This window comes from Melozone crissalis, unplaced genomic scaffold (genome assembly GCF_028551555.1).
Source record: "Melozone crissalis strain CALT ecotype California unplaced genomic scaffold, PUWL_Pcris_2 ptg000012l_1, whole genome shotgun sequence".
Classification (NCBI taxonomy): Eukaryota; Metazoa; Chordata; class Aves; order Passeriformes; family Passerellidae; genus Melozone; species Melozone crissalis.
Window position 1 is genome coordinate 13501196 of NW_026535790.1, and position 67462 is coordinate 13568657.

At 50.7% G+C, this 67462-nt stretch overlaps 6 protein-coding genes across 7 annotated transcripts; 3 read left to right on the plus strand and 3 right to left on the minus strand.

Moving 5' to 3' along the window:
* Positions 1–341: 341 nt before the first annotated feature.
* On the plus strand, positions 342–7033 carry ARPC1B (actin related protein 2/3 complex subunit 1B). The gene is made up of 10 exons (XM_054270723.1): positions 342–446; positions 2814–2887; positions 3512–3616; positions 4155–4377; positions 4654–4761; positions 5011–5217; positions 5753–5828; positions 5921–6117; positions 6533–6623; positions 6774–7033. The coding sequence occupies exons 2-10, from the start codon at positions 2824–2826 to the stop codon at positions 6810–6812; spliced, it is 1110 nt and encodes a 369-aa protein (XP_054126698.1). The 5' UTR covers positions 342–446; positions 2814–2823; the 3' UTR covers positions 6813–7033.
* Positions 7034–8804: 1771 nt separating this feature from the next.
* On the minus strand, positions 8805–16300 carry PDAP1 (PDGFA associated protein 1). The gene is made up of 6 exons (XM_054270726.1): positions 16225–16300; positions 13136–13227; positions 11219–11326; positions 10769–10890; positions 9772–9923; positions 8805–9175 (listed from the first exon to the last, which is right to left on the minus strand). Exons 1-6 carry the CDS (start codon positions 16232–16234, stop codon positions 9117–9119), a joined length of 543 nt encoding a protein of 180 aa, XP_054126701.1. The 5' UTR covers positions 16235–16300; the 3' UTR covers positions 8805–9116.
* A 658-nt stretch (positions 16301–16958) lies between these two features.
* On the plus strand, positions 16959–18557 carry BUD31 (BUD31 homolog). The gene is made up of 4 exons (XM_054270727.1): positions 16959–17083; positions 17520–17642; positions 17825–17991; positions 18288–18557. The coding sequence occupies exons 1-4, from the start codon at positions 16990–16992 to the stop codon at positions 18336–18338; spliced, it is 435 nt and encodes a 144-aa protein (XP_054126702.1). The 5' UTR covers positions 16959–16989; the 3' UTR covers positions 18339–18557.
* A 455-nt stretch (positions 18558–19012) lies between these two features.
* Positions 19013–23519, minus strand: PTCD1 (pentatricopeptide repeat domain 1). Its single transcript, XM_054270720.1, has 8 exons — positions 22938–23519; positions 22262–22402; positions 21850–22068; positions 21412–21513; positions 20363–21112; positions 20010–20126; positions 19521–19703; positions 19013–19321 (listed from the first exon to the last, which is right to left on the minus strand). Exons 1-8 carry the CDS (start codon positions 23397–23399, stop codon positions 19142–19144), a joined length of 2154 nt encoding a protein of 717 aa, XP_054126695.1. The 5' UTR covers positions 23400–23519; the 3' UTR covers positions 19013–19141.
* Positions 23520–23771: 252 nt separating this feature from the next.
* On the plus strand, positions 23772–30326 carry CPSF4 (cleavage and polyadenylation specific factor 4). 2 transcript variants are annotated; one of them, XM_054270725.1, is made up of 8 exons: positions 23772–23970; positions 24884–24934; positions 25426–25578; positions 26306–26401; positions 26525–26618; positions 27320–27392; positions 27946–28038; positions 29121–29273. In XM_054270725.1, the coding sequence occupies exons 1-8, from the start codon at positions 23868–23870 to the stop codon at positions 29187–29189; spliced, it is 732 nt and encodes a 243-aa protein (XP_054126700.1). In that variant the 5' UTR covers positions 23772–23867; the 3' UTR covers positions 29190–29273. The 2 variants fall into 2 exon arrangements, with proteins under 2 accessions (XP_054126700.1, XP_054126699.1); XM_054270724.1 differs by lacking the exon at positions 27320–27392 and having other exon boundaries at positions 29121–30326.
* Positions 30327–31253: 927 nt separating this feature from the next.
* On the minus strand, positions 31254–32914 carry ATP5MF (ATP synthase membrane subunit f). Its single transcript, XM_054270729.1, has 4 exons — positions 32826–32914; positions 32625–32732; positions 31729–31845; positions 31254–31408 (listed from the first exon to the last, which is right to left on the minus strand). Exons 1-4 carry the CDS (start codon positions 32836–32838, stop codon positions 31380–31382), a joined length of 267 nt encoding a protein of 88 aa, XP_054126704.1. The 5' UTR covers positions 32839–32914; the 3' UTR covers positions 31254–31379.
* Positions 32915–67462: the final 34548 nt, after the last annotated feature.

Sequence of the window (67462 nt, forward strand, 5' to 3'; positions counted from 1 at the left end):
GGCTCCGGGCACGGCTGTTCCCTGGCGGGGATCAGCACCGGGGAGTCCCCATCCCTCTGAGAACTCATCAGGGCCGGGGGTGAGCAACACCCAGATCCCGGCGGGGATCCTTCCCTTCTGTTCTGGCTCTGTCCTCCCTGGAGCGCCTAGGGCGCGCTGCCCACGTCCAGCGAGGGCCGGGAGCGTCCCGGGCCCGGGGCCCCTCCACGTGCGGCGGTGCCGGAGCTCTGCGGCCGCAGGCACGGGGCAGGGCGGCCCAGAGGCGCTCCGCTCCCCCAACGCCCACGTAAGGAAGTGGTTGCATTTCTCGGAGAGGAAAAGGGAAGTCGGTCGGGGCAGGCACAGCTCCCGCCGCTCGCTCCGGGCTCCGTTCGTGTCGACTGCCCAGAGTCCATGAACGAGCCCCGCCGCGCAGGAACCGAGCCCAGCCAGCCCTGCCCAGCAAGGTAAGGAGAGCTCTGTGCCCGCCCGGAGCCGGGGCTGTCTCTGGGGCTGCGGCTGTCACCGCTCCTGTCCCCCACACCCCGCTCCAGGGCTCGGGGGGTCCCCCCGGGCCGGGGTCAGGGGGGTGCAGGCAGCCCCTTGCCCCCTGCGAGCATCGCTGTCGCTGTGGTTTGGATGTTTTGGGGTTTTTTCCAGCTTTGTCAGCAAGTTTGAGGGTTTTTTCTCTTGCCGGCGGTCTGACAGCTCTGGGGGGCTGGAAAGAGTCCTCCTGTGGGGGTCCCCTCGGGGTTAATGTCGGCAGGGACAGAGCTGCCGCAATCTGTCCTCCCCTCCTCGGGCATCAGCTGCTCCCCGCTTCGCCCGGTGCGAGGAAGAGGAAGCTCAGAACCGCCTTCCTCTGCCCTGGGACGGGGCTGTCCCCTCGGGGCCAGGCTGGCTCATGGGGTCCTGTTGCAGTGTGATGTAATTAGGGTATCCCCCCGCCAAGTCTGGGCTCTGGGTGTCCCCAGCCTGGCCGGCAGGAGCAGGGGGTGACACCTTCAGCTGCCGCAGGGAGCACAGGCGCTCCGGGGCTCGGTGTTGGGGTCCTGGTGGTGCAGGGTCCCCCCACAGTGTCTGGGGAGAGTTTCGGGGGTCTCAGCTCCCTGCAGGATCCTCACTGGGTGCAAACCCTGCTCCCGGCTCCCCGCCAGGCTCGTAAAACCCAAACTCCATCTCCTCTGGTGTGCGGCTTCCTCCGGGACTGGGAGGAGCCCCCGGGCTCTGCCAAGGTTTGATTATCTCCTCCGAGGATGTTTCCGAGCTGCTTGGGCTGGCTGGGGAGATAACGGAGCTATTCCAGCTCCCAATCCCGCCCTGTCTGGCCTTCGGAAAATTCCCATTTTCCTCCCTCAGGAGCCCCCGGGTTGGGAGAGGGAGGGAGGGATGTAAGCACAGCTCCTGTGCTGCTGCTCCCAGCTGGGGAAGGGGCAGCCGAGCCCCGGGGTCACTCTGGGATGGGGCAGGACTCGGCCAGCGGGGCACCAGGAGCGGGGAATGGCTCTGAAGGGGCCGAGGGGAAATAAAAGGGCTCGGAAGGGGCCGAGGGGAAATTAAAACTCCACCCGCTGCCGGGAGCGGCCCAGCCCTCGCTGCCCTCCGTCCCTGGCACGGCGGCTGAGCTCTTCCCTTCGGGGGACACTCGGCAAGGGAGCAGCAGAGACCCCAGCGAGGAGGGTTAGTGCCTCTGAGCTCCCAAACCACCCGGAAAAAGTAAAAGTATTGCTGTTTTCCTAGTGTCAAAGCCAAAGCGCACCTCGGTGTGTCCTGCCTCACATCCCTCCTCCCGGGAGCCCTTTCAGCCGGGTGCCCATTTCAGTCAAATCCCCTTTTCACACATTTTTCCTCTCCTGATCTCTTTCAATGTCCCTGTCGCTGATGGTTTTGTCCATCCCTCGTGGTGCTGCTCCATCCTCAGGGCTCGAGGCAGAGTCCCGTGGTGGCAGCAGCAGCTTTGTCCCCCCTTGGGACACCCTGTGCTGCATCCCAGGGGATCAGTGGGGCTGGGTAGGGAACTGCCTCCTCATCCCTGCCCATGTCCTGTGTGACAGCAGGGCTGTCCTGCATCAGCCCTGGAATTTCTCCCCATGCAGAAGGCAGCTGATGGAGCTCCTCAGATTTTCTTTTCCCCAGCTGAGGGATGGAGCTTTGCTAAGAGGGACTTTTTCCCCTTCCCCTGTAACGTTTTTGCTGCCAAAGAAAACGGGACGTGCTCAGGGAGTTCCCAAAATAGCCGAGAGCAGGCTGTGAGTAATTCCCGTCGCCAGCCACACCCTGGTGAGGTGTTACCCTCCATCCCTGCCTCCCTGGGCAGGATGGCCAAGGGGCTGTGATGCTGCTCGGAGGCTCCTGTGGCACCTGGAGGGGCCTTTGGCACAAACTCGCCATCCCATGGCAGCCGGGGAGCAGCAGGAATGGTGGGAGCTCAGCCAGGAGCAGGGATCAGTCCTGATGGGATGGAAATGCCTCCGTGGGGCTTTGGCCCTTCCTAAATGAGAGGTGTGGAAGGAGGGAGTGGATCTGGCCCTGGTGGGGCGGAGAGAGGAGGCGCTGCCCGTGGTGGGACCCCAGGGTGCACATGGGGCTGCTGGCACCATTCCCTGTGTGCCCAGGCAGCTGGAGCAGGGTGACAGCAGGGTTTGGAAGTTCCTGGAAATGGACAATTTCTGAGCTTGGAGATCCTCAGGAGAACCCTCTCCTTGGCTGAGAGACCTGGTGGGCTGCAGCACAGGGCTGATCCAGCGGGAAGGATCATTCTGTGGGGCTGGGGTCTCACCCCTGCGGCTGCAGCAGCCTGTCCTGACAGCCTGGGGCTCTGTCCCTGTCCCCAGCCCGTGAGCCATGGCCTACCACAGCTTCCTGCTGGAGCCCATCAGCTGCCATGCCTGGAACAAGGACCGCACCCGTGAGTTCGCCTGGGGCTCCCCGAGATTCCCGAGGGATCCCGGGCACTGTCCGGGCTCAAATCCCCGGGGGCAGGGCTGGGTTTGGGGGAGCAGATCCTGCCAGGGGCGGGTGTGGGGGCTGGCACAGCCCATCCCGGTGTCCCCGGTGCCCGTGCGGGTCAGAGCCGGGCACGGGGGTGCCAGGGCAGCGTCCGGGCCCGAGGCAGCGGCCGGGGAGGGAGGGAGGGAGCGGAGCCGGTGATTCACGGGCGATGGCATTTCCCGAGCGCGGCCCGGGGGATGCGGGAGAACAAAAAGCGCTTTCTGTGCTGCGGCCGGGAGCCGGGCAGGCGGGGCGGGATGGACGGGGCTGCATTTGGGGGCTGTGCACCCCCAGCAGTCCTGTTCCATCCCATCCTGCCTTGTCTCAGCCCACCAGCCCCATGGGACCGCACTGACCCTGGGCTGTGGGGTGTGGGGTTCTCCCTTCCCATAGGGACAATTTGCAGCATCAGGGCAGCGCAGGAGCAGGGCTGGGGGCTCAGTGGGGACCTGGAGCCCAGGAAGGGGTGGGTGGGTGCTGGTTGGCCCTGAGGACCCTGTGACCCAGGGGAGGGCTTTGTCCTGGCCACTGTCACCCCCAGAGATCGCCCTGTGCCCCAACAACCACGAGGTTCACATCTACCGCAAGGACGGGGCCAAGTGGAGCAAAGTGCACGAGCTGAAGGAGCACAACGGGCAGGTGACAGGTGAGTCCTGGCTGGCAGAGGGGACAGGGATGGTGTCCCCGAGCTGCTGCCAGTCCTGCTCGTGGCACTGGCACCCAGTGGATGGGGCTTGTGCAGGGGTGGAGGAGAATGGAGCAGGTTGTGTGGGTGGGATGGATGGGATGGGAGAGGTGGAGAGCGATTAGGTGGAGGGATGGGGATGGATGGGAAAAATGGGGTAAGATGGATTGAGATGGATGGGAAGAGAAGGGTTGGGGTAGGGTGGGTGGATGGATGGATGGATATATAGGAGAGATGGTTGGGATGGAATGGAATGGTGTGGGTGGCATGGGAAGGGATGGGGTGGAATGAGATGTATGGATGAGAGAGATGGGGTGGGATGGGTTGACATGGAATGCTTTGAGGTGGGAGGGATGGTGTGGGGCAAAGAGGAACTGTGAAGCAAAGACCACCCAGAACAACCACGCCTTCAGACACCCCCAGCCCTGAGTGCCACCATTGCCATTCCTGAGGCTCCCTGGGCCACCGTGGGCCACCACCATCCCCCTCTCCCTTCCAGGCATTGACTGGGCCCCCGAGAGCAACCGGCTGGTGACGTGCGGGACCGACCGCAACGCCTACGTGTGGACCCTCAAGGGCAACGTCTGGAAGCCCACCCTGGTGATCCTGAGGATCAACCGCGCCGCCCGCTGCGTCAAGTGGTCCCCCAAGGAGAACAAATTCGCCGTGGGCAGCGGCTCCCGCCTCATCTCCATCTGCTACTTCGAGCAGGAGAACGACTGGTGAGGCTCTGAGGGGGACGCCTGGATGGATGGATTGATGGGAGATGGGTGACGGACGGACAGACGGGGGATGGATGGATTGGGAAATAAGAGACTGGAGGAGCTGGAGGTGGAAACAGATGGGGAAATGGAGGGATGGACTCCCCATGCCCAAGCTGCTATGGCAGTTCCTGGCACACTTGGTGCCCTGCCCAACACCAGGCAGTTCCCCAAAATCCCAGGGGGCCTCTGGGGATGGTGATGCTGCCCCTCTGCTGCCACCCCCTCTGCACACAGGTGGGTTTGCAAGCACATCAAGAAGCCCATCCGCTCCACGGTGCTCAGCCTGGACTGGCACCCCAACAACGTCCTCCTGGCCGCTGGCTCCTGTGACTTCAAGTGCAGGTGAGGAGCAGGGGCTGGGGGACTGGGGGGCCCCATGCATCCCCAAGGATGGGTTGGGGGGCAGGGTTCAGCCCAGGGGCTGTTTGGAGCAGGGAATGGGGCACAGGGGAGATGCAGGGAGGTCTGGGGACCATCCCAGGGGTGCAGCACCTGGGGGGTAGGGGGGCACCTCACAGGCTCTATTAGGCAGGGATGAGGGTGGCACAGATCCTGCACCCAGGCACACATGCAAGGCTCTCCCCCTGCCAGGATCTTCTCAGCCTACATCAAGGAGGTGGAGGAGCGGCCCAGCCCCACGCCCTGGGGCTCCAAGATGCCTTTTGGGGAGCTGATGTTCGAGTCCAGCAGCAGCTGTGGGTGGGTGCACAGCGTGAGCTTCTCGGCCAGCGGCTCCCGCGTGGCCTGGGTCAGCCACGACAGCACCCTGTGCCTTGCTGATGCGGGCAGGAAGATGGCGTAAGCAGGGCTGGGGACACGAGGGGGGACTGGGGGAGGCTGTGCTGGGGGTGGCAGCAGGGCTTAGCCCCCAAACCAACACGGGCATGGAGGTATCTGGGGTGGGTTGGGCCAAGAGCAATTCCAGTGTCCATGCATGTGGGTCTGGGTAATGGAAGGGTTCAGCCTCAGGAGCTGGGTTAGCCCTAGAACATCCCTGGGCATCTGTGAGTATCTCCTGAGCATCTCTGTACTTGGGTGGGGGAGGTAGAGGGGTTCAGCCTCAGGAGCTGGAAATAGCCCTGGAGCAGCCCAGGGTATCCCTGAGTATCTATTATCATCCCTGAGCATACCTGGAGTATCTCTGACCATCCCTGAATATCTCCTGAGCATCCCTGTAGACCACAGAGGGCTCAGTCCCAGGACCTGGGACGTCCCCAGATCCCCACGGGTGGAGGAGGTGGTGTCTCCCCTCGTGGGGTTCCCCCCGTGTGTGATGAGCTGTGCCAGTCTCAGCACTGAGGCTGGAGCTCAGCTGGCGTTTCACACCTCGCAGCGTTGCCTCGCTGTGCACCGAGACGCTGCCCCTGCTGGCTGTCACCTTCATCACCGAGCACAGCCTGGTGGCCGCGGTGAGTGCGGGCAGGGAGGGACACGGGCTGGGAGCCGCGGCCGGAGCCGCCCGGGGATGCTGAGCAGGGCGGGTTTGGGGTTTGCTCCCCAGGGCCACGACTGCTGCCCGATGCTGTTCACCTACGAGGAGAGCCAGGGCGCCCTGAGCTTCGGGGGGAAGCTGGACGTGCCCAAGCAGAGCTCCCAGCGCGGCCTCACCGCCCGCGAGCGCTTCCAGAACCTGGACAAGAAAGCGAGCTCGGACACGGCCAATGCCACCCTGGACACCCTGCACAAGAACAGCATCAGGTGGGGCTGGCCAGGCTTGGGGCACCGCGAGGTCGATGGTCCCTGGGTGTGCCCAGGAGCTGGGACAGCCCTGGAGCATCCTTGGATATCCCCAGAATGTCCCTGGGCATCCCAGCACATGTGAGGGAGAGACTGAGGCTCCTGCACGAGGAGCTGTGACAGCCTTGGCTATCCTTGAATTTCCCAGCGTATCCCAAAAGAATCCTTGGATGTGGGATGGGGAGGTACAGAGGTCTAGTCCCAAAAGCTGGGATGGTCCTGGAGCATCCTTGGAGCATCCCTGGCTATTTCCAAGTGTCCCTGTCTATCCCCAGCGCCTTCCTGCACTGTGGGGGAGATGAGGGGGTCCAGCCCCATTCCCACCCCTAAGGGCTCAGCCCTGGGACTCATTCCTGCTCCCTCCTTGCACCCACAGCCAGATCTCAGTGCTGACTGGTGGGAAGGACAAGTGCTCCCAGTTCTGTACCACGGGGATGGACGGCGGCATGAGCATCTGGGATGTCAAGGTAAGGAATCCCCGTGGACCCCTCAGGCTGGGAGTACCAGCACTGAACCAGCCCCGTTCCCCCCTTTCCTGCTCCCCAGCCACCTCCACTGTCTCTGGGCTGCCATGAGCTGCTGAAAACCCTCCTGTTTCATTTCCTGTTTCATTTCAGAGCCTGGAGTCGGCGCTGAAGGATCTCAAGATCAAATGAAGGAGCCACCCGGGAAGGGCATCCCAGCTTCCAGCTGTCCCTGCTGTGCCCCTGCTCTGCCTGCTGCCCTGTGCCACCCCCACGCTGTGCCTCAATGCCACCAGTGCCTGTCCCTGCTGCCAGCCAGCCCTGGTGGCTGTTTGCAGACATAAAACCTCCATTTTTCTTACTATTTTTGTTACCATCCTTCCCAATGCTGGTCACACATTGCTTGGAGAAATAGCAAATAAAGGATTTTCCTGAATAAATCAAAACAGGGGTTTTTTGCACTTTTTTAGAACAAGTTCAGTGCAAACACAGGTGTGATCAGGGCACAGTGCTGTGGCACAGGTGGTCGCATCATTTCTGCCACCAGTGCTGAGTGGGAATTGGGATTGTGGGGATAAAGGGAATGGCACTTTTCTGTTCCCTGCTTCAGCACCATTTCAAACCTGGATTGGTGTTGAGGAAAATGGAGGGCAGAGGACGGAAGCGGCCAGGGAGCACAGGTTTATCATTCCCTCAGTTCCCTGGTAAAGTCCTGGCAGGTGGGCAATTCCCAAACCTGGAGCCAGCTCAGAGACCTTGGGCTGCCCAGCAAATCCTGCACCTTCCCCTGGCCTGGGAAGGGAGCAGTGGCTGCAGAGGGACAGTGACATCTGAGTTCTGCTCCAGCCCTCTGTCAGTGGGAGCTGTTACTTGGAGATTTCTCCACCCCTTTCCATGTGTTCACAATCCTCAGCCCTCTCCCCTGCGGCTCCTGCCCTGCTCCATCCCAAAACCTCCCCCTGTCCTGCCCCATCCACCTCCCTGTGCTCCAAGGGTCACCCACTGTCCCATGTCAGGCTGTCCCCACCTCACCAGCTCCTCCCTCCTGGAGCTGAGAGCACAGGCACCTCTCCTGCAGCACCTGCTCATCTTCCACAGCTCCCTGGGAGCATCTCCTACCCCAAATCTTGGCTTGGCCTGAGCTGTGCTTTGAGCCAGCAGCTCACAGTGACAGTCTCTGGGGCACAGTCCTGTGTCACACCCTTGTGCCCAAATCCATGAGAACAAATCCTTTGTTTGTCACCCTTCATCTCCACAGCTGCAACCCCTCTCCCAGTGACTTCCAGTGCTCCAAGCCCTGGGGCTGGATGGATGTCCAGCCTTTGGGGAGTCTGGGAAGCACTGGTGTCCCTGAACAGGCTGGTCCTGGGGCACAGCAGGCTGGGGCTGCTCCCCTCCAGAGCCATCTGAGAGGAGGTGGCAGTGCTGTGACATCTGAGGGGAGGTGACAGTGCAGTGACTGCCCTTCTGACGGGGGACCAGGCCAGACACAGCCTGAGGGTAATTGTTTCCTCCACCGTGGTAAACAGATTGTGCAAGACATCCATCAGAATCAGCAGGAAAAGCTTTTTCCCTCAGGCTGTGTGTGCTCAGGAGCTCCTGACCCAGAGCCAAACCCCAAACATCACAACCAGCAGCTCCCCAGTGCAGCTGAGCTCCCCCAGGACCCCCCAGCTGTGCCCTTCACACACACACGAGGCCACAGCAGCTCTGATAACTTACAGTTTAATCAGCCAAATATACAAGTTCTCTTGGTGGTTTTTAAACTTGATCAAGTTCTTTTTTGCTTTTTGTTTTTTGTTTTTTCCATCTGGATCTGACACAATAAATGTTGTTTGTTTTTTCTCCTTTAAACAAAGGATGATGTGGTTAAAAACTGGCACTATCCCTAATAAGGAGGAGAAAAAGAAAATGAAGAGGAGGGAAAAGGGGAGACTGGCTGCAAGAAAGGAGGGATGAATCCAGGAAGGAACGGCACTCCAGATGTCCATGAAGTCAGGCTCCCAGCTTATACTGCAACGCCCTGCAGCAAAATTTGATGGGCTCTTTGCCAACTGGATTCCTCAGATACATTATCCTTTGGGATTTCATACCAAGTCAGTTCCCCATCCCATGCCCCACCCCCAAACGACCCCACAATCTATTTTTCTTGCAATCTAGTATTTGAAGCACCTCCCCTCCCACACAGCTCCCTCCCACCCTGCCCCCCTCCCACCGTCTACGACTTCTTGATCCTAAAAACAGCAAAAACATTCATGTTTCCAAACTGTTACAGGGAATTGCTGTCCAGCACAGCTCTGCACTGCAGAGAGCAGCTGCCCCTAACCCCAAATGGAAATCTGTGCCAGGATGAGGACAAACACATCGTCAGTGTCTCTTGGAGGTGGAGGTGAGGTCAATGCTGCGGGGTGCCCTGCGTGGCAGCGATGGAAGGCAGAGCTCCTGGCAGGACCAGGCACAGTTCCCTGGTGTTTCCTCCTCTTGCATGGCCTGTGCTTACTTGTTAAGGGATAGTGACTGCAGTCTTTTACCTGCCATGGCCGCTTCGTCTTTTGCTGGGGAGGAGAACAACAAACAGAGTTTCATCATCTCATGGTGCACATCAGGGACTGGGGGAGCTCTGGCAGCCCCAGGGATTTGAATCCTGCCAACTGGGTCATGGAAAAATCCCACCCTTCCCACCAATTTCTCAGAGGTAAGAGGCACAGCCCCTCTTGATGTTCCCTTCCATCCCTGGCCCCTCTCTCCAGGTGTCCCCAAGTCACCCTGATGCCCAAATTTCTCTGTGGAAGGCACCACGGAGCCACGCTCAGACTGCTGGTTCACACCTCCCAGGGAAGGAGTGCTGGGAACTCCCTGGGCAGTTCAGGTCCCCACATGCAAACCACACAAATCACCCAGCACAAGGAGCCTGCCAAACCCCCAAACTGGAGCCAGCACTGCCTGGGAGGCAGAGGACAAGATGGACACCCAGGGCAATTCCCTTCTCGTGTCCAATTCTTGTTTATAAAGCAAGAACTTGATGAGAGGGAAACAGCTGAGCCTGGCTTTGCTGAGGGGAGTTAATGACACTCAGCAACACCACACAGGCTCAGAGGAGGGATGTGTGCCTCTTGGAAAGGTAGGAGAAAATGATTAATTATTCTCTAACCTTTTCTTTCTTCTTCTTTCTTTCTGGCAGCTTCTTCCCTTTGCTTCCGAATGATGGCTAATCGGGCCAGGTCTGCCTTGGCTTGCTCTGTTTTCCCAGCTAGGTGCATTTTCATGTATCTTTCTTTTGCCTTTTGCTTCTCTATTTCCTCTCTGCCCAAAGGAAACACACCAGTCACCAGAGTATCCAGGGGAACAGGCAGAGTGGGGCTTTCTAACCAGGAAAAAAACCCAAAACTGGGGGTCCTTCACCAACTTTCAAGCACAGGTTCTGTTTATTTGCAGGGTTTGAACAGGGGTGAGGTGAGAGATTATTTCTACCTTCCTTCCTTCCTCCACACACAAGGAGATTTAGCCCCACATCACAAGAACTGTGACATGTTTTTCCCTGCCTTACCCTCAAAGGTGTCCTTCTGCTGAAGCAATCTATCCCAAATAAAAAAGATTAAACCTTCCAAACTTCACCATTGCTAAATGAAACTAGAAGATTAAACTTTGGTTTCCAGGTAATTAATCTTGCCAGATAAAAATATTTGGAATCTGGGGAACTGCTACCTGTCACTAGAGCACCTTCTGCAGCAGGATTAAAGTGGATCCAAAGTGAGCTCTGGTTAATGGATTTCTGCTCTGATTTTTGGCATAAAACTGCAGGAAAGGAATGGCCTAAATCTCTTTCACAGCAGTGTGATTTCAGGGTTTCTGTTAGGTCTGATTTTTGGCATAAAACCTCAGGAAAGGAATGGCCTAAATCCCTTTCTCTCAGAGCACCAGGGCAGGCTGCCTGGCTCCAGGATAGCCTAGAGGACAGAGAGCTCCTGAGAAGTTTCTAAGGAACCACATTTTGAAGCACAGTGAGCTCAGTCTGCTGCTGCTCAGTGCCTACTTTAGGCAGCAATACACTTTTAAGGATGTCTCTGAAACACTGCCACAGAGCAGGGGAAACACCTCCCTGCACCAAACTGCAGGGTGAAACTGCAGGGTGAGCAGGGAACACTCACCTCTCTCGTCGTGAGAGCTCCTTGGGTCCATCCAGGTCCAGCTGAGTGACTTTTTTGGTTGTCTGAATGACACGGTTGGGGTTCTCTATGTCTATCAACCCCTCCACTCCTTTGCGCTTTTGCTGTCAACAACAAGAGGGAGCTTGAGGAGCTCTGCCACCCCAAACACACTGCAAAGCACCCCAAAAGCACAAGGCAAGCTTTTACTACAAATCATTTATGAATCAAGGCACCTTCAGCCTTTTAAAAAGTCTTGTTGCCTTTGTATTTCATTTGTAAATGTTCACAAGTTCTCATTCTGAGAGCAAACTGCTGCCAAGTGAGCATTTTTTGGTTTCTAGAAGTAGTTCTACAAAAAGTGCACTCCAGGTGGCTCTGCTCAGAACGCAGAGTGTCCATCTCCCCCCAGCCCAAATGTTAAGTGCATTAAGTACCCTGAGAATGCAGTACCTGATAATCCTCATCATCTTCATCACTCTCATCTGAATCTAAAGATTTCTTCTCCTTTTTAGGGTCCCCTGTTGCTCCTTCTCCTCCTTCTTCTTGCTCCTCCTCTTCCTACAGAATCAGAGGAAATTTATGTCACTAAAAACCCCAAACCCAGCTCTTAAATGAGATTTTGGAGGGATGAGCCAGCTCTGAGCACTGGTGCTCCTGATGAGGCCTTGTGTCACCAAGGGGGGCTGGCTGTCACAGAATGAGGGCTCTTCCTCAGCATCATCTCCAAACAACTCTGCTGTTCTCTCTAACAGGAAAATGACTCTGAAAGACACCACTGGCACTTCACTTTCCCCAAATCAAAGCTCTCCAGAAGAATTTTAGCCTGGGTTTCCAGTGCACACTACATCAGAGATTGGAAACTACATGGATGCAGCTTAGACCTTATCCTGTGGATAAACAAAAACACCTAGAGGAGAAAATGGACAACCATCAACCTGAGCATTATTATCCAAGGAATTAAAGCCTTTTTAGCTTCCACTATTCAGAACCTGGGCATTAATTTCTGAATCATACGAAGAACAAGCATGGGTGTGAACAGCTTGTTTTACATACCAATACCTCTCATCAAGCAACCAGCAAAGTGGATGAGCAAGGAATAGTAAGAGGAGTAATTTTGTTAATTGTAGGGGGTTTTTAAAGTTTTCCTTAATGTATCAGTGTTAGATGTAACCATCACTATATTATATGGACTATCACAAAAAAGAAATCCTTCTCAAAGAGCAGTTCTCTGGTTTGCTGTGAAACAGGACACACATTTCAAGTGGGTCCTGCTTTTGTGTTCCACTTCCAGTCAATATTTTTATTAACAACATGAAAGCAGAGAACACTCACACAGTTTGTGAATGACATCACACTGGTAGGAGTTGGAATTATTTTGGAAAACAGGATGAGACTCATCAGTGGTTTCAGAATTTGGAAATATGGCATGAAACCAAGAAGGTGGAATCAGAAACCAACCAAGAGGAGTTACAGTTTGGAAGAGGAAATCCAACATGAAGCTGGAATATGTGGCTAAGCAGCAAACCAAACAATCATCTCGAGTTGCAGCTGGGCAAAACATTAAAAAGGACTCAACACTATGGCTCAGAACTGCTTGAGAGTCATCTCAGAGGCATTCACCAGGATTTCCTACATGGGGTGTAATTATCCTCCTGTGGTCAGTGCTGTGAGGCCTCAGCTGGAATTGTGTATTTGGGCTGAGGCAGCACTTCCAGAAAGTCACAGAAAACATCAGAGTGTCACCAGAGCTGTGATAAGTTGGGAATAAAGAGAGCAAGGGCCCCAAAAAGCAGCCAAGAGTTTTATGACAGCAGTCAGGTTGTGGTGGAAGTGGGGGGAGCTGTTACAGTCCAATGCTGGGGCACAGAAACACACCCACACAGAAAACTCTTATCTCTCCTACAAAGCAGAGGCAAATATGAAAATCATGTGTCCAGGAAGAAGTCAAAGGAGTTTGGTCCATAAATCTATGACAGAAAGAGGCAAATATAATGTCAATATACAGTAACATGTCAAGATGTGGCTCTTGTTCTCCAAAGCCAAACTGCAGAACATGGATAAAGAATGAGCTGACACTGGAGACTGAAATGATAAAATATGGAGAGAAAAGATCTCCAGAGCTGCTGTGTAATCAGCTCCCTGTCCTTCAACCTTCCAGTGCTGCCCTGGGTGCTCTCCCAGGCCTCAGAACCAGACTGGGTGACACCCTGGAGCCTCCCCAGCTGGAGATGTTTGGGATCCATGCTGTGATCACTGCTGGAATGATCTGCAGCACTTGGCTAAGCTGCCATTGCTCCTGAGCAGTGAAAACCAGGCTGGAAAAGGCAGGAATTGGGACAGAAAGCACACAAAGGAGCAAACACCTACCCTTGCCTTTTGCTTTTCTGCTTGGAGCTGGGCATCAATCTCCTCAGGACTCGTGTACTGCCTTGCCCGGCCTTTGTGGCCTCCTTTTCTACCTGCACAAAACAATAAAAATAACAAATGGTTCAGTGCTAACTTCCAGAAAGGTCTGCTCCTCCTGCAGCACTCTCTGGATTTTAGGTGTGGACAGGACAAACCAAAATAACTCCTCTGACAGACCCTAAACAAAACCCCCCAGTGAACTTGGTGAAATGCTCCAAGATTTTGAGGTGAGACACAGAGAATTTGGATTACTGACATCACCCTTCCCTGCCTGTGCCTCTCCAATTCCCTTCCCAGGCTGGGAGGGGATGCTCAGTCCCACAGCAGATCCCAGTTTCCTGCACAGGAGGAATCACAGTGTGTTCCTGTGGTTACAACCAACATTCCAACACGCTTGGCTCCTTAACCACTCCCACTGTGCCAGGAAAAAATAGGAAGCTAATTGGACAAAAGCTTTGGGAATTACAATGGGAGCTGAAGAAGCCCTAAAAGGAGCCTCCAGTTTCATTGCTTTATTAGGAAAAATAAAAACAAGCTCTAGGAACCCAGAAGGGGAGTCCCTGTGGCTGGCACTGCCCCAAGTTCCAGATTCTGTTATTAATGAACTGCTGAAGCCATTAATGCTCCCCTCAAGCCACTGCTCTGCTTATTCCAGCCCAAAGAATTGGGAAGCAAGTTGGACAGAGCCAACCCACAGCCCCGAGTGAGGGAGAAAGAGAGACTGGCACAAAGCAAACAGCTCTGGCAGGGCAGCTCGGCCACTGCAGCAGGCCTGGAGTGCCAGGGGAGGAGCAGGGAACTCTGGATCTGCCTCATCCTCCCCAAGGACAATGGGAACCTTACAGGGATGGGAAGGGATGAGGGATCATCCATCCCTCCCTCCCTGGCTCTGTGTGGGATCCATGGGGGAGCTGCTCTCTGTTGCACTGGGAGGCACTGGGAGCCTCAGAGATCCAACATTTCCTGGCCAATTCTCCTAGCTCAGCACAGACAAACTCTCACAATGCCTTAGTTCTGTCCCCAAATCTCACTGTGAAGCTTTACAGAAACTCCTAAGATGCTTTCCCAAAAGACAGGGAAGTGCAGAGACCAAATTCTTGTCCCTGGGGAAGCTCATGGGCTCTCCAACCCTAAGCACAGCCAAGGCTTTGGTGCAGACAGGAGTTTGTCTGTTTGTCTGCTCCCAGCCATCCCACGTGGGAGCACTGGCACCCTCTGGAAGGAGATCAGCCCTGGGAATGCTCCTGGGGAGACAGGACCTCCCTGCCCAGCTCCTGACCTCACCCAGAGGGAACAGCAGTGACATCTGTGACACACCAACCCCAAAGAGCCAAACCGTGCTCCCAGCCTGGCCAGGGCTCCCCACCCAGCTCTGCCAGGATTCCAGACTGGGCTCAGCACCAAGGAACACAAACTGCTCACAACTGCAAATAAACACTGCTGATAACGGGGAGAAGCAGCTAAAGAGAAATTATTTTACATGAAAAGCCTAAAAAGAAGCAGATGGAAGAATGAAGCCCACAAGAGCTCAGCACAGTGCAGGGATGGGGCTCTGCTTCCATAGGGAAATCAAACTTCACATCAGACACGGGGAGCTGGTCCAACACCACTGAGCAGCTCTGTGCCTCAGTTTCCCCATCTGAAAACAGGGATAATGCTTCTTCCCCACCTCTGTGAAGCACTTTTAAAGCAGAATCACCTGCAGATTTCACCTGCAGCAAAGACCAGTGGTGCCCAGGCAGGCCCACGTTCAAACACATTTGTCTTCAGCTTTAAACAGACTAATTAAGGAATTTCAATGTAAGACAGTGGAATGATACTGATGGAATCTCTTATTCTTAAAATCAAAGTATTGGGGGGGGAAATGGGAAATTAATTTAAAAAAATCCTGTAAAATTTATTAGTAGCTTCTTTATATCCCTCCCTTTTATATTAAACAGTGAGTGCCAAAATCCACTCTTCTGCCACCAATCCAACAACTCCCACTGACTTGGGGGAAAACGACCAAAGCCCCTCTTCTTCCAAAAATAAAAAGGTTTGAATCAAACACTGAAATCTGTACAATGAACTGAAGAGCAGGAAATCCTGAGTTACAGGCATTTAAATAAGAAAAACGGGGTTATAACCCGCCATGGTTCTTTGCCTTCACAAAAACCGCGTGAAAGCTTCAGCCCCATCTCCTATCATTGTGCAAATGGACCCAAAACGAAGTGGGGCTCAATAAAATCTAAACAAGAATCAGTTTGGTGCTAAAGGCTGGGAGCTGCTGCTGAAACAAAGCAGAGCAAGCTGCAGGAGGAGGAGGAGGAACGATGCGGGCTGGCTTTAACGCGTGTGCCCGGCTTCGCGAGAGCCAATTCTGCGGATGGTGCGCGGGGAGAAGGTTCTGGGTGGATCCAGCCCGGCCGTGCCCCATCCCCGCTCCTGAATCACACCGGGAGCAGCAGCAGCAGCAAGTCCGTGCCCGCTCCGCACGCCCAACCCGCGGCAGCATCAAAGAGCCGCCTTTGGAGCCCGAGCCCCGGCCGGGATGGCCGCCAGCCCCCGGTGCCCCCGGTGGGGCGGCTCCCCCTCCCCGCGGCTCCGTGAGCCCCACGCCCCGAGCCGGGGGAGTTCCCGTCCCAGCACATGGAGCGGGCCCGGAGCCGCGGGCACCCCCAGGCGCTGCTGCCGCCGCCGCCGCCGCCGCGGCGCTTTGGGGGCTCGGAACGGGCCCGGCGTCGTGAGGGGCGGGGGGAACGCGGCGAGGCAGCCCCGGAGCCCCCGAGAACGGGGAAAGGGAACCCGAGACCCTCCCCAGAGCGCAAACAGAGCCGCGTTTGGGGCCCGGTGAGGGGGAAAGGGACCCCCGCAGGCTCCCGCAAGGCCGGGAGAGCGGGAGAGCGGAGCCGCCGCGGCATCTCCACAGCCGGGGGCGAGCACGAGCCCTGCCCGCGCCGGGGCCGGGGCGGCGCACACACACAGCCCTCAGCCCCCTCCTCTCCCGTGTCCCGTGTTCCCCCCGCCGCCGCTCCCGCGGGGCACGCCCGGCCCGGCCCGGCCCCCACCACCTTTCGGCATCGCGGCGATGGCGGCGCGGCCCCCCCGGCCCGAGCGGCGCCGGAACCGGAACCGGAACCGCCCCCAGCGGAGGCCCCCGCGCTGAGCTGCCCGAGCGCCGCCGCTGCTCTGCCCGCGCCGCCCTCCCGGTGCTCCCGCCGGGGCAGCGCAGCGGGGCCGGTTCCCTCCGGCAGCTCTCGGCTCTCTCGGGGCGGCGGCGCGGGCGGAGGGGAGCGCTTTGCTCAGGCAGCGCGCGGGGCAGCCCAGGGGGCGCGGCCACGGGCGGGGCGGCTGCGAGAGGACCCCGGGTGACGGCGGCGGCGGCGCGACGGGAGCGGCGGTGAGCGGGACCGGGACCGAGAGAGGGATCAGGGACCGGGGAGAGAGACAGGGACCGGGATCAGGGACAGGGATTGAGGTCCGCACAGGAATCGGCACCAGGACCTGCGGCCTCCCCTCAGCCCGCCCGACCCGGTTCCGTTGTGGGGTGGTCGGGCCGGGCCGGCGGCCTCTGCATCACCGGGAACTGACCGGAGTTGTCAGCTCGGAGAAGGAGCGGCTGCCGCGCTTTGCTGAGGAGAAAAACTGACTTATCGTGCGGCAGGCACAGAGCTTTTCACGTAAAAGCTCATTTTTATTTTTGTAGTGAAAAACGGAAAGGAGCAGAGAAACCTGAGGAGAAATATATCTGACAGTTGATTTCCTTACGTTTTGCCCAGTGACTCTGAGGGAGTGCTGAGTTCCCCTCGCCCTTTGGCCCTCTCGCTGCCGAGGCAATGCCCAAAGTGAAGAGGAGCAGGAAGCCTCCCCCGGATGGCTGGGAGCTGATCGAGCCCACGCTGGACGAGCTGGACCAGAAGATGAGAGAAGGTGAGTGGGTGTTCTCAGGGATGGGACCCCAAAACAGGCTCACAAGAGCTGCTTCATGGATACAGGGGAACCTTTTTTGTGTCTGTGCCTCCAGTGGTGCTGTAGGTTGATCCTGGGCCATGCTGGTTCCTAATTTTGGGGTTACGGAGCACAGATGTTTGGTTACAGCTGGTTGGGGGATGAAGCTCATGGGTGTGTGGTAGCTCCTGTAGGGTGAAGTCACCCCTGATCCCAGTGTGGGTCACGTCACCCCATTACCACTGGTTTTGTATTCTAAAGGAGCTCTTCCAGGTCAGGTCTCTCTCATTTGAGTCTCCTCCCATTAATCTCAGTTTTATTCCTGCCATGTAATAAAGTTATGAGCATTCTTGGAACAGTTTATTGCAAAGTGAGTGAGGGAAGCACTTGGTCACCTGCTGTTTGTGTTCCCTCCCAGCTGAGACAGAGCCACACGAAGGGAAGAGGAAAGTGGAGTCTCTCTGGCCCATCTTCAGGATCCACCACCAGAAAACACGTTACATCTTTGATCTCTTCTACAAGAGGAAAGCAATCAGCAGAGGTGAGGAGGGCAGGGCCAAACTGGAATGAGTGAGGTGTTCACCTGTGAACTGAACTGGGAGTTGGTGGGAGCAGGTTTCTGGGGAAGGAGGGTGGAGGGAAGGCTTGGCAGCTGCCCAGCTCTACCTGCTGGTTACTACAGCTAGTATCTCCTGCTAACTTGTGACTGTCTGCTCCCCCCAGAGCTCTATGAGTACTGCATCAAGGAGGGCTATGCTGACAAAAACCTGATTGCCAAGTGGAAGAAGCAGGGCTATGAGAACCTCTGCTGCCTGCGCTGCATCCAGACTCGGGACACCAACTTTGGCACCAACTGCATCTGCAGGGTCCCCAAAAGCAAGCTGGAAGTGGTGAGTGTACAGCTTGTTCCTCTGCCCTGCTGTAGTTCTGACCTCTCCCAGCCCAGGGACAGCAGAGTAGTGCTGTAATTCCTGGTCATTTCCTCTGCCTTTGCTGGTAGAATTGGTGTCCAGCTGGTGCTGAAGTTACTGTCAGCTTTGGCATTCATTTAAGGTTGTTAAAAGTATGGGAAATAACACCAGACTGTGGAAACCTTTCCCACCCAGAGACATTCCCTGCCTGGGGGTCTGAGCCTGCTGCTCTGGCTGTGCTTGGCTCTAACACCCTCCTCATGTTTGTGTTTCAGGGCAGAATCATTGAGTGCACTCACTGTGGATGCAGAGGCTGCTCTGGGTGAAGCCTTTTGCCATCAAACTTGTTTTTTGAACTCTGAGGGACACCCTCCTCCTTCTCAATGGACTATGTGTGCAATTACAGCCATTTTCTGTGATGGGCTATTTCTGTATTAAATTAAAGCATCAGCATGGTCACCTGGATCATGCATAAATGGGGGGTGCTTTGGAGTAGGGTTTTGTGTAGCCATTTATTTTAAAATAAAGCTTGCCTTCCTGAGAGAGTGCTGTGATCTTCTGGTGAAACATTCCTGTGCCCCTCTTCTCCTGTTGGATGTGTTCTGGGTGCTTGAAGGTTGCTCTGTACAGTGAGCTGCTCTGGGTTTTTTCCTCAACTGAGTCAGTTTAAAAGGCTGTGTGGAAAAGAAATAGTTCCCAAATGTCCAGTCTGGGTTCTTCCCTGACCATGTGCAGATGGGAGCTGCATTTCACTGGAATTCTCTGCTGAGGTCTGTAACCTGGAATTAATGCACAGATCCCTTCAGGAATGCCAGCAGTCTAGAGACTTAGAGGTCACATGTGAAGTGACAGGACACAGACAAGACCAGCACTGAGCTAAGCCCCTCTTAAATCTGATTTTGCTTCTTCCTTGGTTTGCACAGGGTTTGCTAAACTACAGCCCATCTAATCCTCAGCAGTTGAAGGAAATTCACTGAAAATGTACTTGCTCCTCCTTAAAACAAAAGGAAATATTTTATTATGTAACTATTGCAAGAACTGGGGGTTGGGGTACACAAAGAAGCTTTACTACAAGCCAGTTTAAAGCAGCAAGTCATGCATCTTCCTTGTGCTGGAAGAACTTGAAACTTCAGCATCCTGCTCCCTTTTCCTGCACAGCCTCTGCCTCGCTGTCCTGCCCCCCAGGCTTTGCTGTCCTGTACTTGGCCCAGGGGTGGGGGGTCTCCTCTCCAGCCATCACCTTTAACCAGCGGTAGTAGTAGCCACGGAAACCATCAATCTTCTCCAGGTATGGGTTTTTGTGCTTGTACTGCAAAGAGAAACCCACCAGAAAAAGTTTCTGTTAGATGAGAGCTCACTTCAGCACCAGCCTGCAGGAGCTACAAGATCCTACAAAGAAACGGTGATCAAGTAATCATCAACCAGACCAGGCAAACCCAGAGGACACTCAGGCAGACATTAAACCATTATATTTATGCCCTCACAGCCTGCCAGTCGTGGCTCCTTACCCTGTCAAACTTGGGAGGGTACCGTGCTGCAAACTCCAGCTGCCGGATGATGACTTCATTGGGAGGCACCTGCGTGTTCCTCATGTCCCGCAGGATCTCCGTGAGGTAACTGTAATCCAGCTGCCTCACAGCTGCAGCAATCAGGCTGCTGTAGATGTGCTTGTTGGGGGTTATTCCAGACCTCTGCAAAGAGCAAATGCTATGGTTAAACAAGTTTATCTGCTGACTAGTGCAGGAAGGAAAAGGCAGAGAGGCATTTTTTACTTTTTACAGCTCTCATCACAGGACCTGTGAAGCAGCTTGTGCAGTGCCAGCACAAGCTAAGACAGACCACCTGAGCTCCAGCTACTCTGGAGCTGCATGTTTTTGTGAAGAGAACAAAACCACTCATCGCAAAAACCTCAGCAGGTCTTTAAAAAGCATTAACACTTCACTTTGCCTCTTCCTGCAGCCCAGACCCCAAGCAGCAGAGGAGTTTTCTTTGATTACCTTCAAATCCGAGAGCAGCTGCAGTCCATCCTGCTGGTTGTGGCAGGCAATTGCCAAGTTACAAAATGTGTGGAGGTTAGGTGACAGTCCCCTCTTCACCAGAGCTGGCAGCATGCTCTGCAAGATACAAGGGTTGGCATCACTTCTCAAAAATTCTTACTGTAGCTTTCCAGACAGGGAGCTGGACATGCTAGAACAGAATCCATAAATACTTAGAAATTACCCCAAGCACCACCTTGTGGGAAACGGTGTGAGATCCCAGTTTCTACTGTGGACAGAGAAATGGGTCTCAGCAAAAGAGAAGCCTGAGACATCAGGTGGTGATGAAGCTGGTTCTGAGGTTTTTCTCTCACCTTTGCTCCCTCCAGGTCTCCCAGTTTACTTCTCTTCCTCATTAAAGTGTTAAAGAAGGTCACATCTACTTTTACTTTATGATCATCCAGCAATGCCAGCAGAGAGGACTCTGAGGGGCTTTGGGGTTCCACCAGCTCAGCCAGTAATGTGAATGTTTTAATGTTGGGCTCTGCATTGTCCTCTTTCATTTTGTTCAAGAATCCCTCCACATCCCCCATCAGAGCCAGTCTGTGGGATGGTGTGGCCACTGTCCCCAGGGAAACCACGGCTGTGTCAGCCACCCTGGAATCCAGCAAGTTGGGCAGGTTGCACAAAGGCAGCTTCTGGATTGGGTGTGGCTGTTCCTGTTCCATCTCACTCTGGGCTCTCCTCATCAAGGCTCCAGCCCTGCTGTGAGTGACATTGGAGCTGTCAGGAGCAGCTGGTTCTGCTTCAGCCCCAGCCACATCTTTATTTTGTGGCTGGATCCGTTCCTCGGGCTGCACCAAACTCTCCTGAAACAATTGCTTTTCCATAGCTTCCACATCCAGCTGGACAGCAGCACTCTCTGATCCCTTCTTCCTCTGATTTTTCACCTTTTCCTTCCTGCCAGGTGGCAGCTTTAGCTGAGGTGGGTTCTCAGGGGGGCTGAGCAGGAGCTTGGAGGCCACAGTGGGATTGCCGATCCCGCAGTCTCTGGCCGCACGCAGCATCAGGTTGTAGGTGTGGCTGTCAGCCCTGATTCCCAGCTTGTTCATCTGCTGCCAAACCTGAACAGGGGAAGATGGATGTTAAATAACAGGAGCATCTCCAGCAGCCTGTAAGTACAACTGTTAATGGGATCTGTGTGAGAAGGAGTGAATGTACAGCATGGCAAGGACAGTGACCTTGAGCTGGAGAGCCCTGTGAGATGATCCAGGGTTATTTACCTGAGCAAAGTCTGGTTTGCAGAACTTTCACAAGGAGGAGCTGAACTCCTCCCATTTCACCACCCCACTGCTTTCCATGCATTCAGGGGATGAGTTAAACACAGCAGCACTTTCCCCCCTCTCAGAACACAAGGACAAACCTGCAAGGCAAATCTGAAGCCGTTTTCGGTGTCTTTTATGCAGCTCATGAGAAGGAAGCTGAAGGTCTCAGCTGTGAGGACATGGCCCTTCTGCACAATTTCCTGAAAAGAGCAGAGAGAGCATTACACTTCCCAGTTACCCTGTGTGGTGAAGTCAAAAACCACCTTCGTCTTCTCGGGATAGATGTAACAAGTTATAGACACACCCAGCCAGTTTTAAAGCCAAAACTGCCTCCTCTAAGTTTAGACTTTGGTACCAATACCAATTGTATTTGGTACATACAATTTCACTGTAAGACAATAAGGATCAATTAAACAGAAACACATGATCTGTAATTATCTCTGCTGGAAATGAAATCAAAACCTGATGCAATGTGCCGACTTCCAGGAGCTTTAACCACAGCACAGAAGAGGTTTAATAGAGGAAAACCAATTTACCTTGAGTACATCCAAGCACATCCTGAGGTCTGAGCAGAGGGCACAGACCTTCAGCAGGGCGTGGTAGGTGATGAGGTTCAGCTCCTGGTTTTTGCTCTGCAGCTGCTGCCGCAGTTTCAGAGCGCTCTGCAGCCCCGAGTCCTTCCAGGGGGACTCGGCACAGGCGTTGAACAGGGCCGTGTAAGTGGCTTCTGTGGGGATCAACCCTCGCTTTTTCATCTGAAGGAAGAGAAGAAGGACTTGAACTGGCTTTTTTACAAAAGGACAGCTTGAATTTTTTAACTTTTTTAAGAGTTTCAGGCTACGAAGGTGCCAACACTAATGCAAAGGCATTCTGGAGACAAATGAACATGACTGAATGCTTGAAATACTTCTAGCTTAGAAAATACTTTGAGGGAGAAGTTAAACCTACATCATTGTAGAGCCTGAATGCCTTCTTCACGTAGCCAACCCTGCCACAGCCACCAATGAGAACAGTGTAATTGCCTTCTTCTGGCTGGACACGCTCCTCCTTCAGCATCTGCACCTCAAACAGCTCCAGAGCCTCTGCCAGCTACAAGGATGAGAAAATCCATCAACAGGCAGCAAGAGAATCAACTACAATGGATATTAATATATGCAGCTGTGGGCAGATTGTAGTGCAATTCCTACAAACGTGGGGCTCCTCACAATAAGGCTGGAGAGGGTCTTTGGAGCAGGGCATGTGATAACAGGACAGGGGATGGTTTTAAGCTGACAGAGGAGAGATTTAGGTCAGATATTGGGAAGAAATCCTTTACTGTGAGGGAAGTGAGGCATTGGCACAGGGTGCCCAAAGAGGCTGTGGCTGCCCCTGGATCCCTGCAAGTGTCCAAGGCCAGGCTGGACATGGTTTGGAGCAACCTGGGATAGTGGAAGGTGTCCCTGCCCATGGCAAGGGGTGGAACTGGATATCTTTAAGGTCTCTTCCAACCCAAACTGTTTTATGATGATTCTACAGGAAATTCTTATCTTAATTCTTTCTGTAAAGATACCAAGTGATACACAGCAAGTCAGTGCTGCATCTTTCATCAGTGCTATTAAAAACAAGAGAAGAGCTGGGCTCAAACCTTGTCCTCTTTGATGAGAGCCTTGCACCGTAGGAAATACCAGTATGGAGTGTTCTTAGGGCCACGTCGAGGTTTTCTTTCTGGTTCTTCTCCTTCTTCTCGAAGCTTTAAATCCCGAAAGCGCGCTGTGGTTTTGTGGTAATATTTCCTAGAGGAAAATTTATCAGACAGCGTCCCAAACTCCACACCTTCATCATCATCATCATCATCGTCATCCTTCTGCTCCTCGGCAGCTCCAGCGGGGCTTCCAGCACTGATGTCTTTCGGGTCGCTACCGGGCAGTCTGGAGGAGGCCTGGGAGGAGCTGCACGTTCTCCAGCCCGGCAGCGGGCCCTGGCCTGGGGGCAGGGACAGGAGCGGCGCCTGCCTGGGTCCCATCCCGGGGGCTGCGCACCGCGCCCGCAGCACAGCGGGGGAGGCGTAGCGGCACCAGCGGGGGACGAGGAGCCGCAGGGAGCCCATGATGTGCCCGCTGTCCCGGAAGCGAGAAGGTGCGGAGCGGAAACAGAACCGGGACCGGCACCGGGAGCGGGATCAAACCCGGAGCCGACCCTGCCCTCACACAGTCCCGCCTCACCCCGCCCCTGGCCCACGGCGCCTGCGCGCACGGAAGGGGCGTGTCCCCGCTGGTCTCTGATTGGCCGGAGCGCGCGCGCTGCCCGCCGGGCTGGGGCGCCCTGAGCGCTGATTGGCCGGAGCGCGCGCGCTGCCCGCCGGGCGGCCGTGCCCGCCGTGGGTCCCGTCATTCCGCGGGCGGGCGGCGCGGGGCGGCCACGGGGCTGCCGCCGCCGCCTCCCCTCACTGCAGGCGCTGCCGGCGCGGAGTGGAGCGGGCCGGGCCGGGCCCGCCCGGGCCCGCCCGCCCGCCGCCTCCAACACCGCCACCATTCCGCCCCTACCTTCCCGTTGCCGGCGGCCCCCAGCTGCCACCATGCAAGAGCTCATCGCCAGCGTGGATCACATCACGTTCGACCTGGAGCTGGCCGTGGAGCAGCAGCTGGGGGCACAGCCGCTCCCCTTCCCTGGCATGGACAGTGCGTGTGGGCTCTCTGCTCCGCGGGGGGCTCGGGCCGGGCCGTGGGGCCCAGCAGGGTGGGCTGGGCTGGCTGGGGTGCCTGGGAGGTTTGCAGGGGTCTGAGCGTCTTCCTCGGGTCTTACCCCTAGATCTACTCAACTTCTGCTTTCCCCGTGAAGTTTCTGTCATAACCCAGATGTTTGTCTTTTCTACTTAGTGAAACTCGTAGTTACTGCTAGCCAGTCTGGAAAAGTAAAGTTGAGATGTTACTGTAAATAAACATCACTCTCCTGCACAGTACTTTATATTTCCTTTTTCATTCCCTTTTGGTAGATGAAGTATTTCGATGGGGAGAGTCATCTGCTTTAGGTTTATCCATGGCTGACTCTCTAAATCTTTCCTTCAGTCTGACACAGACTCAGGAGACTCACAGTTTGCTGGGTTTTTCTGGCAGGGCTACTAAACTTGTGTGTAACTCCCTTGAATGTTCCTCTTTGTCAGGATCTGCAAGAGATAACATGCTAATATTGTTTCTGGTAAAGAAATATAAAACTTTTAATGCCATGACTACAAATACAGCGTTCACGAGTTGGACTTTGATGATCCCTCTGGGTCCCATCCAACTCAGGATATTCTGAGATAGGACTGACTTAACAGCAGAGGAAAACCCAGTCAAGAACTTAAACAGCTGAAAAGCAAAACAAGCACCTCCAAATCTGCAAACTCCCCTTGCTGTCCCTTAAGAAGAAAACAGATATTTTTGGGTGCCAGGCTTTTACAAGGAACTCCAGCAGGAAAGCAAATTCCCCAAAACAAAATGTGGCTTTTCTCTTGATGTTGGAGGTCAGATTTTCTTTCTAGGGCAGGAAATGTTTTATAGGTTGCCATGAAGCTTTGATAAAATAAATGATGTTTCCTTATTCTCTCCACAGAATCGGGCGCAGCTGTCTGTGAGTTTTTTTTAAAGGCGGCATGTGGAAAAGGCAAGTTGTGTGGAATATTGGAAAAGGCAATTATTCTCACAGGATGGGGGGGGGTGAAAACAGATTTTCCAGTACTAATTCTAGTGCTCTTGTTTTGTAAAGCTGAGGGGAAAACCTAGATAGAGGAGGAAACTGAAGGATGTTGGAATATCTGCAGCAATTCGGAAATAATGGTATTTTTTAAGGGAGCTGGGAAGTAAAGAAACAAACCTACTGTTAAAGGAAGGTTTGAACTCAACATAAGCAGTGTTTGCTGTGGATCTGCCTCTTAGTTGCTGTGGTTTGTAGTGTCCAGGATTAAGAGCTGGAGACTTTTTTGTGAAGCTCCTTAGAGGGATCACAAATCTGTTTTGGAACTCCCTGTTTGCTGTTATCACTTAAGCCTGAAATCATAGGTGATGTCTTCTGAAACCCCTCTTGCAGAGAGGTTGCTGTTGCCCTGTGTGACACACTTTAATTGTTCTTTTTTCCTTTCTCCCACCCTTCCACAGGAGGCATGTGCCCATTCAGACACATCAGTGGGGAAAAGACAGTTGTTTGTAAACACTGGCTACGAGGACTGTGCAAAAAGGGAGACCAGTGCGAGTTCCTGCACGAGTATGACATGACCAAGATGCCTGAGTGTTACTTCTACTCCAAATTTGGTAAGCAGCTCCTGCAGGTGTGGGAGTCTGAAGAAGATCCTCCTCCTCATGGCATTACATTCTTCTGTGGTTGATGTTAGGCTGACATTTTCCCAGATCTGCTTCACCTTATTATCCACGTAAATTTGTGATGTATTGTAGGTGTCTTTACTTGACTGCTTGTCCCTTGCAGGAAGAGGGGGGAAACTGCTGTTTTTACTGCTTGTTTTTGCCTTTAGTTCACTTTTTTGGGGTATGAGATGAGTAGGCTGAGCAGCTGGTCTTTGCATGACTGTGATTTTGGGGAGTTGATGAGCAGCAGAGGGCATAGGTGTGCAAAACTTTTGTGCACTTGCTTTCCAGCTCTGGAGATCTGGACATAACTTGGTGCCAGAAACTTACACTCTTGTAGGTTTCCTTGGATTGAGGTTAGTGTGCAATTTGTAGTTTCTCCACACTTCTGGTGCACTAAGTGTTTGGGTTTTGTTACCATGACTGCTCTTTCAAATTTAGTTCTCCCATTGTTTTTAAAAACATAAATCATCCAGTCTGGTAGAACTTGGCTGACCAGGGTTGAGTCCTTGGAGCTCTTCATGGAGGTTAAGGCAGGCAGTGAGAGTGTTGTGCCTGAAGTTACAAATGTTGGTAACTGCTCTGTGGGAGCTGCATGATCCAGGTAATGTTTTGAGAGTCATTTTGATCTCAGACCTGCACAATTGACTGAGAAGCGTGCTTGCCTTTGGTACAGGGGAATGCAGTAACAAGGAATGTCCATTCTTGCACATTGACCCGGAGTCGAAGATCAAAGACTGTCCCTGGTATGACAGAGGCTTCTGCAAACACGGTATGTGCCTGCCACAGTTCCTGTGCGTGCAGATCAAGGGGGGGTGTTGCTGTTCCATATTTGCATGTTCTGCTGGGATGTGGATGTATGGAATGGGAACTGCTGAGCTTTGTGCTGTTGCAGGTCCCCTGTGCAGACATCGGCACACTCGGAGAGTCATTTGTGTGAATTACCTGGTGGGATTCTGTCCAGAGGGCCCTGCCTGTAAATTCATGCAGTGAGTATGCTCCAGGCCTGCCCTGCAGCCTTGTGTTTCCCCTGTGGTCTGGTTCATGTCAAATGAGGGTGCTCCCGTGCTTCCCAATGGTTTGGAGATTTGCCAGTGTTTAGTTGGGCCAAATTTTTACTGATTTGAGGATTGAAAAATTATTTACAAAAGCATGTAGTGACAGGACAAGGAGGAATGGTTTCAAACTGAAAGGGAGTAGGTTTAGATTAGGAATTAGAAAAAAAATCTTCCCTGTGAGGGTGGTGAGGCCCTGGTACAGGTTGCACAGAGAAGCTGTGGCTGCCCCATCCCTGAAAGTGTCCAAGGTCAGGTTAGATGGAGCTGGGGCAACCTGGGATAGTTCAAAGTGTTCCTGCCTGTGGCAGGGGCGTTTGAACTGAATGAGCTGTGAATCCCTTCCAACCCAAACCAATCTGTGGTATGGGGCAGGGCCTCTCCAGGGAGTTCCCAGTGAGACTGGCATGGTGATTAGGTGCCATCAGTGCAGTGGAATCACATGGATTTATATTCCAGAAGGCAGAGGGATATGCAACACATATGTAAAGAGAAGCGGGGAGGGGGAGGTCTGTTTCCTGTGAGCCAGATTTAACTGGCTGAATGTTTTGTTGTTTGGAGTTACTTGACTGAGCTGATGATAAAATGTTGGCATATGATTTGAGAATCAATGTTCTTGTTTCTATCTAAACCAGCCCTCGGTTTGAACTGCCAATGGGAACCACAGAGCAACCACCACTGCCTCAGCCAACACAAACACAGCAAAAGGTACCCAGATTCCCTGCCTCCCCACACAGCCACCCTCAAAGCTCTCCCACGGTGCTTTAAAATAGATTAGGTTGTCAAGTGGTCAAAATTGGGCACCCAGGCTCTTGGGTTTGGAAGGGAGAATTAAACAGTGAGCAACCCTGCGTGCCATTGTAGTGATGAAACCCCACAATTGTTCCAACTTCACATGGAGATCATGTCACAGAACACTCCCACGCCACACAGAAACACATCAGATGTGGTTGTGCAGCAGTCTGCCAGGTTTTGTAATCAGGGTGACATCCCTCCGTGATGGCAATGATATTTTAGCAGCCTGAACCTACTCTCCAAATCTGCTTTCCAGAGAAAAACAGGATCACTGGGCTTTGTATGGCTCAGTGCTTGATTTCTTCTTTCTGCTGCTCCAGCTGGCAGAGCACCCACACACAGATTTGGAAGAAAATTGATCATTTGACATATGGGGTGCTCTTTTCCCTTCTTAACAAAACAAAAACCACAAAGATCTTTATCCTTGATGCACTTAACGAGTCAGAACTCTTCTCCTACCCAACAGAGGACACCCCAAGTCATTGGAGTCATGCAATCTCAAAATAACAACAGTGGGAACAGAGGACCCCGGCCGTTGGAGCAGGTCACCTGCTACAAGGTAATGCAGAGGGGAGGGCTCAGGAGGGAAGGCAAAAAAGGCTTTTTCACAGTGTAAAAAGGTCCCTGAATTCTGAGCTTTGCTCAGTAGACACTGTGTGGTGCCTGGATACAGCTGTGGGAATTGGCCTTGAGTTCTGAGGTCGCTGCCTTGCTGTGACAATGACAAATTCTGTAGGACTTCTGTCTGCTAATAAACAGGAAAACCCTGCCCCAAAGACTGGAAGAAGACTGCCAAGCTGCACATTTCAAAATAAGAGTTAATAGAAATTTTTGTCTCATAAGCTGATTTGCTTACACTGGTGGGTGTAGATTCTCTTCTCCTGGAAGGTCATTGAAAGTAGCAAATTAAGTTTGCAAAGCCTGCTCAGTGTTTGAGCTGTAAATGTGGTGTCAAAGCAAGGAATGAGTTGTTCACCTTGGTTGCTCATTGAGGAGCACCAGAAAAATTTGGACACAAGTTTCCATCTCCTTCTTTTTCCACTAAAGCCACAGTCACTAGAAAAGGACATAGAATCTTCCTGTCCCTTTTGCCCTGACAGTTACAACATTTTACATGTCCACTCTGAGGTGCTTGTTTGGATGAAAGTCACTGTGATTGGTGAGGGATATTAAATAGCTGAATCCATTTCACTGAAAACCTTTAATAGCTGCCTCTTTTATCTGCACGTAAATAACAGATCTGGAGAAGGCTGTTGCACCAGGCACTGGCATTTCCCTGTGTGTTTGAGTAGCTTCAAGATGCAAAGTCACAAATCTGTGACTTTCTCAAGTTCAGAGGTGCTTTTCTTTGTTTATTCATGAAGATCAGAAGAGTCCCCATGAATATGGTGCATATCACATGGAGTAGTCTTAGAATAACATGGCATCAGGTTACTCCCAGCATAGAAACAGTTTTTACTCCTGGTAGCAGCCCATGAATCCTGTCCCTGCTGACACCCTGTTTCACTGCACCTGCTGAATGCTGCATCTTCCACGTGTGGAAAAGCTTCCAAATGGGAGCACTTGCTGGGTGCCTTAATAAAGGCAGCTAGGAGGAAAGAGCTGTACCTCTGCAATAATTCCTGTCTCTTTCTCTTCCAGTGTGGTGAAAAAGGTCATTATGCCAACAGATGCACCAAAGGACACCTGGCCTTTCTCAGTGGACAGTGAAGGAGCAGCAGGAAGGTGCAAGGGAGCTGTTACCACTGAGGAAAGGTTTCTGCCTAGCACAATGTCTGGAGCTATTAATCAGGTTGTTTTTTTAATGCCATTACTGAAAGAACTGGTCAGAGGCTGGCTGCTGCTAAGCAACATTTTTGTAATTGTTCCCAACTTTTTTTAAGTTTTAACCTTTTTAAAATCAATTTTGGCCTCCGCCTGTGTTCATTGAGCCCTTATGAAAGGTAGATCTAAAAGCCAGTAGATAAACCAAGCCCTTACTGGTGCAGCACTCCACATAAACACATCTTAGGCCAGTGTTTCTTTAAAGTATTTTCCTTCTGCCACTTCTCTTTGGAGAATCTGCAGCGTTTCAGCCCTCCCTGTGGAAGCAGGAAGACTGACTGGGAAGACTTAACACTTGCAATGCCTTCTCCTCAGTGAGGAAGCAGGGATTCTGCTGTCCTGTAGCTCTTCAAAAGCCAAGTCCTGTTTCCAGATCAGCCTGGTGAGCTTGTCCTGGTGGCTGACAAACCCCTCACCTACATCAGGCAGTAAAACCTGTGTCCACTCACTTTGTTTCTGTGCTTCTTGCTGTGCTGAAGGTTAGAAATCAATCTTCTGGGAGAGACCTGATCAGAGGGAGAATAAATTGGCATCTCTCTGGTTAGCCAGACAATAAGGAACAATGACTATAGGAAAGCTGCAGCTGTGCTCAGTTCCCACTTGCAGAAAGGAGGGACAAGAGCACAGCTTGGAGTAGGAATAGAAGAGCCTTGTCTCAGCCCCCATCAAACAGCTCACTCTGAGCAGGTATTCCCACACTAGAGAGCAGAAGTGGAGCTGTTTATTCTTATGGGACACAGCTTTTAAAGTGTTGGTAGAGATCCCTTCTGAAAGCATATTTTTTTTCTACACAAACCCCATTTATTTTGAGATGACTATTTCAAAAGGGCCAATGACAAAATGTGAATTAAAAGAAAAAAAATACCCACAATGTGAGCCTTATTGATTCTACCCCATCTCTTCATTTGCTGCCTGCCTTTATACTTTGTTTTTATTGAAATGTACTGATGGCAAAAGCTGGCTGTGAATTTATTTTTCTTGAAGAACAAGGTAAATGTGGCTGGATTAAGAGAAATGACCAGAGCCTGTGTTGGTGTCAATGACTGCAGTTATTTCACTGTGGAAGTTTCAAGTCTGGAGTCACAGACCATCAGACACTTTGATAACACTCTGTGCCCCCTCAGACTGAGCTGTGATCTGTTTGTGAGCTGTGATCTGGGCATTGGAAAGGGAGCTAAAACAAAACACTCCAGTGTCTGATCACCTTCCCCACCCAGTTCAGGAGCTTTTGGGCTTCAGTACCAGTTTTCCAACACTGAAAGCCTTCCTGTAACCACTGAAGCTCTTGGGAGATTCCTCATGTCTCTCAAGAAGTGATTTTCACCCTCCCTGCTGTTCAGACAAGGATGGTTCAGGTGGGCAGCAGTGCCCAGCCCCAGGTGCTGGTGTGATTTTGGGGCATGAGGAAGCTCAGAGCTGGGGCCACACCCACAGATGCTCCTTTGAGCTGCATTTAAGAAGGAAAGTTTTCCTTTATTTTGACAGATTAAAAGTCTGAAGCTTATTCCCACTCAGAATGACCTCCCAGTTTTGGCAGTGAAAGGAGTTCTGATGGAAATTTTGGGTTACCTGAGGCAGTGACAGAAAGAGAGCTGCAGCCCTATCTCCTCTCAGACAGTGCTGTGCAATGATGGAAAACTGCCCAAAACACCTCCAGCCCCTGGTGACAGCCTGACTGAGAACCAGAAACACCCACAGGGCACACAAAGCTCAGATATTCTTTCAAATCAAAACACATCCTCTCAGCCCCTTGTCCAGCCTGTCCCTAATAGCCAGGAAGAAGCAATCCCATGCTATCACTTTTATCAAACAGGAATCAGTTACCAACAGTTCATGATACAGCCAAAGGAGCAGCTGCTTTCCCTCTGAACTTACCCTGAGGGGTGAAACTCTCAGGAGACAAATTTATTTGCACAGCACAATTAACAACTCAATTAGGAGAATGTCAGCTCAGGAAATGTAAAGTGTATGCACTTTATTATTGGTCACAAGAGTACAGGTTTAATATCCATAGTTCTGATGTCTTCTGTCAGGGCAGCTGTGCCAGGAGCTGCACCTTCACCTTCTGAGGGTGTCTCAGTGGTATTTCCTCCTGCGGTCGTGCTCTGCAGCAAAGCACAGCAAGTTAATTCTGCTGAACTCTCAAGAAAAAAACCCCACCACACCTGAAATTCCAGGCAAGAAAGCATTCTGAAAAACCCCTGAGCATTTATTTTCTAGGTGCTGTCAGGTCAGACAGACACGAAGATCTAAACTTTCTTCATTGCCAAGAAAATACTCAGCATTCAAGTTTTCTACAGCTAAATGAAGTTTGTTTGCCAACAATCTTTCTTTTATTTCTAAAACCAGCAGCAGGTGATTGTTTTTATCCCCCAGGCAACCTTCCAAGCTGCCCTGCACACACTGAGCCATGGTTTTTACTTACTGATGTGACTGTAGCTCCACATGTAGCTGAGGACAATATACCCAGCCAGCAACATGGAGAGACCCCCGAGGCCCCCCTTCCTCACATTGATGTATTTGTTGTAATATCTCTGGTGACCTGTGGAGGAGGAAAAGGTTTTAGAGCAGCCAGATGAGTTGTGTGTTACCCTGTGACAAAAAGAAGCAGCCTGGATTCACAAAAAAGAAATTGGTGCTAATGAAACATTTGAAGGTCTCAGAAGCAAGTCTGAGAGGAGGCAACCTGTGTGTTGGTTGAGCAAGGTGATCCCAAGTTAATAGACCTAAGCCTTAAAAAAAAAAAAACAAAAGGGAAAAAAAAAATTCCCATTTTTTTCCTAAATATTATTATGACTTTCATGAGCTCAAGCTCCTTTTGAATTATCTTCCATACAATATATACATGCACACATGAATTATCAAACGCAGACACATTTAACATTTTGTGTTTAAATCTACCTGAATGACACTGGTCCCAAGTGATCCATAAAGGGTCTGTCTCCTCTTTTAACATCTCTAGGGATCAACTGCATTTTAATATTTTTTTGTTTACTTGTGATGTGAAACCCCAAGATTTCCAGACAACAGGTTCAGGGCACCCCATTTCCCCTTTATACAAGAAGAAACACTGAGAACAAACATCCACCGCATAAAACCCACAAGAAAAATAAATTTACAGATGGAAAAATGAGTTGTTACAGGAGAAACTGCTCTGGGAAGGCAAATTGGCCATGGAGCAGCCCCTGCGCGGCCAGACACCGTTCCCTCAGGCATCATCCTCCCTGGCAGGCAGGGATTATTGTGCGCTATTATCCCTGGCTCCCTCAGGAGAGGGAGTGAGGGTCCCGCACCCTCCGGGCCTCCCCGCATCCCCCTCACCTCTCCGGATGGCCCCCAAGATGCCGCCGGGGGTGAAGTCCCTCATGGCCAGCCAGCTGCCCAGCTGGCCCAGCTTCACGTCCATCAGCTTGGTGTCCTTGAGGAGAACTGCGGCAGGGAGAGGGAGAGAGCCCGGTCAGCGCGGGGCCGAGGGAGGGAAGGAGGGGAACGCCGCGGTCACCTTGATCCCCCCGCACTCACCCGGCTTCGCCATCTTGGTGTGCCCGGAAGGGACGCGCGCGGGGGCTCATGGGAGGAGGGAAGGGCGGGAACGCGGCGGGCGGGACGGGGCCGCCGCCATGTTGGGTGTGCCACGCCGCTATGTTGGGTGTGCCACGCCGCCATGTTGGGTGTGTCAGTGTCCCCTCAGGAGGGACCATGGCGGTCCCGGTGCCGCCTTGAGCCCATTCAGCCCGTCCTAGGGACGGGAACGCGGCCGGCGGGCGGGACGGGGCCGCCGCCATGTTGGGTGTGTCACGGTCCCCTCAGGAGGGACCATGGCGGTCCCGGTGCCGCCTTGCGCCCGTGCAGCCTGTCCTAGGGACAGGACAAGGAGTAATGGGTACTAATTGGAAGTGGGGGAAATTTTGATTAGATATACAGAAAAATTTCCTCCGTGTGAGTGTGGTGAAACCCTGGCACAGGTTACCCAGAGAAGCTGTGGCTGCCTCCTCCCCGCAAGTGTCCGAGGCAAGATTGGACAGGGATTGTAGCAACGTGATCCAGTGGAAGGTGTGCCTGCCCATGGCAGAGGGTTGGAACTGGATGATCTTTAAGGTTCTCCCAATCCCTCAATATTCCATGATTCTGTGATCTCCTCTCTGGGAGCCAATTCCCCAGTGGGGGCTGCACACTCTGCCCCAGGTGCCACAGGCACTGCCAGCCTGGCAGAGGGCACCTGAGGGATTTTCCCTTCATTTGCAGTCCAGCAGGTCTCTTCATCAGCTGTGCTCTTCCTCAGGGGATGGTAAACAACTCCTGATCATGTCCCTCAATCCCCCAGGGCAGTGCCTCGCACCGTCCCACGTTACAGGGTGTCAGGTGCCCTCCTTGCAGTGCTTCAGATTGTGAGGAAATATAGAAAAATTCACAAGTTGTCATCAGCATCTTCACACGTCTCCATCAGCAATCTTGTCGATGTCCCACAAATGAACCTTCTCCAGTGTGTTCTTAAGTTACAGCTCTAACACAGTAAATACGTGCTCACAGACAGCATATACTGCAAAATACATTGAAATTGACACTTATTGTACTGTAAGAAGTTCTTTTTCAGTGCCCACTGAAGACTTTTCCATGTGGGAATACGCTATGTTCTGCTCCAGCTCCTCTGGAAGGGTGTCAAAAGCAAAAGGAGAGGCTGGGTTGGGGTATAGAGTGTAAATAAACCCGTATAACCAGAGTGGTTGAGCAATTAATGTGCAGATAAAGATAAATTTTATTTTCTTGAAACAGGAATATCCAGAGTTGGAAGGGACCCACAAGGATCAGAGTCGAACTGCTGGCCCTGCGTTGAGCAGCCTGTGCAGCCCTGAGAGTGGCTGTGACCATTTCTTGGGGAGCCTGGTCAGTCCCCCACTCCCCTCTGGGAGAGGAACCTTTTATTGATATTCCCCCTGACATTCCAGCCATTCCCAGGGAACAGAGATTGGAGCTGGCCCTGCTCTGCCCCTCAGGAGGAGCTGCAGCCCTGATGAATCTCCCCTCAGTCTCCACCAGCAGAACAACCCAAGTCACCTCAACCACTCCTTCTTTTGCTTCTCCCCTCGACCCTTCCCCATCTCTGTATCCCTCCTTTTAATTGTTTTATATCTTGAGTAGTGGTGCCCAAAACTGCATGCAGAACTTGAGGTGAGACTGCACCAGCTCAGAGTAAAACGGCAAAGAGCCACCCAGATTTATTTTGTGTTTCCCCAGAGCCTTGCTGGGGGGTTTGGGCACACCTGCAGCCCTGGGTGGTGGCACCAGGTGTGACTCCAGCAGGTGTCACTCGCAGGCAGCGGCTGCGGCTGATGGTCCCCGTGTAGTGACCTCTAGAGGCTTCAAATCCTCCCGTGCAGGTTCATGGCAGTGTCAGGGTTTGTTGTTGTTTATTGTGCTGAAGCTGAAAAGCAAAATGCTGCAGCGGTAAACAGGGAGCAGCCGCTCCCCCGCTGCCCCTGACAGATCAAACAGCACCCCGGGATTCCGGGATATGAAATCTCCATCCCACAGAGGACTGGTAGAGCGGATCAGAGATGAAAACTAAATTAAGGACGCTGAAAGGAGCCCACAGGGCTCCCACATAAACACTAATCTCTGCAGCTTTTACTTCTCAGCTCACAGAGTCTTATTCCATACTCCCCCCTCCTGCCACTGCAGGATTCTTGGAGTCTGCAGAGTTTTGCTACCTGGTATTAAATGAGCTGAGGGACTTGTGCTGTCTGAAGATATATAGAACTGTGTCACACATCAGAGGCTGGTATCAGAGTCTAGTTTCACCTTCTATTTTACCAAAATTAATTTATTTACATTGAGTACTTCTACAGCATAACATAACATAACATCACATAATTTTTTTTAAAAAGGCAGAAGGAATACATTGCTTGCTGCTTGATTTTCAATTTTTTTTTCCTTATTAACAGAAAGTAAGATTAGGAATGTATAGTGTGTCTGATCACCTGAAGAAAGGGTTCCAAATTTAGACCCTGCTAAATGAGTTTAAAATCCTCTTATGAAATTATCCTTTATTTTATTATTGGACTTTACCGGTAACTGTCGTTTTATGGCTGAAGTGTCCCCTGATGAACTACTATGTGCCCTTTTTACAGTACTTGCAGAAAATCATGCTCCAAACTTGCTTCCCTCATTCTTGCAAGGCAACCTATTGTTTTAAATAGGATTACTCATGCAAGGCAGATTAATTCACCTACAGGAAGAAAGCCAGTGGCGGGGGCCTCGTTTTAAGGAGTTCCCTGCAGAGCAGAGGAGCACATAAAGCTGCTCAAACTGCTTATAGCAAGATCTGGGGAAATTTGGATTGTTAGGGTAAGAATGGACATCCTTAATGAGGATCCATCTCCAATTCAATTAGAGGCAGCAGTGACTCAAGCCTTGGCCTGAGCTGCCCATGCTGGCAGGGTGAGAGGAACAGGGCTGTTCTCTTTATGCCACCTTAACCTGAGCCAGCAGGAAGAGTGGAATGGTACAGATGTGCAGGAGGTTTTGCTGCACATTTCCTGCTTTTGACCTGTGCTGCTGGCCAAAACTCAGGGTCTTGTTGGTGGATCCAGATGGGAGGATCTGTGACAAAGAAAGATGTTTCTGTTTGCTTACAAGAATTCTCGTGGCCCTTTTTTCCTGACCACAGAAGAATTCACACACTGAGAACCAATTGCCATGCTTAGAGCTCCACACCTGCTCCAGGCAGCAATGTGACCCCAAATCCTTGTACTCAGTCCAGGTCTTATATCAATGATTGTTCAGGCTCTTTGAAGTTTCCGTTCTCTGATTGTTTCCATACTCTGTCTTTCTGCCTCTTCCTCCACCTGAACCATAGCATCCACACATAACCTTCTTTCCTTTTAATATCCTACTCCAAATTGTCCTCCCAGAGCCTTCAGGTTCTTGAGCAATCTTGTATTGTGGGTGGCAATAGACTTAATGTCTCCTTCAGCTACCTTAAATAAAGGAATGCAGTTAAACCTACCAATTTCAAGAAGGTTTAACCCAACCTCTAAAAATAAAAGCCTAATGGAGTGTTGCCCTGAGGTTTTCATCTTAGTGAAGACCTCTCTAGAAAATGCTGTGAAGTTTGTACGTAATGGCATAGAAATAATAGAAGTAGAAATAAAAATAGAAATAAATTCAAAAAACACAGAGCATTTTGCAAAAGACGTCAATGGATACAAAAGAGACTTCCTTCCTCCACTAACAAGGGTAACACATAATATTGCAGCTTTTAGTCCAAAGATTCTGATGTGGCCCAAAAAGTTAAGTCACACTTCATCTGAGTTGCTGAAAAGGAGAAGTAAAAAGCAGAACAGCCTCCCTCAGAGGTTGGGATCATGTTTCCTGTTCCATGTGCCACCCTTTGAACACTCAGGGTCTCACCTGGGTGGGTGGTCAGTGTTCCTGCAGGAATACACAGACACAGTGTCTGCAGGTGTGTGAGAGAGCACAGAGTGGCCTTCAAGAAGGTCAAGAAACGAGGATTTACCTAAATGATCCCGTGCCCACTGAAACTGATGACAAAGCACCCAGTGCTTTTAATAAAGGATCAAACCTTCAGTGGTTTGTGGACCAGATACGGTTCTGAAACATGTGGTTTGGCACAGGAAGCCTCTTGGCTCCAAAGCACTCATTTCAATCTGATGAATTCCCACCAGCACAGGTTAAGGAGCTGCAGCCATCAAGGAGAAAGAGAAATCACAGGCTACCAGCTCTTGCAGAAGCCTAACAGAGAGATGCACATTCTATCAGCCAGTAATTTGGAGAAAAGTTATGGCCCCAGGTTGCTTCATCCAGTCAGTTATTTTTTAATTGCATGAACAGTCTGGTGTGGTGAGAGCAGAGCAGCTGCAGGGGTTTCAGCATCGTTCATCTAAAATTGTGCTGGCAGTGGAAACCAGACTCCAGCATTGAATAGGATAAGAAAAGGGTGTGGAGTTTGAAATCTCTTCCATGGCCAGACCTCCTCAGGAAATGGTGAATTGCCTTGCAGAGATAATAATACCTAGGGATTGACATGGCAAAAGCAGTTGAGAGAATGAACCTGTGATTGCAAGCAGATTGCTTGCTCTGTGTTATTATAGAGCCATTTTCCTTCATCAACCTCAAAACACTTTGCAGAGGAGATCACTTACCAATGATTAATAGTTTAGCATGTACATAGTTCTTTTCTCCTTCACAGCACTTGAGTGTTGATGCATCTTCATGCTCCTGTGATAAAATGTGTACATTAATGTTGTGATCATCTTTTTAAGTGGTGAAATTTGAGCCCTGGGTTTAGGAATGGGGAGGGGGAATTCCTCCCTCCTCCTTTGGTCCCATCTTGCTGGCCTTTGCTTGTATCTGGTGTCAGTTGCAAAAGTATCTTATTTTATAAGTCTTTGATCAGCCTGGTGGTTAGCTAAATATATACCTGTGGGGAGATAATTACATGCTATCAGTAGTAAAGTGTACTAAAATAATGTACGTTAATTAAAACACTTGCAAAACCAAAGCAGGAATTTTCACAGAGATAAATCTGCTGCAGCAACAGCTGTATCTGAGGCTGCTTCCCAGAGACAAACATGAAAATAGAGCCAGGGACCAGTAAAACCCAGTTTCTTCATGCTAAAAAGAGGAAAGATATGTACCCACTGGGAATGGCACGGTGATATCAGTCCAGAAGGGCAGGGCAATCTGCCTTCATTAGTGGGAGAAGATTGGTGTGATAAATTCCATTTTATCCACATGTCTGTTTGGCTAAGTGTGAGTGGGCCAGCAGGGAGGATGTACAAATGGGCCTCATATTATCAGGGGAGGGTTTGGAGACTAATTAAATGATGTGACAGAGGTTTAAAATAAATCACCTTGTTACCGTCTTTGAATCCATTGTCAGTTCCTCCAGCACAATCCTTGTACTTCTCTCTTCCCACATTTATGTCTGATGAAAATAAATGTGGAATTTGTCTCTCTGACCTTCCCAGCTGAAGCAGCCAATGGCTGTTCTCTCTCTCCTACCTTGTTTCTTGGAAGAAGCTCACTTTCTGACACTGAGCCTCACTCAGACCAAAGGCACTGGTGGCTTTGGGAATTATTCCCTCCAAAGCCCTGTGGCACCTGTTGATGATGTTTCCTGCAGATCCCAGACCACAGCCAGTCTCAACCCAGCACATCTTCCCACTGAGAGCTGGAAGGGTTTGTATCCCAGGGTTAGGCCAAGGCTCTTTCTCTAATCCATACATGCAGTTGCCATTGGATTCACAGCTCTGTTGATCACTGGTGAATGAGTTGGTGCTGCTCCATCCATCCCACTCCATGTGTTTGTTTGCATCATTCTCTCCTGGCACATATCCCTGTGGTTTTGTTGCCATACTTTCTCACTAAAGCTATCCTTTGCATTCCCTCCCCAGGCTGCACCAGATCAAATTCTACCTTTTTCCTAGGTAGTGAAAGTGGCATAACAGATCTGCCTAATCAGGCTTGCCCCATGGCCGTGTTATCCTATCTGCTCCTAAAGGCAGGGTGAGAGGGAGATTCCTCTCTAAAGATCACCAAGAGTCGGGTGGGATTTCAGCCATGAGACACTGACATTCAAGCAGGGCACGTGGGCACCCCCCTTCCCTCTGCTCTGCAGTGTGGACTGGGAGGGATCACAGGGGACCAGGACAGGGGAGCCAAGCAGCAGCAGGAAGCATTTAAATGTATTTCATTTCAGGGTGACCTTTAACAGGTGTGGATTTACGGATGGGGAGGGGAGAGGGAAGTGAGCGAGGGATTAAAGGGACTTTACTCTCCCTCCGCTTTAAGCACCAGCTTGCACAACATTCCAGGACTGTGAGATGCAATCTGTAGCTGTGTGGCTTCATATCTTCTGCCTCCTGGGTTCCAGCAGGGTCGTGGCTGCCCCTGGGCTTTGGAACTGCTTGGGATTCAGTGGAAGGCATTGTGCTGCTGGATGCCTCAGATACAAACCTGGGGAGAGGGGTGGGGGTGAAAAACCCCCCTCTTCTCTGCAAGAATTGGCATTTAACCTTTTGTGGAAGTGCACAGTTCATGCAAACACAAGGTGTGGGATATATTCCCTGAGTGACTTTGCCTGGAGATGTTCTCTTCTTGATCCAATGCTGCTGTGTGCTGCTGAAAAGCTGCTTTCCTCTAGCCCAGCACCTGCTGCAGTTCAGTGATGGATTAAAGCAGCTCTCCATTTTCCTTATCCCTCTCTGGGGGGAGTTGTAAAGTTTAATTAATTACATTTTGTAAAACATGATGAGATTCTTGGATGATAAATGCTACACAAATGTAGAGTATTTTTTAATGAGCACTGTATGACGGCTGCAACAAAACGCTTGTTTAATCAAACTGATCTGAGCTGCAGAAAAAATCCTCATCCTGCTGCTATCCAACAGGAATCAAGTACTCTGTCTTTCATGGGCTATTGGTTTTGAGGATCCCAAGACATTTTTCAAAACTTTAGCAAAACAACAAAGCAAGGAGCATATTTGTGTCTCTATATTTTACAGATCTTTCCCTTTATGTGTGCAGTTATATAACAAACCACTTGGCAACAGGGAAGGGAAGGATCAGAACGGTGTGGCTGGATGTCATGGCTGTGTGACAGGGTGTGTGTACCTGCTCCAGTATTACTGGGCCACATCAGGCACCACACTTCTGGCACTGTATATGTTGTGTTTTAGATGTTTTAGACGTCCAGGGTGTGTGTACCTGCTGCAGTATTACTGGGCCACATCAGGCACCACACTTCTGGCACTGTTTTAGATGTTTTCCAGTTGTAGTTATGTGAAATCATCCAGGCTGCAGCATCTCTGGTTCCCTCTCCTAAGCAAATGAGGATCAAATGAAGCCTGGGAATGTTGGTCTTCATTGTACATGCAATGTAAACCTTCCCAGGGAACAGTAATTTCCTTGCCGGAAACTGCAGCCTGGGGTAAGGACAAGCAGGGTGCCATTTTTTTTTTTCTGGAATTCTGTTAGGAAAAGAAAGAGTAATTTCTCAAGGTACAAGACCAGCCTTGGGCCACTCAGAGGGTACAACTTCAGCTTCTTGTGGAAAGCACCTTCTCCTGTTACTGGAATGCTGAAGTGTCAGATCACCAGTGAACAGAGATATGACTTGAAGCAGCACTTAGAGCAGAGCCTGGAAGGAGCAATCTGAGATTTCCATCCTGTGATGACCCAGCCCAGTCCCACAGCCTTTGGGATCCTGAAATGCTCCCAGCAGAGGTTACTTTGGCTTCTGGCACGGGTGTTGCAGGACTGAAGTGATGGCAGCATCCAGGCCCTCTGTGTTTCATCCCCACTGCAGTTTCCTTAAAGCTGCTGCTTTCCAAAATTTGCCTTTCCTGGACCTTTCATAATCTCTGCTGCTTTTGGCCAGATGGATTTTTCCTTAAGGGGAGAAGAACAGGAGGAGAATGGCCTCGATATAGATATTGTCTGGCTGTGCTGGGAAGGAAAACGAAGACAGAAGAAATGAGCTGTTGAACCCATGGTGTTATGAGAGGGATGAGTGAGACATTTTAAGGAATAACCAACCAATCAGCCAATCTCACAAGCAATTTGTCTTTCCTCATTAAAAGGCAACACCATAGTGGGAGAAATGTAGAGCCATTCTTCAGAAGATTTATTGCCCTGTAGCATCTGTGCAAGAAAACTCTTAAGTGCTGAGTAGAGCAGGAAATTGGGAGTAGATTGCACAACCTGCAATTCAACAAAGTTCTTGGATCTTCTGTGGAAAGAAAGTGCTGGGATTTCAGAGCTGCTCAGTCCTGGGAGAGGAACCAGTGCACATTCAGTTAAAGCTGATGGAGGTTTTCTTATTTACTGGTCTAGCTAGTATCCTAGAGTGCTGCCTTAAACAGAACAGATGGAAATACTTCCCAGTGCTGAGATGGATCTAACTGTGCCTATGATTAGTGAACCAAATACACTGATATGAGCTACTGCAGTTCACTGGACCTCTGACAAGAGAGGGGTGCCTGTGTTCCCTGCTGTGAACATATCTCTTTACAGCCCTCTGTATGTACAGCATTTTCTCAGAAACCAGCCTCAGGGACAATTATACATTAATAGCTACTTCTTTCAGAAGCAGCCAGCCCTGCTCCTGAGAAACAGCTATTTTCAGGCAGTCTTGTTCCTGTGGAACTGCTATTTTTAGTGAGTTCTATTTCTGAGGCCAAAAAAAAGAAGAAGAAGCCATTTCTGTATCCCTCCACCATGGCCCAGACCCACTGGCGGTGGTTGACTTGCATTTTGCAATAAACATTTACTCTTTACATCTCAGTAGCCTGAAGAAAGTGGCTCTCCAGCCATTACAGAAAGCAGCAATCTGAGCTGGGGATAATTATGCAGGGAGGGCTTGTGGGAGGCAAAGCCGTGCTCACATACTATAGATTCCATTAGAAGGAGTAGGGAGATGTAATGGGGCTCTCCTGGGAGATGCAGGACTTTTAGATACCTAATTTGGAAGTCCGTTCTGGTATCCATTTTCAACATCCCAAGAGTAATGATTAATCCTGCACTCCAGGTTTCTCTGAATCAGTTTGTAGCTGTAGTAAATATGGGCTGAGCACGATAACGTCACTGGTGCTCTGGGTAAGTGACTTGAGGCACGAGGAGCTCAGGGTCCCTGGCCAGTAACTCACTGTGCACCCTCCTCTGGCAGCGACTGCGGCTCAGGAATCCGCCACGGAGATAAAAGAGGCTCTGTCAGAGCTGAGGAATGTGGTGTTTTGCAATATAAGTATCTCAAATGCTGAAGGCCCCAGAAATGCACCCCAGCAGTGCCGTGTTCTCATTCCTGCAGCATCCCAACAGCTGGGACCTGGAGATCTTCTGTGTGTTCTTGTGGCCGTGGCCTTTCAAAGGGCATTTGGTAGATGAAACCACATGAAAATTCCTGTAATACCTTTTTGCTATTTGCGGGTTTAATGCAAATGCTGTGTCCTGACACAGGGGTGAAGTGAGTCTCACAATGCTAAATCTGTCCTGAATTTCAGCAGTGCCTGAACAAAGTTCATCTCAGGTGTGTTGTGATCTCTTCCTGACAGCTGCTTCTGCCTCTGATCAGTGTGTGGCTGCAGGTAAAAGGTTTAGATTAATTTTGTTGCCCACAGAACTGGCTACCTCACGTTTGGAAGTGTTCAAGGCCAGGTTGGATGGGGCTTGGAGCAACCTGGGATAGTGGAAGGTGTCCCTGCCCATGGCAGGGGCTGGAATGAGGTGAGCAGAAGGTTCCTCCCAACACAACCCAACCCAACCCAACCCATTCTACAATTCTGTGGACAGTGACATCAGCAGAGAACACAGACTGGAACCACGGCTTGCAGGAGTGTGTACACTGGTAGATTTTCTCTTGGCAGGGTGTTGCTTTCTGGATTCAGCAGAATCAGCAGCTTTAGTCTTTGCACAGGGTCACAGCAGCGCTGAAAAGCCGCGCCCGTCCTTGCTCCAGCACCGCTTGCTCAGGGGCTGCTCTCGGAAGACACTGGGGGTGTGTGTGTGGTCTGAAGGTCACTCTTTCTCGGGAAGAGGCTCTTCTTTCCTGTCTGAATGAGAAGGGGAGGCTGTTGGCAGCTCAGCCTTGTAAGCAGTTTCCCTTCTCTTTTGTGCAGGCAATACTGATGAACTTGGTCTCTAAAGTGAAGATCATTTATCTTGTTTTTAACCCTCAGCAGGAGAGGAACTCAGTTGTGTTTGTCGTGTAAAACCAGACACTTCTCCCGCCCTTCTTTTTATAAAATATTCCTCCTATCCTCCCATCTACAGGAAAAGTCATTATCTCTGGACAGTTTCTTGAAACCCAATTGCCTTTATATTCTGGTCATAAGCAGAGCATTGTTCAAAGCGTGAGTGAATCGTGGCTGCTTTTATCACAACGAGAGCCCATTACTGGCACTTTTCCCTTTTTACTGCTTCACTAGAGAAAGGCAGGCAAAAAATGGGACAGAAATCTAGGAAATGAAGGGTAATTTACAGTTCACAAAGGAGCAGTAAAAATTAATTAGCTGTCTGAGGATCCGTTCTGACCTGGGCTGTGGAGTTTGTGCCAGCTCTTTGTGTTGCATAAACTGGCTGTGCCGTGCTAGGCTGCTGAGATCAGGCTTGTGCTGTGAAATTAAGGCTGTTGCTGAGGTAGAAGTCCTTCAGGGCATGCAAAATGGGTATGCACACCTAATTTGGTGTGCCAAAGAGACATGATGGTGCATATAACTCAGGTCATTACATGCTCAACTGGCTACTTAAGTTGTTCACTATTAGTTGTCACAGTAACTGCTCATGTAAATTACTGATGCAGTTATTCACATAATTTAGCACTAAACTCCTTTGGAAATCCAGGCCTAATTCCTCCTCTTTTCCCAAGATGGTGTCTGCATGAATGAAACACACTTTACACACCACATCCATATGATCCAATTCCGAAAAGGGACAGAGCCCCAGAGGGATCCGAGAAGTGACAAGACACTGTCCCAGCTGGGCTCTGGGCCAGTTTGGTCCTGCTGTGGGATGCAGGAACTGAGCAATTCCAGCATCTTGCCAATCATGTTGCCAGCCCTCCAGTCAAGCCTGAGATCCCCACCTGGAGAAAGAACTTCACAAATCAGAAATGTCCTAATTTGGATCCTTTTTTGGTACATAATTTTCAAAACTGTAATTTCCATTTGAGAACTATTTGTCCTGATCCTGAGCGTCAGCTGAACTCTTTTTTTTTTTTTCCCTGTAGTTTAATTTAGGCAGCAGATGCCATCAGAATGTTAATGCCTTCTTAATTCTCACCTACATGCTTTTATTCTTATTAATTTGTTATCTGGGGCTTTAATATTCTATTTTTTTCCTGATTTGATCAGTTGAAATAATTTGATGGCAGCATTTCAACAGGGCTTGCACTGGGGAATGTGTAATGGTGCATCACCAATGTGTGTTGCTGTGTATCCTGCAGCGTGCTCAGCTGTTGTACTGCCAGAGCAGGAATCATGTGATGGTTTTAGGTGATTATAGATGAGGCCTTACTTATCCCTGCTGTGAACAACTAGAGAGGGAACAAGCTTTAAGGGCAGTTTTCCTGCTTTAGGATTTTGCTCTCTGCAGTCAAGGGTTGGAGATCCAGGAGTGTGGTCCAGGAGTGTGATCCCTGTGGAAGCACAACTGAGCTTGGATCCAGCGTGCTTGGACGGCTGCCCAGCCACAACGGATGCTTTCAGTCAGCACCCTTAAACCACTGCTATGGGGAGGCCACAGAGGTGTCCCCACAGCATTCCCTGTCCCCAGCCCAGGGATGGCACCTCCTGACTGAGAGCCATGGAGAGTGAGGCTGGGATGATTCCCAGCTGCAGGATGGCACTCCCAGAACCAGGGGGCAGAGAAATGGAGGTGGGTGGGCTCTTTGGTGCTCCCCAGGTGATGCCAGACCCAACTGCAGGGGAGTGTCTCTGTCACTTTGGTGCAGGGAGGCAGCAGGTTTGGCTTCTGAGACACATTTAGTGAACGTTACCTAGGAAAGGGTGTTCCGAGCTGTCTAGAAGTAACAAAAATAAAGTTAAGGAGTGATGGAGAGAATGAATGATTTTGCTAGTTTAATCAAAACATTTCTGAACGGAAAAGGAAGGGAAGTGCCCAAGTCCCAGACAGTTTCTCAGTCAGTGTGGCTCCCTCCCTCCTGGCAGCAGAGAGAGGGGAGGCCTCAAAAAAACTTTACTGCTACTTTGGTACAGCCTCAATAGCCAAAGGAGCCCTTGTGCCCATTAGAGGTTGGAAATGACCCAAATTTACCTACCATGGGGTAAATGAGTAAAGGGAGAGGGGAACTATTTGACCCTTTATCTTGTGACAAAACTGTGCTCTTAAAGCACTTGGACATGGGTTTGGGGCGGGCAGCAGGAAGGTTCTTTCATCATGACTGAAAGATACAGTGAGGTTTTTCTAGAGAGAGAAAAGACAGAAGAGAAGGAAAGGGGTGAGGATGACAGCATTTAACTGTGTGGCTTCTCAAGACCAGTTTCCACTGCATCTTCCCACATGTGCATACTTAGTGCTCCCAGTTGGTGTTTTTACCCTTTTAACTCTTCAGTGAGTCCTAGCAAATCTAATTCTGTGGGTTTGCAAATGCACCTTTTCCTAATGCCCCTGCCTTAGTTTTGGGAGACAGGAATAACGATGTGACTTTGTGTTCTTGTTATTGCTTGTTATTTGGGGAATGAAATACAGAATGATAGAATCATGGAATGGTGTGGACTGGAAGGTACCTTAAAGCTCATCGTGTTCCAATCCCTGCCTTGGACACCTTCCACTCTCCCAGGCTTCTCCAAGCCCTGTCCAACCTGATCTTGAACACTTCCAGGGATGGAGCAGTCGCAGCTTCTCTGGGCAGCCTGTGCCAGGGCCTCACTTATGGTTTTCTGGGAAAAGCATGGGACCAGGTTCCATTTTATCCCCTCAATATTTGCAGATATCAGGGGGTCGGAGCAAACATGTCTCACTGAGTATTACCTGCAGCATGAGGGGTGTGTGAAGTTGCCAAAACCACATGGTTGGCTTTTAAAATGACTTTAAGAAAGTTTTTAAAGGTGATTGTGTTCAAACAAGCAGTGGCTGCTCTTGCACTCCCAGATATGTGTGAGTTGAGTCCCACTCCAGATGTGCCTTGTATAGACTGTTATGAATAACTGGCTGCTCTGTGTGGAGTTTTACACTGGATCTGTGCTCCAAGCCAGGCTGATTCCAGCCAGAGCTGTGTGCTGGGAAGTGCTGATGGAGTTTATTGGAGCACAGAGCTCGCTCATGTCCAGGCAGCCTGAAGGGAGACTGAAATGGTAACAATCTTCTGAAGGAAAACCTCTGCATTCAGACCAAGGGCTGCCTAAGGCAGGGCCCTGGGTAACAGCTGCATCCAGCAGTTTGGTGGGAAAATCTGAGCAGGGTGAAACTGTAGCTTTCATTTGGGCAGATGGAGTCCATCTGTTGATGGGATCAGGGATGGGACAGCATCCTCTGGAAAGCTGGGATTAAGATACACAAGCGTTGCATGCAAATTAGGCATCAGATTATGCACATGAGAAGCACAACGATCTTCTGGTATTTTGGTTGGCTTCCAGGTTTGGATTTGGAGTCCTTTATTTGTGGTGCATGAAGGCAGCAGCTGATGTGCTGAGCCTCAAGAGATTCCTCTGCCCGCAATGTCCGGATTCCAGCAGGACCCGATGGAATGGCAGCACACATCCTGCTCAAGCTGTTCCCCAGCTCTGTACCCCTTCCATGGCACAGTGGATCCTTCTGCAAACCATTCCGAGCTTGGATAGAGGTGCCAGAGGACCTTGTGCAGGCTCTGCCCTGCCCTGCTGGCAAGGCAGGCCCATTAGGAGGTGACAGCTTTCTGGCTGCCGTGAGGTGCTGCATGACACATCGGGTATTGTGTGCAGGACTTCAAGAGGTCGGTGAGAGCTCTCTGAGTCATTCATTACCCACCAAAGTAGGTGAGTGACTGTTGTTGTCCTTATCCTTTTAGAGAAGGATGCTCAAGCACAAACAGGTCAGGATATTTAGTGAAAGCCCGGAAGAAGGAAGTATCAGAGCTCAGAAACCGTGCTTGGTCCCATGCTCAGACAATTATTCTTTACTTGCTTCTCTCTGAAATCATGTACTGAGCATTAGTGTTATTAAGGCTGGTCAGCTCATGCTGCATAAACGCCATAATGTGAATTTAGTGTTTTCCGTTGTTTTTTGGTTGTCCCTGAATCAATCCCAGTTCACCAAACACCTCCCACTCTGTCTGCATGATGAGCTTCCTCTCTTGGTGTTCTGTGTGCTTGGTTCATCCAATTCACATGGGGGTTTTTTTCTCTGATTCTTGTTCAGAGGAACAAGCCTTGCTTTAAAAACAAAGAAACCCTAAATATTTGCTGCTAGCATTCCCCAGGGCTGCATGGAAGGATTTGTTCTTTGGGCTTCCTGAGTGGTTTCTTTGGTTTGCAGGAGCTCTCACACTGGTCCTGAACAATGTTGTTGTTTGTGTCATTATTGCATCCAGACCCTGGCTTGGGCACGAGTGGTGCAGGTGCTGGACAAACACTGAGCAGCTGGGTGGTCCTTGTCCCAAGGAACTCAGGAAATCAAGGTTTGCAATGTGCAAGTTGGATCTGTCTTCATCCTTCCGGCTCCAGCGCTTTGTGAGAGGTGAAAATTAGAAAGAACAGAGTGAGAAGGTCTGAGATGTGTGTTTGAGGAAATCCCAGAATAATGGGGAATAGAGGTATTCATATACATACGCTGGTACTATGTATAAATGAAGGATTTGGAGAGACCTTCTGTCTGTTTGGGAGCAACTAGAATTCCTGCTAAATAAGACTCAGCAATTCATGTGACAACTAGGGTGGTCTTGATTCTTAACTGATGAAAGAACCAGCCTCTTGATCCTCAGCTTTTCTGCAGTATGTTTCTTTTTCTCCTTTCTTTTCCCAGCCAAATCCTCCAACATACCCAGAAAAGCCTGTTCTTTTCCCAGCTGGCTGCATCTCAGCGGGCAGAATCTGTGGCCCTCTCCCATTTCAGGCCCGTTTGACCTTGCCTTGTAACCAGATGTTTCACTGGAGAACGTGCACTTGGGAGAGCCTGGGTTGCACTCAGCTGCTGCTGACCTCCCTGCCTCGGTCGAGCAGCTGTAAACAAAACCAGCCCAAGAAAAACAAAACCTTTTCTAAACTGAGTTGGCCAAGGACAGAGCCGAATCCAGAGATGCAGATGGCCATTAGTATGTTGATGAGGCTGCAGAGAGAAGCTCATCTGCCATCCTTGTTCCTCCACCATGGGTTTCACTCAGCTAAGGAATTTTTTTTTTGGAGATTACGAGTATTGTTCCCCTGATTGCCAGGAGTTTGGGGATACCTGACACACAGACCCTTTCCAATGCTGCCCAAAGCACATTGTACTGTCTGCAGCTGTCCATTCATTTGAGTGAATTTTTGACCAAAAATATTTAGAAAGTGGTGGCTTGGTGGCCTGGAAGTCTCAGAAGAAGGACTCACAAGAACACCATAGCAAAATGATGCATTAGGGACATCCTTTCTTGTGGAGGTGTGTTGGGATTATTCCCCTGGCATTTTTAGACAGGTTCTCTGCAGAAATTTTTCTGTCTTTTTCACTTGATCAGGAGAAGATGTGAGGAATGTCTTTTGGGGTTAAAGCAGGAGTTTAGATTGTCAGAATGTTGTTCAAAACTGGTAAATGGCCAACCCTTGGAGTTCTCGTTTTGCTCAAGATACAGTGGGATACTCGTTAGCTGAGATGTGGGGAGAGCCTCACTTGCAAGGGGGCCTCTAGAACAGCATGGGGTCCCCTCATCCTGTAGTGAGAAGTTACAGGAGTTGGGGGCAGCTTGATTTGGACCTGGGGTTCAGATCTGAGAGGGCTTTTTTCCATTTGATTTGTGCTTGGCAAGATTAGAGAATGGACACAAGATTTGCCTCATATCTCTGAACGGAATTGTTCCCAAGCCAGAGCCATTCTCCAGGAAAAGGGTGCATTATCCTGAGCTGAGGTCTCTGGGAGAGGGATTGCTTGGCACATGGATCCCTGCTGTACCAGGGGGATGGATGCCTGGGACTGAGCACTGTGCACACAGAATTCTGTTGATATCCACATCAGTGATTTCTCCTCCACAAGGGTCAGGCTTGCCTGTCCCTGAACATCTGCTACCACTCAGCAGACATCCACCACTGTGTTATTTATCCAATATTCAGTCTTTTTTCAGAGGAAAATTTGCCATCTCCTGCTCCTATTTGCATACCACTCCACTTTCTACAGCCAAGTGCCAGCTTGCTGTAGGAATTGTCGAGGTTATGTGGCTACAGCCCATGGACAGTTTCTCCTCTGATCCATCTCTGGCACTACAAATCATTTTTAATAACCAAAGTGCTCTTAATCTACTCTAAAGTGGGCTAGACCTGTTTAACCTAATCTGAGTATTAAAACCGGTCACAGTGATATCTGAGCACCTGTGACTTCCTCAGACCAGCTAGAATTCAGGACTGAGAAGCCAGTGGCTTTTCCTGTCCATGCTGTACTGACACATCCCTCCTGGGGTGATTGATACCTTCCAGAGCTGGCATTAGGGTCAGTTACACCGAGGTAAGAAGTGATTAATGGGGCCACAGAGCAGATATTACTTTCAGATTCCTGAATAAAAGGGTTTTCAGACTCTCCAGACCTTGGCTTCAGCGTCTCAGGGAGCCGCTCTTCTTTTGTAAGAGGCTCTGGGAGTTGCATTGCTCAGCCAGCTGGGCACAAGGAGAGAGCTGGAAAGAGGAAGGGATCTGCTAACACTATTTTGCCCTCTGTGCTTAGATCGACACTTCGCTATGTTTTAAACATCCGCTTCATCATTCCTGCCCTCCAATATCCCACCATGGCCCCAGCAGGAGCTATTTTAATCCCCCATCATTCATCAGGAGGCCCCTTCCTGTTCCCTTTCTATCTGCTCCTGCATGCATGTGTGTGCATCTCTCCACCAAGAAATCCCCCGGGGTGGCTGTTGTCGGAAAGGTCACTCTGGGATATTCACAAACAGCAGGTGTAAAATTAACAACTGGTGCAATTCCAATCATCTGGCAGGAAGGAAAACATTGGACAATAGGTAGAGCCAGGGGAGAGTTTCCAGCTGAGGGCTCATTGCCTGATATAGGATGGCAGATTGGTGGGCTGGGAACTCTCCTAGGAATGTGAAACCGATAGGGTATTAGCAGCCCCCCTGCCCCTCCAACACAATTGTTTTCAGCTTGCTCAAAAATATTTGGAAATGTTACTGAGTGGGACGTGTGGGCGAGAAGGCATCCTCCAGCCAATCAGCCGGGGAGATTCCAGCCCTCCCCTTGAATTTCAAGCTTTTGTTTTCCCTGATGGAAGGGAAGGTGAATCCTCCATGATTAATTTAGGCATCTTAAAGCATTTTGGATGAGTTCCTGCAGCGCACCAACAAGTGGTGCTCTCAAGGATTGCGGAAATTGCAGAGAGATGGCAGGAGAGATGGGTGGATATATGATCGATACGGATTCTGACACCTTATCATTTTTGTTAGTGGAACTGATTTTAGCTGTATGAAACAATGGGAGTTTCACTCAGTAAGGGCATCTGGATGGAACAAATCTTCTGGAGGCGTGAATGGAATAGTAGATCCTGTTAGACCCTGACTAATTTCAGCAACCAGAACAGTGGCTTGAGTCGAGGAGCAGAGGAGGAAGATTTACTGTGCTGTGGATGTGTCCAAGGAAAGCTGGCAGCACTGAGCACAGGGAAGACAATGGGGAATGGCAAAGGCTGTTGAGAAGTTTGGTTTAAACCATGGTGAGCTGAGCTGTTCTTCAAGTATTGAAGTGAGTGCTGTAGCCATTCCCTGCACGGAGAAAGTTTGGATTGAGGCTTTATCTAACACACAGCCTTTCCTCTGCTGGAGTTCACCATGGAGCTCTGGCCTATATGGAGTAAAAGTAAATGTGTGAGTGCACCTCACAAGCTCATCGGTGCCTACAGCTCTGTGGCTTCTTCAGTCTCCTCTGCCCCTCTCCTTCCCCACCCTCAACGCTCTCAGCGTGATGTGACACCAGGAATCCTTTGGCAAAATGCTGCCACACCACAACCAGAACTTTTAGGCTCCTGTCCAGCTCACACAGTGTCCATCCTCTGTGTAAACCGTTTGGTACAAGCTCTGTCCACCACAACACAATTAGTGCTGGAAAAGTTCTCTCACGGGTGTCAGCGCTTGCATTGGGATCCCATTGCTCTCGCTTGGCTGGGATGGCGCACGTGGATTGCGCTGACGAAGGGTGCTGGGCTGAGAGGGGCCTGATAAGGCAGTGTGACCCTGACATAGGTTGTCAGCAGCGCTGCCATCGCCAGCGGGAGCAGGGGGAGGACTGAAATTCTCCCGTTCAATTGGGCGAATTTGATACCTTCTCGTTCTTGTGTCCTCGTGGCTCGGCCACTTGACATTTCTAAACATTCTCAAGCAAGTTCACTGGAAAACTATCCCATGTCAGGAGCTGGTGATGTCAAGGCTAATAACAGTCCTGGGGTCAAATCCTTCTGATCCTTCAGGCAAGGACCTCAAGATTTGGCTCCAAGTCAACAACAAGGTCTGTCACGTCAATGATGGCTTATTATGAATCCCAGCGCAAGCTTTTCCCAAACAAAGTGCTTTCCCTTGGTTTCCCATGCAGGAAAAGGTTAGCAGTTTCCAAAGGCAGGTTCTCACTTCCTTGTGTGGAGTGGAGAGCAAAGCCAGTGAGCCTGGAACGGGCAACAGCACTTTGCCTTAGAGCAGGAGACAGCTAAATCTTTATCTGGGAAATTCTCTTCCCATTTGGAATGGAACAAGATTACTGTTTTCATTTCTAAAGGTACTGGGAGTTTTTTTTCTCTGTCTCTGCCCATGGTTTGGATGTAACAATATCACTGGGCTGCCTTTGTTAGTGTTACAATGGAGCTCAGAAAGCCGAACGAGCAGTGCTGGGAACTGCACGGCTGGATGTCGGGGAAGGAGATAGCAGGGATCGGACTGGCTCACACTCTGCTGCACTGAAAAAGGAATTGTAAATTGACATTCCCTCAGCTATTACTTTATAACTCCAGCACTGTGTTGAGAATGATGACACTGGAATGGTGTCCAAAATGGTAATTATAACCACTTCCTATTTTTAATTTCTTCTTCATAAGGGACACAGTGGTCATCATCAGAGCGATAACGATTCTGCTCTGCCCTTCCAGATGTCAGAACATTATAAAGCATGGATTAACAAACACTGATGTCTCCCTGCAGACCTTCCTTGTGAACTGAAAGCTCTGGTGCTCCCCAGCTGACACACACACCCCACCAGGTACAAACCTGAGCGCTATGGGAAGTGCTGGACCTGCTTTGCTGTTGGCCTCATTTTGCAAGGGGGTGTTTGAATCATGGAAAAATGAAGTGATTTGCTCCATGTCCCTTGGTGAGTCAGTGACAGAGAACAGATCCAGCTGTTTACATCTCCCCATTTTTCTCTGTCAAATGGTCTTTTCTTTCCCTGTATTTTAGGATGCATTTGACATGACGTTCCTAAATATGTAAGCTGGTGTTCAGAATTGCTGAGTCCTCACTAGTTGCCCTCCAGGCAGTACCCAAACAAGAAACCCATGGGGAAAGCTGTCTTGTCTTGAATATCAGCAACTACTAATAGTTATTTCTCTTTATAGACTCATCTATGTTTTTCAGGTGGACTCCAGCTCTGCACACTCATAGAATAAGCACAAGGCAATGAGCACAAATAGACCCAATTTCCTAAAGGTGACTATTTCCCAGCTATTTCCCTCCTAAAAACCTGCCTGGTGATAAGAAGTGCTTTGGCTGGGAGGGTTGTGAAAATTCTTAGCTGAGGGTAAACTGGTCCACGTGCTTGGCTGAATGACCCTGTCCTTCCAATAAACTCCTGACTCCAAGAAAAGTGGATTGCTCATTTTGCAAAAGGCTTATCAAGTGCTGGCTGGCTTCTAGGAAGTTTAAGTAGGATCTTTCTCCACTGAAGGTCAGATTTCACATATCTCCTGAGATCTTAGAACCAGGGTGCTTCTGAAGGAGAAGCAGAAAGGAGAAGACTATCTGGGGTTAGGAACATCTGAGCAAAACTGCATTTTATGGCTCAGACAGCAATTCCAATTATCCAGCACTTAGGCATTGGGAAGATTGAGATAAGAGGTCTCAGATTTAGCTCCTTTCTTCTCTTTGCAAGTTAATGTGCCACTTTTCTTCATTTTTTTTTTAAACAGACAATCAAATCTATGATAGCAAATTTCAAGTTAAAAGGAAAAAATTGTCTCTGCAGAGAATGGAAAGAACCATTTTGGTTCTAGGGTGAGTTTTGTGATCCACCTGATGTATGGGTAGCTGTCACTGCACACACATTAAACAGAAGCTGGTGAGCTTCTTGCAGGAGGAGCTGGATAGGATTCTGTGGGATTTTTTATAAAATTATTTGAGTGCATGATACATACCAAACTGAGCTGCTGTTATGCTTCCATCAGGCTATTTATACACTGTGACAGTGCGGGAACCACGTTTTTGACTTCTGCCTTAAATTGGAAAAGAGTCAGTTGAAAACCATGTAGTTCCTTCAATCCTATGAAAACCTTCACAAAAGCTCTGCTCCAGAGCCACATCCATTGCAAGGGGACAGATTCCCAAAGAAAGAGATTCCATCACCAAGCTGATAGGAGCTGTCTCCCTTCCTTCCCTGGAGTATTTGCTCAGGTCAGTCCCTCTCATCTCCTGACAGATTCCTCAAAGGAGAAATTCCCAGTTTTCCACCTCTCCTCACTGCACAGCCACCCACAAGCAGCTTCTCAGTTGTCTGAGTGCTCGTAGATCAGTAGCATAAAGCAAAGATTTATGGAGCATGTGCAGCCTATACACTAATCCAACAACGCTGTGTGGAGGCTTGTATTTATTTTCTGGGATGGATAATCATCATCTTTTGAAGAGCTTCTTCCTGAGCACGTTGCTTCTAGAAGGCCATCAGTCCAATCCTGAGTCTAGCAAGATTTATGGCTTGGAACCCTGTCATCCTTCTGTGTGGTGCCTGTGTTTTTCTCACCCCTTCTGGCTACTTCTGGTCACCTGGATGTGTCAGCAGAATCTGCAGAGCTGCAGAGACAGCTGGTGTGAGGGTTAGACAGCAGAAAAGCTCTGCTGCTCAGAGCCTTTTCTATCTAGCCCAGAGCTGGTTGAATCTCTCCCCCTGCTTGCCCTTTGTGTGTTGCACTGTGGAGTGGAGAGGAGCAGCCCTCTGGATCCAGCACTCTCCCTACCCTTCTTTTCCTGCACAAGTTAACTCCCAGCCCTTGCTGCTTCTGCTCCAGCCCCCTTCTGAGCGTGCTCTCATTAAGACCCCAGAGGGAGGAGGTGATGCTCTGAAATTGTCTTAATTGCTCTTGTTTATGCTGGTTACGATGGCAATAAGTTGCCATGCAGAGGAGGCTTTATTCAGATGTGCAGGTTCTCCATTGTTCCATACTTTGAAGGATTGTCTGTAGGCAGCTCCAAGTCATTTACAACAATAGATTAATATGAAGATCAGTAATCCTGGGTGACTCACAGTCACACACATGCCAGACCCGCCAATCGCTGTGACCTGCCGCTGGATTTGAGGGGAGGTTGAATGCTGCTGGCATGTTCTTGCAGGATGTGAGGAGATAATGCTCTGCACTGGCACAGCTTCTGCTCTCCAGGAGCCTCCCAAACATGAATGGAGAATGCTCTCTTTCTAGGGCAGACAATGACTCTCACACTTGCTGGAAAGCAGGGAACTGGGGCAGAGTGTGTCTTTTGTCCAGTGTAAGTTAACATGTGCCACAGTTTAATCATGGGTCAGAAATCCTGATTTTTAGTCCTTGATCTGTCTTCCAGGCACTCTGTCACCCAGGCCCTGAGGAGCTTCTTTAAAGCATGTTATGTGCTGCTTGTTCTGTGCCCATTTATCACCCTTGGACACCCCCATCACACAGGTTCCTCTCCAGACCTCTGCAGTTCAATGTTGGGATCTTCATTTGGCAGAAACCCACTGGAGACAATGTTGGGACACCTCAGCTGTGGGTTTGTCCCTTCTGTCACACTGTTCACACTTAGAGCCTGTTCTGGGACTGACTGCATTGGATTGGAGCACTTTGCTTTCCATTCTCACTTTCCTGGACAATCCCAGCCTGCATCCCACTCTACGTCACTGATCTACCCTTGACTCAAGAGGTGTGTGTGGCAATTTCCCCCTAAATCCTTGGCTCAGCGGTATATGTCCCCTGTGTTCTGTCCTTCACCCTGGACCAAGGCACCTCTCCTGTCTCCCTGACCCATCACTCTCCCTGCTGCCAGGGACAATCATCCCCCCATCTTTCCTTTCCCCCATCTTTCCTTTCGCCCTTGCTGGGTGAAACTCTCCTATTTTCTCCCCGTTTTGGAGATACATTATTTAACAGCAGGGAGCACAGGCAGAGCTGCGAGGGAGGGCTGTGCTAGAAGGGATTAACAACTGTCATCAACCTGCTCTTGACTCTAAAGTCCATTACAGAGCAGGGTCAAGCTGTTGAAACTCCTCACCAGATTCCTATTTCCTGCCTATTTTCAGTGCTTGGAAGGTGACAGCAGCCCCATAATTTCCAGTGTCAGGTTTGGTTCTCTGTGTTACCATATTGCACGATCTCCAGCAGACAGACAAGTGCAGAAATTCTTTCCAGCTGAGTGTGAAAAATTGCCTCGCTCAGTCCATCAGTAATGTGCCTTGTTGAGTTGAGCTAATTTTCCTCCCTGTACAAAACAGTGAGGTTTCTGCATAATTTTGTGCATTACAAAAACACCAGATCCCGAGGCCTCCATGGTGGGGCAGGCCCCAAGTGTGTTAGTGAGCAATTACTGAGTCTTCACCTGCCTCAAGCTGAATAAAACCTTGAGGGAGCAGCTGAGGACCTGACCCCTGCTTTTCCATATTCATACAAACAGGAGTGAGTTATACTGGGTCAGCAAAGGGCTGATTCAGGATCATGTCCTATGATCCCAAAAGAAGGCACCTCAAATAGACTAGGAAGCCTTTTCTTCCATAAATATGTATTTAATGTGGAAACATAACTTATATAAATGGCTAGAAGTTCTGTGTAATTAGCAACCCTCACTGGATTTCTCTTCCACAAACTTTTCCAGGTTCTTAAGTTCACATATATTTTTAGCCTTTTCAGCATCCTGTGGCAAAGAGTTCCTTTGCTTAACCATATATCCTTCCTTTTGAACCTGAGATCCCCCCATCTTCCTGGGAGGTTTTGAACCGCCCACCTTTCACAGTAGTACACATTCACAAAGATCCTGAATTAGTCATATATTTAGCGTTAATTTGTTTTCTAATATCTCCTTCCCTTTGAAGCCACCATCTGCTGTAAACCTGCCCTGCAGTGCAGGGAAGGAGGGAGGCTTCTCCTACCGTCCTGGAAGGAGAAACACAAAGAACTCGATGTTCTTGGGGTGAAATAATGCAAAGCAGCTGCACAAGGTCCCAGTGGTCACCTGTGAAACAGCTCCCTTGGGGTCACCGCGTGTTGCCAGCCCTGGATGGTGACATCTCCCATCTTTGGAGCAGGCTTGGCTGTGGATCCAGAAGAGGGCAATGGAGGCACATCCTCACCGAGGCTCTGAGCACCAAACCCACCGAGGGCAGCCCCTGCAGGAAGGGAGCCAGCAGCCAGACCACCCTGGCTAGTGGATCTGCCTGTTCCTGGCTGGTTCGTGGCAAGCAGATTGAAGTGGGAGGCAGCTTTCAGCTACTGTCTCAGGTCAGATGGGACTGTCAGTCAATTGTTAATTATGACTCTTCTTCTTACTAATTTCTCTAACTTCTATCACCATGGCAGCTAACTGCCATGGAAAGACTCAGACAGAAAAAGGAGAAGACAACCAAACTTTTCATAACAAGGGAACAGGAATGAGCTACAGAGGAAAGGGGGTGGAGGAAGAGATCTGTAAATTGTTTTCCAGGAGAGTCTAACACAATGTTCTGAATCCTAAAATGGCTTTTGTTGAAGGAACCTTAAAGATCATCCTGTTCCAACCTGCCTTCCACAGGCAGGTACACCTCCCACTGAACCAGGTGGCTCCAAGCCCTGTCCAAACTGGCCTTGGGCACTTCCAGGGATGGGGCAGCCGCAGCCTCTCTGGGCAACCTGTGCCAAGGCCTCACCACCCTCACAGGGAAGAATTTCTTCACAATATCCCATCTAACCCTGCCCTCTGGCAGTTTTTGCCTATTATCACATCTGCTCTGGCCTGACCTGGTCAGTCAAATCAGTTTTAATCTTTGGTGATGGCTGTGTGTCCAGAAAGGGCAAGGGGAGGAAAAATTTGACAGCACTTTGAGCTCTGATTAATTTTTAAACTTCCTCCCTTTCTGCTTATTTTGTAGCTTTTGTCCTGGTGCTGAATGTGTTCTTTTCCCCATGTGTCACTTCCAGAGGAATGCTGTGGAGATGAAATGCCACCTGGTCATCACAGGGCATTTCACCTGTGGGGGCTGGATGGAAACTCACAGGCTGGGGCCAGGCAGGGCCCAGGGACAAGTGGTGACTTCTGTCCCTGCAGCAGCTCTCAGGGGCACGGTGACACAGAGCCTGAGTGCATCAGCAGCACGGGCCCAGCAGGTTGTGTGGGATCAATAAAACAATGGCCATTCTGTTGCTGTTTTGCAGCAACACCACGTAATGCTTGCTGAAATCACTGGCTGGTCCATTCAGCAACTTTCATTTCTGATTAAGCTTTCCAGCCTGTAGGTATCTTCTCTCACACCTGTCTCACCATTTCCATTTACAAGGGCTTAATTTAGAAACTCATTGTGCTTGGGCCTGCACAGACCAAGCTAATTTATTTTACATAATGCCTCAGCACTTTAGGAATCAGTCTTAAGTCCATCCTGAAGGGAAAGGTGGACTTCTGCTCCAGGTTTTGGATTGAGTTTTGAGAGAAACAGACCCTGTTCTGACAGGGTTCACAGATTTCCCTGGACCTTTTCCAAATCACTTACCCTGCTTTGAACCTAACCTTTGAGTCTGGAGAATAATCAATATAACAACTTCCCTTAGCCCTGGTTTTAGGATAAACATAATATATAGATGGCCTCAAAGTCCTTGTGTTCTGTGCTTTAGAAGCAGAACAAAAAGCGGATTTCTGTGCTGGGGGACTTTGGTGCATCAGTGCAGGACGAGGACAGCAGGCAGGTGCAAGTCTGCTGAGAAGGAATGAAAGAAGGCAGAGCTGCCAGGCAAACAGACAAACCCTGGGCATGGCTGCTGTCACTTTTCCATCTCATCTCGCCGGGGACATGCAGGGAGAGCGCCAATGTCCCCGTGGGCGTTGGCAGGAAGCGGCCCCCGAGCGCGAGGGGGAGCGGCACGGGACAGGGGCGGCTTGAGAATCCTGGGGGGTGATCCTCCCTGCCAACCTGGGCCACAGGAGACGCCCTGAAGGAGGCACAAACACACCCTCCTCCTTGGCACAGGACCCAGCAAGATCTGAGCTTTGTGTTCGCTTGGGGTTTTTTGTTTGTTCACTAAAAGCCCCCGGACTTTGCTTCTCAAGTCTCTTCCTTCTCTGTCATCATCACTGCCACAGCAACAGGTGAGTTTGAGAAGTTACACGTGGGGGAGATGAGTTGCACTGAGGAAATGACTCAAATCCTCTGCAGTCCCCACTGGGGCCAGTGGATCTGAAGACAGATGCCTTCCATCCCCAGAGCTGTGAGCACGGATGAACCATCCAGGGGCTGTGTGCCCTCCAGAGCTCTGCTCACCACCACCAGCCGAGCTCTTCCCCACAAAAAGCAGTGCAGGAAGCTCCAGAAGTGTTGCTTCTTTCTTTATTTCAGTGCTGCCACAGTCACTGACGTCCTCGCTGAGCCTCTCGCAGCAGCAGGCTGCTAATCAAACCCTCTGTGCTGCTGCTGCCGCTCATCAAAACCTCTTTGCTCGCCACTTTGGCATCACTCTGGGAAGCCAGCAGAGCGCAGAGATGCTCAATTCCTCCCCCTCCACACACCTTCCATTGTCTTCAGGACTGACAGCTCTGATGTGGAGCAGTGATAGAAGCCAGCTGATGCTGTCAGGGCCTGGTACAATTGCACTGCAGGGAAAAAGGCGACTGGCTCTGAGTCATGGTGGAGCTCAGGATGCCTCGCACACGTGCTGTCTCCTGGCACGGCTCAGCACTCAGCGCTGCACCTCTGGATGCTCCCTCTGAGGAGGGGCTGGCCACAGGGCTTCAGAAGGGCCAGGGCTGGCGGCCAAATGCATGGCCAGCCATCCTTTGAGGTGCTAGGAAAATTTACAGGGGTTTAAAAAAGGAGGTTTTTGTAGAATCAGAATATCCTGAGTTGGAAAGGACTCACAAGGATCATCAGTCCAGCTCCTGGCCCTGCACAGACACTCCAACAATCCCACCCTGTCCCTGAGAGCATTGTCCAAATGCTCCTGGAGCTCTGGCAGTCTTGGGGCTGTGACCATTCCCTGGAGAATCTGTTCAGTGCCTGAGCACCCTCTGGGGAAGAACCTGATCTCCAGCCTAAACCTTGGGAGGAGCTGCTGTCCCCAATGAGATCTGACCTCTCCTGAAGCCTTTGGTGTGTGAGGACCAATAAAGGTGATTGGTTGGCTGTTCCTGTGCTTGACCTGTGTTCATGTGTGGTCAGCAAAGCATTTGTGCAACTCCTCAATGGCAATCTAGGAAGCAACACCTCTCATTCATCTCCTCACATCTCCATCCTTATGGACTGGGCTGAGCTGCAGTTGAATTTCTGGAAGGCTCCAAAATGAGAGGGATCCAGACTTGAAAATGCATCAGGAGTGCCAAGCCAAGCCAGGGACATTCAAACAGGGGAAATTGGACTGTGATGTGAACTTCTCAACGACCTTGAGTAAACTGGCTCAGTGCTGCCCAACCTGCCCAGGTCAGCAGCTGAAATTTCCATTACTGAAAGTAGAAACTCAGGGGTCATTTCTGTTCATTTCTCACTTTTTCCCTAACATGACATTGAATGAGAGGCATTAGGAGCTCCTCCTATAAATAGGATCACCCCTGTCAAAGCCGGTTAAGTCATACCCAGTGTCAGGCCCATAAACAAGGTGCCTCTCATGCACTGTCTGGAGGGTGCAGAGGGGGTAAAGGGAAGTTTGACAGCTCCCTGTTTGACCACTTTGCATGGGGACATTGCTGTTTGCAGGGCAACAAACACAATCATCCCCAGCTCCCATCTGGAGGATTTTTGGGAGTGGTGCAGAGGCAGAGGAGTTGAGGACCCCTGCTCCCTGTTGTAGCACAAGTGAACTCTCCCAGCTCCCAGCCCCACAGGTGCTGGGCCCCCCATGGCTGCTGTCATGGTTAACACCCTGATTTCATCTCTTCCTTCAAGACCTTTCCCCAGTTCTGCCCTTGAAGTCTGGGATGACCTGGAAACCTCTCCCTTGTCTCTGTTTCCCCTGGAGGGAGCTGCAGTTTCCTCCTCCTTTGGAGCTCCCCAGCTCCTCTCCAGCTCCAGGAGAAGCAGCAGCTCCAGTGACATCCGTGACAAAGCAGCTTTGCCACGTGGGGAGCCAGCTGGGGCACGGCAGTGAGGCCAGGGACACAAAGCAGAGAGGCATCTCTGAGACAAGGGAGATGTGAGTGTCCCCCCCGTGCCAGCTGCAGGAACATCTGCATGGAGCTGCCTTGGCAGGGCTGCAGGCCCACCAGGGCTGTGTGTGACCATGGTGGTTCCAAAACTGCACCTCAGGACAGCAGGAGCTGATGGAGACACCTGAGGCTCCTTTGCTTTCCTCCTCCTCCCCCCTCCAGGAGCTTCTTTCCACCTCTTCACCAAACTTTGTGTTGCTCTGAGACTGGGGCTGCTCTGCTCAAGTGATGCAAGTGAATACGCCTTGGAAAAAAAAACAATTAAAAAAAAAAATTAATTCCTGTGGTCTCATTTCCCCATAGATCCACAAGCAGTTGCATCAGTACAGCTGAGGGGGTGGAAAACTGAAGTGGGGGCAGAAAAAGAGAACAAAAACTTTCTAAGTCAGCTTTGAAAGTGTTCAGTAACTGTATGGAGACCTAGAGCCTCTCCAGACGTGCAGAGCTGTCTGCTCTCGTGTGTGGAGACACAGCCAGGGAGCAGAGATGATTCGTTTGAAGCTGAACTGAGAGCAGCTTAGCAGGGGAGGAATCACTACTTGTTCTGAGATAGGCTAATTATATTCTGTGTCCTTGGAAGCCAACCCTTTCCTACTCTGCTTGCATAATAGAGAGCCTATAGCTTTGCACAGAAGCACCAGGGCTCCCTCCCATCCCTGCTGCACACAGCAGCCTGTCCCACTGCCAGTCTCCACCCCAGAAGGATCTGGATGTCAGTCCTGCATTCCCTGGAGGGCTGCTGAAGCACTTTGGATTCCTGGGAGATGGAAACCCTTCTAAAAACGCAGGGTAGAGTTACTCTAATTCCTTGCTGTTGGGGATCAAGCTGAAGCCTGCTGCTTAATGGGGGATAAGTGGATGTAATGCAGTCAGTCAATAACTTTATGCACACATGCAGAGCCCTTTGGATTACTGATTTCCAAAAGGCAAAGTGTCCCTCACAAACCCTGCACCACACTGAGTCAGCCCTGAGCCTTTTGACTTTGTATTTCCTTCTTCACCTGCGCTTTTATTCTTCCTCCCCTTATTCATTTTTTTCCCCCACTTATTCATTTTCCCCCCTCAGAGAAGTTTTCAGCTTGTCAAACGACTCTCCCTCTCCCTGTCTCTTTTCTCTTTGCCTTTTGCAGTGGGAGGAAAGATGATAATAAAAGGAGCAGTTTTCAAATAAGAAGCCCCACGTGTTACCTGGGAACTGTCTCTCAGCATCCCAATACCTGCTGGGGCAGAGAGCAATGAGTCCCTGCTGCTGTTTTGTACCCACCAGACACTGTTTGTGTTTTGTCACAGGTTCCTGTCAGGTCTGTCACTTGGTACAAGCAGGACTGGCTGGGCCCTTGTGAAGTAGGATTTCCCTTTACACCTCCCTGCTAAGCACTCCTCACTCCTTCCCTGCCTCCTCACAGGGATAATTGCTGCTCCTGCTGCTGCTGTGGTACTTCCCAGGCTGCAGGAATGGCTTTGGGAGTGTTTGTGCTCTTTGCCTTGTTGCTCAAAAATTCTCCTCGTCTTTGGGAGCCCTTTAGTCTTGGCTTATGTTTGGGGAGGGAAGGCTGAGATGAAGGAGTCACTGAAATTCTCTCTGTCTTCAGTCCCTGCTCAGCTTCAGGCTGAGCCCTTCCCAAGTCCAGCCCTTTTTATGGCCTTATGGAACTGCTCCTAAAAGGAGAAATTTGCAGGAGAATGAGATCCAGACCAAGGAATTCCTGTAAGACCAAAGGACCTGGAATGGCTCCCTCGGGCCCCCCAGATGGGGAGGCACAGGAGGGAATGGCTCATGCTGCTGCACTTACCCCAGGCCTCTCTGTTCCTCCCCAGGCTCCTGCCTGAAAGGCTCATCTGACTTTTATGGGGCTGCAGAGACCAAGCAAACAAAGCCTGAGGGTTTAGTCAGCAGCCCTGGCGGGTACAGCACGTGCCCTTTCCTTCCCTCCCTCCTTCCTTTCCTGCTGACAGCTCCCCGAGCACATGTGGAGCCTCTCCTCAGGAATCAGCCTCAGCGCTGGGGCAGGAGGGCATCTCTCCCCATCCCAAGGGGAGGCTGCTTTCTCTTTCCCCTCCAGGATTGTCAACACCTTCTGGACTCTGAGGGAGCTGAGGAAGGCAGGGGAAGAAGGGGAGGGGTGCTGGAAGTGTCCTGGAGCATGAGGATGCTCTGTTGGATGGAGAAGTGACTCAAGCATGAGCCCAAAGGATGGCAGGGAGAAGGACAGGACACTTCCCTCCCCGCTCTGTCCCAGAGCTCTGACTTACAGCCACAGCCTGTTCCTCCCACAGCACCTGTGCTGAGGAATTCTCACACCTCACCTTGTGCTCCCCACACCCTCAGAGTCCCCCGAGCTGAGGAGCTGCAGCAGAAAATCTCCTTTTCCTTTCCCTACCCACTGCTGGGTTTTGTTGAGTGTAGCAAACCTCTCCCTTTGCTGCTGGGACTGTGCTCCGGGGCTGGGAGTGAAGCATTGCTCATCCTGCCCATTCCCTCCTTCCAGGAGTTTTGGGAATCTTTGTGAATAAGCCAAGAACATGAGAAAGAGGAATTCCTCCCGCTCCAGGCCCTGCCTGACACTGCACAGATCCTTTGTTCTTGGCTTCTTCCTCCCTCCCAAGGCCTCAGAGAAGTTCTCCCAGCAGCACAGCCCCCCTGCTCACCCTCTTCACTTAGCAGCTGACCAGGAATAATTCCATCAATCAGCCCATTCCTCTCTTTCCCCAGGTGCTGGCAATGCCACTTAAGCACCAACAGGAAAAGGAGCATTCAAGAGCTGTAAATACACAGAGATGTTTGTATAGGACCTCTTTGTTCTTCGTAACTTTGTGGTACTCCTGGTTTCAGCTGGTCCACAGAGAGCTCAGGATCAGCCCTTATTCACCTTTTTCCTTGGATACCTGCATTCTGCTCCCAGAGTGGAATCAGACCTTTCTGGCATCACTTTTCTCACTTTTTTTTGGGTTTTTTTGAGGGATTGTATGAGGATGCCCAAAAGGCTTTGAAGCCACCCATGGCATCCTGTGATCAGGCCAGGCAGGGTGGATCCAGGGTGGTAAGAAATAGGCTGCATGTGTTGCAAAGGAGACTGTTCAATAAAATAAACAACCTCAAAGGAGAAGGAAAGTAGCAGGAACAAGCAGAAGAAAGGATGTTTTCAACCCTTGAAGGGGAATCTGGAGAAAGAGAGATTTTTTTAAGGTGTAAAATGGTGTCAGTAGGAACACAGTAGTGTTACTCCTTTGAAGAGAGCAGCTAGCTGAAAATGGGAGGATGTGCAGGTTTTCCCGGTGGTGATGGAGCAGAGGGAGGTTCCTTTGAAGTTTTCTGATGCTACAAAGGAAGAACACACTCCTGCCCACCTGAGCCCAGCAGGAATCAAGCACAGAATCCTAGAATGGCTTGGGTTGGAAGTGACCTTAAAGCTCATCAGGTTCCAGCCCCTGCCATGAGCAGGGACACCTTCCATTGGAACAGCTTGCAGGGAATGTGACCATGCTCTGCCCCATCTCTTGTCTGGGCCATGTTCTCAGAGCCCTGCTCAGCTGAGCCTTGCTGCAGGGAAAATGAGGGAAAATTGAAAATTTGGGATTCCCAAGGGGAGGACAGTGAAGGAAAAAGGATGTGATATTCTACTGACATCTACTTTTTCTGCTGTGGTACCCGGGACTGAGAGCTGGAGGGTTCAGGCTGTGCAGCACCAGGTTGTCTGGGGGGAGCTGCTCCCATCAGCCAGGAAAGGGGTGATGCAGATTTGACACAGAGCTTTCAGTGCCCAGATACCTTCTGAAATCTTCTCTGCCCTTTCCCTCTTCACATGGCCACTTATTTCCTCATTCCCTAAGGGAAATGCTGAGGACAGCCCCCAAATCTGGTGAGGGAGCTGCTGGCTCAGTGATGCTGTGCTGGGCTCTGCTCAGGTGGCACAGTGGCTGCAAATTAATTACTGTTAACGATGCCACCTTCCTGTGGAGAACAGCAATTTCTGCAGCGGGCACAAGGCTGGGTTTTGTCGAGTGCCCAGCCTGCAAGGAGGCCTTCTGGCATCCCTGCTCTGCCCGTGAGCCCATCTGTTCCCAGTGGGAGCCACGGGGCCATCAGGCAGTGCCGGATGGAAGCTTGCTTTGAGTCATGGGTCAGAGAAGTCTATCGTTCCCAGTCCTTCTTTAATTGACACACTGAAAGAAGCCACATCTTCCTGCCTGATTCTGACCAGGTCTGTAATTGAATTCAGCTCAACATCTCCGCTTCAGCCCCCTCAGGGACCTGTCAATTAATGATGGAATTTTTTTCTCGCCTTGGGAATTTCTCCTTGTTCCCATTCTTTTTAGTTAATAGGATCCAGTGCTAAACCCAGCAGCAGTAAATCCCCCACCCCCCGTTTCCTACCTTTCCCAAAGGTGCCTCAAGAAGAAAAGGACTTGGGCATGAAAAGAGAGACGAGTGAACTTCAGGGGCTGAAAACATGTGCAGCTTTCCTGTCTTTTGTTCATTCATCCTTCCTCTCGCTCCTCTCAGGTCTTTTGTTTCTCCTTGCCAAAACTGCTTGCACACACTTCATTCAGGATCTCAGGAGACTCTTTTAGAAACTGCAACGCTGAATCGGATCTTTCTTTTTCCCCCCTTGGAGTACAGTGTCTATTTAACCTTTCTCCCTTGGCATCTCTCTCTCCCAGCAGCCCATTTCCAAGCCATGGTTGCAGAGGAATCCCAGTGCTGACTGGGTTTGGAGTGGGGGCAGCTGGGGCGTGGGCAGGAGTGTGTGATACTGTAGGGTACAATTTCAGGCTGGCTGCAGGAGGCAGATCCGTGGCTCTGCCTTAGCCTTGTCTCTTTGAGCCTTGCCAAGACGTAGAGGTTTTGAAAGGCAAATTTGACTTGCATGTCAAACACTGAGAAAGGACCGGGATCCTCGCTTCTCCAGCTTATTTATCCTCTCCTCATCCCCCTGCCTCTCCCCAACCTTCCTTTGGCATCCCTAATTGCTGCATGAATGCTCCCAGTCCCCACGGCAGGGATCTGGGGGTTCCTGGATCCCGCTGAGGATGCTCGTTCCGCCTGGCCCTCGCTGCAGCGTGCGGAGCTGCCCCCGCAGAGCAGAGCTTGCTCCCCAGCTCTCCCCCGGCTCTCCCCCACAGGCACTGACGTTTGAGGCTCCAGGAGGCGGCGAGGGAGGCAGGCAGGGAGGGAGGATGCTGGGGAGAACGTGTCTCTGAGCTCTGACTGATGCTGAGTGTGCACACACACTCCAGTGGGCTTGGCAGGGTGGGAGCACGGCGTGGCCCCGCTCTCGGGGGAAGCCCACTGACCCTGCTCCTCCTCATCCTCAGCTGATGGTGATAGGTGGGAGGAAGGAGTGGAGGGGAAATCCCTCCCTGACCCTCCCCGTGGGTGCACTTCTTGTGCCACTTCCCTTGTGTGGGAAGGGATGAAGTTGTCCAGGTTTTAGAGGAGATCTGGGTCTGTTAGGCCTGAGGCCTGCCTGAAGAACTGCCTCTCCTCATCACTCTGTGATTCTTTCCCAGTTTCCAAAAGCTTTTCTGGTTTGTTGTTGGGCTTGTTTCTTTTCGTTCTTTGATGTTTTTGCTTCACATGTGGGTCAGACCACGCTTCTCTGTGGGGATCCACATTCACTGCCTGCATCTTCTGGAGTGGGAGAACGAGGAGGATGCTGATACACAGCTGGGAAGAGTGTGTGAACCTCAGGGTGTTGCTTCCAGCCAGCTGCTCCTGAAACCATCAGGACACCTGATGCTGAGGCTGGTGACACCAAGAAATCAGGACAATTCAGCTCTGCTGAGATACCAGTGAATGGCCAGAGGAACAGAATCACAGAGTGCTTTCGGTTGGAAAGGACCTTAAAGCTCACCTCATTCCAGCCTCCTGCCATGGGCAGGGACACCTTCCACCATCTAAAACCCTCCTCTCTGTGTGCTGAAAACAACAGTCCTGCATGCAGGGACAGTCATTCCACCATGTGCTCGTGTCCTGCCACCACCAGCTGTGAGGAGGAGGAGGAGGAGGAGATCCTCGTTGTCAGGGTGTGCTGGGACATCACTGGGATCACTGGCTTAGGGACATTTAAGCCTTTGTTTTCTATTCACAGTGTCTCACTTTGCCAGGCCTGGCAGGGAGCAGGGAAGAGTCATCTGCAGCCCGAGCTGAGATCAGTGGCAGCAGGGCTGTCATCCTGCTCGTGTGCAGGGCTGTTCTCACGCCCCATTTCCTCTGTGGACACAAAGAAGAGTTATCAGGAGCCTGCACCTGCTTCCAGCCGAGGAGAGGAAACTCTTCTGGAGGGAGCAGAGGGTGGTGGTGGTATCTCAGGAATCCAGGGGGGATCAGGGCTCTGTTGGGCTCAGCACAGCAGAGGCTGATGCTGTGAGCTCGTGGTTGAGACTGGAAAAATCATTGCTGTGCGCAGGGGAGGACTCGGAATTGTCATCATCGCCCTGATGTTTGTAAAACCGAGCTGCTGGTGGCACTGAGAGCTGCCCCAGGCCACAGAGGACACTTCCCCAGCCCATGGGTCAGTGAGGGCTCTCCCTTCCCTTCTTGCCCTCCCTGTGCCTGGCTGCTCACAGGTGAGGAGCCCCTTGGTCAGTGCTCATCATCACCCTCCCGGCTGCCTTTGGGCTCTCTGCTCCATCCCACAGCAGAGCTTTAGTCCTGGGGACATCCAGTTCTGTCCTGGCTGTGTCCCCAAGGCCCTGGAGAGCCAAAGATGCCCAGGCAGCTGAGCTGCATGGCCTGAGGGAAGGGAGGGCAAATGCACCCCAGTGAGGGAGTGATCCTGTTAATGTGGTGCATTAATGAGGAAATTGGAATAAAGGACTTCATCAGAGATGTAAAGTGAATTGGTGGCAGGCTGGAAGTCTCCTAATGAGTGCTCTCCCCTGAGTTTTCTACCCTTTTGTGAAGCCAGAACAAGCTGTTTTGAAACAG

Coding starts and splice junctions, on each gene's coding strand:
- ARPC1B (XM_054270723.1), top strand. CDS start 2,824: ATGGCCTACCACAGCTTCCTGCTGGAGCCCATCAGCTGCCATGCCTGG. Junction 5,218..5,752: donor GATGCGGGCAGGAAGATGGC/GTAAGCAGGGCT, acceptor CACACCTCGCAG/CGTTGCCTCGCTGTGCACCG. Junction 6,624..6,773: donor TGAGCATCTGGGATGTCAAG/GTAAGGAATCCC, acceptor GTTTCATTTCAG/AGCCTGGAGTCGGCGCTGAA.
- PDAP1 (XM_054270726.1), bottom strand. Junction 9,924..10,768: donor GAGCTCTCACGACGAGAGAG/GTGAGTGTTCCC, acceptor TCCTTTGGGCAG/AGAGGAAATAGAGAAGCAAA. Junction 9,176..9,771: donor GAAAGAAGAAGAAAGAAAAG/GTTAGAGAATAA, acceptor TCTCCTCCCCAG/CAAAAGACGAAGCGGCCATG.
- BUD31 (XM_054270727.1), top strand. CDS start 16,990: ATGCCCAAAGTGAAGAGGAGCAGGAAGCCTCCCCCGGATGGCTGGGAG. Junction 17,084..17,519: donor GGACCAGAAGATGAGAGAAG/GTGAGTGGGTGT, acceptor GTTCCCTCCCAG/CTGAGACAGAGCCACACGAA. Junction 17,992..18,287: donor CCAAAAGCAAGCTGGAAGTG/GTGAGTGTACAG, acceptor TTTGTGTTTCAG/GGCAGAATCATTGAGTGCAC.
- PTCD1 (XM_054270720.1), bottom strand. CDS start 23,399: ATGGGCTCCCTGCGGCTCCTCGTCCCCCGCTGGTGCCGCTACGCCTCC. Junction 22,403..22,937: donor CTCTCATCAAAGAGGACAAG/GTTTGAGCCCAG, acceptor TCATCCTTGTAG/CTGGCAGAGGCTCTGGAGCT. Junction 22,069..22,261: donor CATTCAGGCTCTACAATGAT/GTAGGTTTAACT, acceptor CTCTTCCTTCAG/ATGAAAAAGCGAGGGTTGAT.
- CPSF4 (XM_054270724.1), top strand. CDS start 23,868: ATGCAAGAGCTCATCGCCAGCGTGGATCACATCACGTTCGACCTGGAG. Junction 25,579..26,305: donor TTACTTCTACTCCAAATTTG/GTAAGCAGCTCC, acceptor CCTTTGGTACAG/GGGAATGCAGTAACAAGGAA. Junction 26,402..26,524: donor CAGAGGCTTCTGCAAACACG/GTATGTGCCTGC, acceptor GTGCTGTTGCAG/GTCCCCTGTGCAGACATCGG.
- ATP5MF (XM_054270729.1), bottom strand. Junction 31,846..32,624: donor CTTGGGGGCCATCCGGAGAG/GTGAGGGGGATG, acceptor CCTCCTCCACAG/GTCACCAGAGATATTACAAC. Junction 31,409..31,728: donor GTGGAGCTACAGTCACATCA/GTAAGTAAAAAC, acceptor GCTTTGCTGCAG/AGCACGACCGCAGGAGGAAA.